The 72,089-nt window shown below is 35.7% G+C and overlaps 4 protein-coding genes and 1 long non-coding RNA gene across 8 annotated transcripts in view; 2 read left to right on the top strand and 3 right to left on the bottom strand.

Moving 5' to 3' along the window:
- Window positions 1-4,142: 4,142 nt before the first annotated feature.
- LOC116106547 (chalcone synthase J-like) lies at window positions 4,143-6,170 on the bottom strand. The gene is made up of 2 exons (XM_031392922.1): window positions 5,966-6,170; window positions 4,143-5,281 (listed from the first exon to the last, which is right to left on the bottom strand). Exons 1-2 carry the CDS (start codon window positions 6,141-6,143, stop codon window positions 4,257-4,259), a joined length of 1,203 nt encoding a protein of 400 aa, XP_031248782.1. The 5' UTR covers window positions 6,144-6,170; the 3' UTR covers window positions 4,143-4,256.
- A 5,507-nt stretch (window positions 6,171-11,677) lies between these two features.
- LOC116106280 lies at window positions 11,678-12,375 on the top strand. The gene is made up of 2 exons (XM_031392625.1): window positions 11,678-12,152; window positions 12,215-12,375. Exons 1-2 carry the CDS (start codon window positions 11,678-11,680, stop codon window positions 12,373-12,375), a joined length of 636 nt encoding a protein of 211 aa, XP_031248485.1.
- A 20,561-nt stretch (window positions 12,376-32,936) lies between these two features.
- Window positions 32,937-34,997, bottom strand: LOC116106555 (polyketide synthase 5-like). The gene is made up of 2 exons (XM_031392932.1): window positions 34,791-34,997; window positions 32,937-34,143 (listed from the first exon to the last, which is right to left on the bottom strand). The coding sequence occupies exons 1-2, from the start codon at window positions 34,966-34,968 to the stop codon at window positions 33,149-33,151; spliced, it is 1,173 nt and encodes a 390-aa protein (XP_031248792.1). The 5' UTR covers window positions 34,969-34,997; the 3' UTR covers window positions 32,937-33,148.
- A 3,476-nt stretch (window positions 34,998-38,473) lies between these two features.
- Window positions 38,474-45,131, bottom strand: LOC116107391 (dihydroxy-acid dehydratase, chloroplastic). The gene is made up of 14 exons (XM_031393666.1): window positions 44,523-45,131; window positions 43,516-43,587; window positions 43,025-43,072; window positions 41,792-41,946; window positions 41,508-41,702; window positions 41,313-41,424; window positions 41,003-41,072; window positions 40,852-40,910; window positions 40,622-40,745; window positions 40,438-40,508; window positions 39,955-40,056; window positions 39,593-39,673; window positions 38,820-38,978; window positions 38,474-38,740 (listed from the first exon to the last, which is right to left on the bottom strand). Exons 1-14 carry the CDS (start codon window positions 45,078-45,080, stop codon window positions 38,690-38,692), a joined length of 1,857 nt encoding a protein of 618 aa, XP_031249526.1. The 5' UTR covers window positions 45,081-45,131; the 3' UTR covers window positions 38,474-38,689.
- Window positions 45,132-71,842: 26,711 nt separating this feature from the next.
- Window positions 71,843-72,089, top strand: part of LOC116107780 — a 2,434-nt gene continuing 2,187 nt past the window's right edge. For all 4 annotated transcript variants that reach the window (XR_004124533.1, XR_004124535.1, XR_004124534.1 and 1 more), the window contains exon 1: window positions 71,843-72,000. This is a non-coding gene — a long non-coding RNA (uncharacterized LOC116107780). The remainder of the gene's footprint in view (window positions 72,001-72,089) is intronic.

The raw sequence follows: 72,089 nt of genomic DNA, 5'->3' as shown, positions 1-72,089 counted from the left end.
CAACTGAGATTAGGTGTGTTTAAATTTTTCATTGATTATTTTTTACTCCATTAGATTTAAAATACTACACATATTTTCGTCTTCTTTTTTTTTTTTTTTTTTTTTTTTTTTTTGGTATTTACCACTATTTTCAATGAAAATAATGAAGGAAAGAAATTCTACTTCAGAGGGAAAGAAATACTATTATAATACTGCAACCAAGTTGTTGGAGCCAACATCTAACTAAAGGAAGAAGATTTTAGATAGAATTCTGGTATATCTCTCTATTGAGATAATTCTGATATAAATACACAACAAAGTATTGCTAAAACTAACAGATCTTAACTCACTCCTATATACAAGGAACAGCTATAAGATAAAATACAAAAACAAATTACAAATTCAAAAAGATTTAAATACAAAGTCGAATCTGATTAGATTACTCCAGCAAAAGCGGTCTTCAATAGGAGAGTCCTCCTTTTTGTCCCCTGAAGATAGAGCTCGACAAGAGAGACCAATCTTGTCTCTAAGAAAGAGAAAACAAGTTTAGTAAGAAAATCAGCTAATTGTGGAAGATACATGAGCAACTCGTAGAGTCCCATTTTGCACCTGATCACGAATGAAATGAAAATCAATAGCCACGTGTTTCATCCTAGAATGAAAAACATTAGAGCACAATTGAGTGGCTCCAATACTATCATAGTAAGTCACTGGGCATGTAGGAAGCTGAAGTCCAAGATCAGTTAACAAGGAGCAAACCCAATTTATTTCAGTAGTGGTATTAGCAACAAACTGGTACTCTACCTCAGTAGAAGAAAGAGCTACTATTCTTTGTTTCTTGGAACTCCAGGAGATAGGATTGCGACAAAGATAGAAAATATAAGCGCTAGTGGAGTAAAAGTCATCTTTGTTGCCTGCCCAATCGATGACGAAAAAGGTGTGCAGAGAGATGGGAGAGTCACAATAGAGCTGAAGTCCATGATTAAGTGTGCCACAAAGATATCATAGTAAACGTTTGACAAGAGCCTAGTGTTCAGTAGTTGGCTTGTGCATATACTGAGATAATTTATTAATAGCGAAAGCAATGTCAAGGCGGATGAGTAGGAGATATTGTAGACTTCCCACAACTACCCGAAAGTTGACAGGATCAGATAAGCTAGTGCCAGACTGCAACGAAAGTGATGAACTAGTGGACGGAGGAGTTTGCACCGGTTTAGCATCAGACATATGAGTACAAGCAAGAAGATCCAGCAGATAACGACATTGAGAAAGCAAATAACCATGCTGATTTGGAATAACCTCAACACCCAAAAAGTAAGAGAGCAGCCCAAGGTCCTTAAGAGAGAATTGTCTGGCTAATAAATGAACAAATCAATCTACTATTGTCACATTATCTCCAGTAATGATTAGATCGTCAACATAAACAAGCAAATATAAGATATGCCTACCAGAGTTGAAGACAAAGAGAGATGTATTAGCATGAGAATTTGTAAAGCCAGATTGAAGAAGAAAAATATGGAGTTCTTGATATCAGGCGCGAGGAGCTTGCTTTAGCCCATAGATAGCTTTCTGTAGTTTACATACATGTGATGGAAAGTCACGATCAATGAACCTCATTGGTTGACTCATATACACAGTCTCACTGAGATGACCTTGCAAGAATGCGTTATAAACATCAAGTTGACAAATGGACCAACCGTGACTGACGACAAGACTTAGAACAAGTCGAATGGTGGTAGACGGGGTGAGTTAGGCCCAGCGTTGGTAGACACGGGGAAGGGACCAGAGTTGGGCGATGGGCGCCAGCCCATTTTGTTGACACTAGGTTTGAATGAGGAACGCCAACCAGTATTGGTAGGATTAGATGAGGGTTGCCAAATTGTATTGGTGCGACTGGCAGGATTAGTAGAAGCTGGGAAATAAGAGGGAACATACTTGGTGCATTGAAGAGATGATTCGAAACTTAATAACTTTTCATGAAGTTCATCAAATCCAATTGGATTGTCTCTGGCCTGAACTACACGCAAAAGCTCTTTGTAGTCATCACCAAGACTATCAAGTATTTTCTCAGTTAGATCTTCATCATCAAGTGGTACTTTAAGTATCGCAAGTTCATCGACGCGAGCTTTAACTATTTGTAGGAATTCAGAAATAGTTTGTGAGTCCTTGGTGAGATTTTTAAGTTGGCTTTTTATCTGTTTGATTTGTCCCCGAGAAGGCTTGCCATAAGTATTGGCTAGTACAGTCCATGCTTGCTTTGAAGTGTTAGCTCTAGCAATGAATGAAATAATAGTAGGAGAGAGAGAACCAACAATGGTATTGAGGATTAGTTGACCGCACCGAATCTAGAGTGTGTGAGCTAGATTTGGTATTGTTGTTTCATTCTGAATAATAGTTGCAGCTGGGCATGGTTTCGATCCGTCAATATACCTGAGTAGATCGTATCCAATGAAGAGAGTCTAAAATTGAAGTTTCCAAGGGATATAGTTATCACCAATGAGTTTGAGAGGGGCTTGAGCAGCAATGTTAATACTGATTAAAGTATTGTGTGATTCATTGGTGTTGTGGATGGAAGTGTTTGGTGTTGTGGAAGCAGAGGAAGTGTTGGTTGCCATGGTGGTTGCCATGATGACGAGTTCAGAAAAGAAAGAAGGAGAAAAAAAAAAAAAAAAAAATCAATGCTCTGATACCATAAAGGCAGAAGATTTTAGATAGAATTCTGGTATATTTTTCTATTGAGATAATTTTGATATAAATACACAGCAGAGTATTGCTAAAACCAACAGACTTGAATCCACTCCTATATACAAGGAACAGCTAGAAGATAAGATACAAAAACAAATTACAAATTAAAAAAGATTTAAATACAAAGTTAAATATAATCATATTACTCTAGCATAAGTGGTCTTCAATAGGAGAGTCCTCCTTTACTAACTTGTTGAAGTATCTCAAACACATGTACTTTATTGTTCAAATTAGGAGATCCAGTTGCTTTAATTAGAAAATGTTTAAAATGATATTTGTCTGATCAATCAATAAGTTTATTTTTTTAATTTTTATTTTTATTATTACAGCTCTAAAAGTTTTATCACCTGAAATTATTGAATATGTCTTGGTTATATATTTTCATTAGCAACTCAATAATATTTGCAATAAAGAAATTCATAGATTCTGAATAAATCCACAAAAGATTTATCTGTGATTTATGATGTACTAAGGTTTTCATTTGCTTCAATTCATTATCTAAGATTTTTTTTTTTTTTTTTATTGTGATAAAAATGAAAAATGAGTGTTCCAATCGTTCTAACAAAAATGTCCTAAATTATTTTTAAAAAAGTTTGTCAGCAATACCAAACGAAATCCTAAAATTTGTTCAATATTTATTTAAAAAATATATATATATTTATATATAAACCACACATAAGGCAGAATGCAAACCACACAATGATCCAAATAAAGGCTCCTAAAGCGTTTCCTTTCAGTTCTGATAATAAATTAGATTCACTTTACATTATCTCATCTTGCATCTGTAATGGTTTGATTGTCTCTTCTAAAGCAGCCTATAAGAACAAAGTGAGCAGTGATGTATTCATTAAAACAAAAACAGAAAAGTTGAGGAATAGTAGATCTCTCCCAAATCAAAGTAATTAAAAACATATTTTAACCTCTTACTGAATTTGTAGATCATTTCCACTTTGTAACTGTATTATTATCTTTACTTATAAGGTAGTCTGTAAAAGGACAATGAGTAACTTTGTGGTTCAAAATGAATTTTAGAACAAAACATAGTTGATAGACAAAAGAGGGAAACAAGTCACTTCCTAAATTACTTGTACAACTAGAATAAACTTATATTGCCGCTATTTCCATTTACAAATCCCTTTCATTGCGTAATTGTTTGACTGTCTCTTGTGAAGTAGCATGTCAAAACACAGTAATTAACCATGTGCTTTTGAAGAAAAAAAAAATGATAACAATAAAAAAAGAACATAAGAGTTCAGAATTCAAGTAAGCTTGTTAATTTGAAACATATTTCTTCAAATTTTCAAGCACAATGGAAAAGAAAATTAAAGTATTACGTAAGTTTTCTTTTTCTGAAATAGAAGATACTTTTATTAATGAAAATTAAAAAGTACAAATTGAAAATTTCAGAATATCGTTAGTTTCGCTCACTCTTGCACATACAATGATTAATATAAACTCTAAGATCAGTAGGACCAACGATTGAAAACATAGAAACGTAGGAAACTCAAAAAACTTTGTAGGCCATCCAAGGCTTAGTCTTTAACGCCATTCAAGGTTGTTGGGGCATTTGTATCGCAACTGTGGAGAACCAAACTTTCAATAGTAAGCCCAGGACCAAATCCAAATAGCACTCCCCATTCCGACCCATCTCCTGTGGTCTTAAGCCCATTTTCAATTGACCTCTTCCTCATCTCATCCAAAGCAAACAGTACAGTCACGCTTGACATATTACCATACTCTGCAAGCACATGTCTTGTTGCAAGTAGTTTTTCAGGCTTAAGTCCTAGCGTGGCCTCAATTTTATCCAATATTGCAGGCCCACCAGGATGTATAGCCCAAAAGATTGAGTTCCAATCAGAGATACCCAGAGGTTGGAATAACTCAATCAGTTTCTTCTCAATGTGGCTTGCAATAAGGCCTGGAACTTCTTTCCCAATATGAATTATTAGTCCACTCTCACGAATACTCCCAGTAATTGCCCCAGCGCTATCGGACACTATTGTTGGGGATGTAGAGATTAGTTCAAAGATGGGCTTCTCAACACCTGGCATTGGATCTGCACCAACGACAAGAGCAGCTGCCCCATCACCAAATAAGGAATGGCTCACAAGAACATCCATATCAGTCTCACTAAAGCCACGCAAGCCAATCAAGGTTACCTCAGAAACCACAATCAAGACACGGGCACCTTTATTGTTCTCAACTATGTCTTTGGCCATTCGTAGTACAGTGCCACCCCCATTACAACCTTGTTGATACAACATCATTCGCTTAACAGATAGGTCAAGATCTAATAGCTTGAGAATTCGGTAGTCAATCCCGGGCAAGAATGCAGCCATAGTGGTACAACAAATTAAGTGAGTGATTTTTGACTTTGGTTGGCCCCATTCCTTGATCGCCTTCTCAGCAGCTTCCTTGCCTAACTCTGATATTAGTACAGCTGATATATCTTGTCTAATATCCAATGAAGGCGCATTATGTTCACGTATAATCGGGTTCTCTTCTACAAACTCTTCGTTGACGTACATGTGTCGTTTTCTTATCATGGTTTTATCACCTGAAATTGTTGAATATATCTTGGTTATTTTGTTCTCTCAACATATATGCAATTGTAAAGTATTCACAATTCAAAGACATAGGCACATAGTTAGATTTTTAATAAATCGTTTCAAATCTTAATCTAAGGTTAGTGAGGTCTATTGCATAATAATAATAAAATCTAGATCAAGAATCTATCATGTATTTTACTAATGTCTTATAACAAACCTTCAGTGTTCTATTACTAAGGGTATAATCCGTTTCGTTTTTGTAAAATATTTTCCTTTTTTTGAAATTAATGAGAGAAATGTTTTTGATAATTATTATTACTATTTAAAAAAAATAAAAATAAAAAACCTTTAAGTTCTGTAAAGAGATCTACTTTTATATCACGATATATAACATAATATTAAGTTATTTTTAATGTTCAAAATTCTTTTTTAAAGGACCATTGGTCCATTTTGTATGCAGTGAAAATAAAACCTACAATCTTCTTAATATTTCAAAGTAAACATGAATATGGGACCAATTAGATGTTATGACGGCTATAAATGTGAAATCTTACATCAGAGATAGCTAATAGCAAAATATTAGTAACAATAAAATTACAAATAGAAACAGAAATAAAAGTAAAAGAGCAATAATAATAGAAATAGAAATAAAACAAGCAATAAAAATAAAGAATAAAATGAGGCATTCTTACACATGCGTTGCATTTTCTTTTTGAGTTCGATCATGTGGTCGTCATGGGTCATGCGAAAATAAGTATCAGGAAATTTACTTTGTTCAATAAAATGTGGAGGATTTGCTGTTCCAATTGCCAGGATTGTGGCTGTGCCTTGAGCACGTTGATCCTTTCGAATTTCATCCACCGACATCATTTTGGCTCTAGTCTAATTATTCTTATCTTGACTTGAGTTTTGTTGTTATTCTTCGTGCATGGCTAGTTTATATATATATATATATATAAGCACCTATCACAATAATTCATCGTGCATGTTTTACACATGCTGCTCAAAAAAAAAAAAAAAAAGGATATAAATAAGGAATCTTTTTAAGTACCCAACTTGGAAAATAATGAAAGCGACTAAAATGAAAAAAGAAAGAAAAGTAAACTACGGTAGTACCTGATCTTTCTTGGCAGTTGGTTGTTAACTGTTCTTAGAAGGATACTTGGCACTAAACCAGCGGAATAGCTTACGTACATCATTGTGAATTATATTATAATATAATTTACTATAATTGGAGGGTTTAGTGGTTACATAAACCCTTTTTTGTTCCGGAAATAGCTCAAACCCTTATTGCTCTTTAAATCTTTAAACTTTCTTTCACACTCGATGAGTTTGGTAGTATAGTATATGGTTGAGATTTGGCGCAAACGTAGTATATATGAAAAATAAGTTTATTAGTTTTTTATGAATTAAAGGAATTAAGCATACTGTAGAGAATTATGTGTTACCATTATTGATTTGAGTAGGATGGAATGAATTCTCACATGGGAAGTAGTTTCCTCGCCTCATTTTTCCGAGTAGAAATATTACTATTTAAAATAATATAACGCATGGATTCTAATTAAAGTTTAAGTGAATTTAAACTTTGAACTGATATGTTCATTGTTTGAAAATTTTGAAAGGGAATGTTTCACCAAATTGATTAGTTTTTCTTCTTTTTTCTTTTCTTTTTGGTTAATCCAAAAAAATTGGTAATTCATTCAATAAAAAGTAAAGCATTTTACTATTTCAATCTCGATTCATGACTTTAACAGAAATTAAGCTTCTTCAATTGAGATTAAGGTGTTTTTTATATTTTTCACTCATTATTTTTTACTCTATTAACATTTAAGATACTACAAATATTTTCCCTTTTTTTTTTTTTTTTTTTGGATTTACCCTTTTTTCAATGAAGATAACGAAGGGAAAAAAATCTGCTTTAAAGGGAAAGAAATACTATTCACATTTAAGATACCACCAAGTTGTTAAAGGCAACATCTATCTTGTTGAAGTATCTCAAACAGACAAACACATGTACTTTATTGTTCAAGTTAATTAGGAGATTCAATTGCTTTAATTAGAAACTGTTTAAAATGATATCTGTCTGATCAACCAATAACTTTTTTCATTTTTTTTATAGCCCTTCAATTGTAATTCGAAAAACTTGTTAATGGTGTGAGACCATGAGTTTTAGGTCTCATCTACCCCTTTATAACTTACATGGAAATTTGTCAATAATAGAAAACTTATTTTGACCACAAAAAGCAGTGAAATATTTTATCACCAAATATGTGTCTTCCCGTCGCAGCTAAAAGCTCAAACCCTTATTGTTCTTTAAATCTTTAAACTTTCTTTCACACTCGAAGAGTTTGGTAGTACAGTATATGGTTGAGATTTGTCGCAAACGTAGTAAATATGAAAAATAAGTTTAATAGTTTTTTTATGAATTAAAGGAATTAAGCATAGTCGACTCTAGAGAATTATGTGTTACCATTATTAATTTGAGTAGGATGGAATGAATCCTCACATGGGAAGTAGTTTCCTCACCTCATTTTTCCGAGTTGAAATATTACTATTTAAAATAATAAACGCATGGATTCTAATTAAGGTTTAAGTGAATTTAAACTTGGAACTGATATGTTCATTGTTTGAAAATTTTGCAAGGGAATGTTTCACCAAATTGATTAGTGTTTTCTTCTTTTTTCTTTTCTTTTTGGTTAATCGAACAAAATTGGTAATTCATTCAATAAAAATAAAGCATTTTACTATTTCAATCTTGATTCGTGAGTATGTCAACAAAAATTAAGCTTTTTGAATTGAGATTAAGGTGTGTTTATATTTTTCTCTCATTATTTCTTAATCTATTCAGATTTAAGATACTATACATATTTTTTTTTTTTTTTTTTTTTAATTTACCGCTTAATTTAATAAAAATAATGAAGGAAAGATTATACTAACAAATATTTCAAATATTATCCCTAATGTAAAGAAACAAGAATAAAAGAAATTCCTCCTTTTCTGTATATTACTATTCATGAAAATAACCATTACAATACATACTGGTTTTCTTGATATCTATTCACATAAAATCAGTAACTTATTTTTAAAATTTAAAATAAAACTGAAATCCTGGGCAATTAGTTTTGAACCATTCACAACAAAATCGTAATCTTGATATGTAATCTTCAAGACCTAATTTGGTGGATAATATATATAGTAAATCAGAATATTTGTAGAATTTTAATACGTTATCCATTAGAGCCTTCATCTCCAGTCTTTCTTGAAATTCAAAATTATCTAAACTTCTGAAAATACCGTTTGTAAATGCCAGCCATAATGGTGAATCAATTTCAACTTACGTATTCAACCTCTTCAATAAAAAAAATTTCTTTGAAGAATTTGTTTGGTTTCTAACTCCAAATTTTTATCTTCTCAATCGAATATTCAACTCCAACATTACCTTCTATTATAATATTCCTACGAAGTTGCTAGAGGCTTCATCTATCTCTTTGAAGTATCTCAAACACATGTACTTTCTTGTTAAAATTATGAGATCGAGTTTCTTTTATTAGAGAATGTTAAAAATGATATTTGTCGTTTGAATCAACTTTTAGATTTCATCTACCCCTTTATATCTCATGTCGAAAACTGCCAATGAATACTTTGATCACAAAAAGAAGAGAAAGATTCGAGCACCAATATTTGTCCCTCCGTTGCAGCTAAAAGCTACAAGCTGCACACCGAATTCCTTGGAACTTGCTTTACAAGTCTACCTTAGAAATTAAAGCCTCCGTCAAACCCTATGATCTTCTTTTGATAATCAAGAAATTCTCAAATTTGTTATGCAATCTAACCCACGTTTGAAACTAAAGCCCCCACCGAGCCCTGAAATATTTCATTAAGTAGGTTTACTTAAGGAGGCTCAAACCTAAACTTTGTGGGAGCAAACCACGTGTATAACCATCCAGCTAACCTTTAATAAGGAACCATTTCAGTTCTACTCCTCTCCTAAATCATTTTAAATCTTTTCACACTTCAAACTTCAAAAACACAAGTGAAATAAAAAAAGAAATATGAACTCAAGGGTTAAATAACATCTTAAAAGTTCTATTATTTATTGCATGTCTTAATACACTAAACAACGTAGGTCTAAGTTTTAAATCGAAATGGGTCCAACTCCCGAAACGGTACTAGCAAAAATTATACATCTGTAAACAAGAACAATATCTAATCTCGATTTTATATTTGATAAAGAGAAGAAAACAAGTACAAGGCTATCTATACTAAGGATATTAAGGTGAAAAGAAGCATTTGGTGTTATATGTTAAAACTTTTTATGAATTTGATCATCATTGGGACTAGTTTAGTGAACTTTCATGAATTATATGCAAAATATGTGTCCAGGTGAACTTTATGTGTAAAATGTGTGTATGTGATTATCATGAATGGACAATTTAGTTTCTTAAATCTTTAATGTAATTTTTAATTATATTATTTTTATATAGTTAGGATATAAGACTTAGTTAATATATAATTAGTGACAATGAATATAAATCACTTTTTTTTAATGGCTTAAATAAAACAAGCATGAAAAAAAAGATAATTATAAATTTAATATTTTATAAAAACTTTTAGATGGTCTTATAAATTATAATAATAAAAAAAATACTAATTTTTTTTAAAAATATATTTGGGATTTAACCTATGGGGTCGCCAATCGCCATCCATATTTGGGGACCCTGCCCTATCCTTGAATCGGTCAGTTTGAGGTTGGGCTTGGGATGGTGATGTCAATTCCTTCGGAGAGGTTGGAATGCTGATTGCGATTTTGTCTCCACCTGCCTTGATTGTTATCCTAGTGGTGGAGTTCCTAAAAAATGTTTGGTTTTTAGATTGATAATTCTTATTATAGCTCTTATACCAAGTTGAAGAGAAGATTATACACAAAGATTGGAGTACATTGTCGAGCATCAATAGATAGATTGGCTGGCCACATCAATCATGGTGGCGCTGATTAATGACATTTGTTTTCAAATTTTTTAATAAATAATTTAGAATACTAAATAGCAAGTGAAATTAATTTTTTTAATGAATTATAAGATTTAAAAATATATTTAAAATTTTTAATTAAAAACAAATCTTAATTCATACGATATAATGAGATACCAAACATATTACTATATACTGTATATTGTACAACAGTATTCAACATAATACAATATCATATCATATAAGAATAAGACTATATATTATACAATGCACTAAACATAGACTTATCATTTGGTAATTGTCGTAAAATCGGTCTATCTCATCACTTACTAAGAGTTAATGCACGACAAAAACATATAAGAGAAAATAAAAACACAATCACATGTCAATTTAATGTGCTTCAGCGAAACAAGTCTACCTCCGCGAAAGAGAACTCACTATCAAAAATAGAAAATTTAGTGCAAGTAGGAACGTAAAAGTTACTCCACCTAGCCTGGGTTCAAGGTGACCCAACCTATGTTCGACCTAACCCGGGCATAGATTGCATCTGGGCTTAGGCGTGAAAAATCAGGCTTGGGGTTAGAGATGGGCGTGGGGTGGGTCGGAGCCGAGGAATGGGGTCCTCAACCCAGTCCCTAACCCTTTGGGGGATCACCCCATCCCCATTTTTCTCCTGGTTAGGAGTTATCCCGCGAGGGATTATTTCAAGCTTTTTTTAAACATTGATTTTGTATATTTCTTCTGTGATAGACAATTAAACATAGTAAAAAAAAAACTTAAATATGTTAGCCAGACTGAAAAGAGGGCAGTTTCGTAAAACTGCAAATCTACAAAAGAGAGAACGGCGTCGTTTTGAGAAGGAAGAAAACTTTACTCTCTGGCTTATCGTCTAGCTGAGTTTTTATTCTTAACATCAGTTTCTTCTCTCTTCCTCTGTATATAAACAAATGTATTCTCTGAGAATAGGAAAAGATTCAGCATTTTTCAATTTTCTCTCTTTTAGTTTTTCAGTTTCACATGGTATCAGAGCCTGAGACAAGCGTCGACGGCAACGATCTGAGAAATTAATTTCTTTTCTTTCTCTTCTCAGCTTCAATGGAGAAAATGCAGAACGTTTCAGCTAATCCTCAGCTCTCAATTTTTCGTCAAGTCTTCAGGTTGTCACTCCCAAACTGACGAGAGTAGCTACACTGATAATTACCGATTCTGGCGATCGCAAGTCCTCTTCGCTGTAGGAGCTCATGAACTCGAAGAACACTTGACAGGTTTAATTCCCTGTCCAGCTCCTTTTATTAGCTCTGTTTCTTGTTCAATTGAGTTGAGTGATAGTAAAGCATCTGAACCCTAGATAAAGAAAAGCTTAACCAGCTTATGTAAACTGGAAACGAACTGACAAGTTTCTTGTCACTTGGCTTCTTGCCTCAATTTCTGAGTGCATGTTCACTCTTGTTGCAAAATGTCAGTTTGCGTCTGAAGTATGGTTTAAGCTAGAAGCTGATTTTGTAACTGAGTCAAAGGCCAGAGCCTTACATTTGAAGAATTTGCTTCAGATAACTCAAAAAGGCAATTTGAATATTCATGATTACGTTAAGAAAATGAAAGGCATTGCTGAAAGCCTGTCTACGAGTGGTCAAGTGATCTCAGATGAAGATCTTCTTCAACATATTTTAGATGGTTTAGGTCCAGAATTTGACGCTGTTGTTGTCAATCTGACCTCCAGAGTAGAATCTACGGTTGATCCGGTTACTTTGCAAGAGGCTCAGTTTTTGTTGCAAAAATATGAGTTGCGGCTTGATAGGTTTAATTCTGTGGAGTTTCATGGTGGTTCGGTCAATGTTGCTTCTCTTGAAAATTCAAATAGTGGAAAAAATTCAGTGCCTATCAATGCTAAGGTTTCCTCTGCACCTATTGGTACTTCTAATTTGATCACGAATAATCAGTCTAACTGCAAGGCTTACCTAATCCTCCCATAGGTTCTCAGAGTTATCCTCAGTTTAGTTTGAATGATCCTGGATCAAACTTTGGAAATTTTGGTGGAAATTCAAGCATTATTACTCCTCATACAGACCTGTTTTTGGGAGAGGCAGAGGAAGAAACAATGGCAGAGGCAAGCCTATTGTCAAGTTTGCAGTAAGATCGGCCATATAGCGGCTCACATTATCACCGCTACAATTCTACTTACACTGGTGTACCTCCTCAAGTAACATGTCAGGACAAGGTGGTTCTAGTCCAGCCTTTCATAATGGATTTATGGACCTCGATTGGAAATCAGCAGCATTATAATACTGCCAGACACTATAGTTCTCATTCTGGAAGCGCCATGTTGTTGGTCCCACTACTGGATCCTATGATCCCTCATCTCAGTCAACTACAAATTCCACTTACACAGTCAACAACAACACATCAATCTGCAAGGCACACCATTTTTTACTCATCAACAGCAAGGGTTTCATGCCCTAGTCAGAAAACTCCTACCAAAATACAATTCCTAACCAAGCTCCTAACCAAGCCTTTCTTGTGTCCAACCAACCACCTTCCCCAAATCATTATCCTCAAACACACATGACTGTTGTTTACTGCTCCTGTTGATCCAGCCTGGTACATGGACTCAGGAGCTACTGACCATGTAACTCCTGATCCTACTTAACTAATTTCCAGCAGACCCTATGATGGAGTTGAGCAACTACAAGTTGGTAACGGTGAGTCTCTCCATATATCTCTATAGGTTCCACTTTAGTTTCCAATTCATTTCAATCTAGTGTTTACATTTGCGTATGTGTTGTGTGTTCCTAGAATAACTAAAAATCTTCTTAGTATTTCTAGATTCACTAAAGATAATCAAGTAACTGTGGAATTTGACTCTGATTGTTGTATTGTTAAGGACAAGGCTACAAGGCAGTGTTCTGCAGGGAGGACTTAAGGCTAGTCTGTACCAATTGCACATACCTTCTTGCTTCTCCTCTGGTTACACTTCTGGTGGTCTAGAAAAGTCAACTGCTTTGAGTTCTAGGTTTGTCATACATTGTCTTCAAATAAGCCAGTAGGTACTGATAATCAGTATAGTCATAGGTTGCCTCAGTCTATTAGTTCTCTGAATAACTTTCAAGATGCTAATGTCAAGTGTAATAAACTGATTAGCAGTCCAATGAATGCTATTGTAATAACAATCATAGGATGCAAGGTTCACAATTATTTTGTAACACTCAAAGTCATATCTCATATGCAAATGATTGTACTCCTGACTTCATTAATAAAACACAATGTTTAGAACACTCTGGTTTAAATCCGATAATTCTGAGTCTGATATGTTTTGTTCTACTGCTGCATTTCTGATGTTTTTGAATTTCTGCTAATAATAATAACATCTCTGATTTGGTTGATAATTCTGGTAGAATCTCTGATAATACTTCTGACCTTGATAATTATTCTAGTCTGAACAAAACTATTCTGATTCTGTCTTGCATGTTGCTTCTGTGGTTAATATAATGCACATTCTACATCTATGTTGAAAGATAATGAAAATTCTATGATGATGTTAATGCAAATACTGATTCTATGTTGAATGATACTGAAAATTATGCTATGACAAAAGCTCTTCTTGTCACATGCTGCCACAATTTTTCAGGCTAGTAATACTAGGAACAATGCACTGTCCCTTTGGCATAATCGTTTAGGACACCCACATACTGATGTATTAAGTAAAATCCTATCAAACATTCATCCAAGACCTTCAGAACCAGTCTCATCATTAGGTTTTTGTGATGCATGCAAATTAGGAAAACTACATAGAAATCACTTTCCTAGTTCAACCTCTAGAGCTTCACAGCCCATTGAAATAGTTCATAGTGACATTGGGGACCAGCACCAGTAGCTTCCTTAGAAGGTTTCAAATATTACATTCTTTCATTGATGACTACAGTAGGTTTACCTGGATGTTTCCCTAAGAACCAAAGCTGAAGTTCAGTCCACTTTTATCAAATTTCACCATTAGTTGAAAGACAACTTGGTTTTAAACTCAAAATCTTACAGTCTGACCAAGGAGGAGAATATGGGTTTAATTCCTTATCTTACCACTGCTGGAATCCAACTTAGACATTCTTGTGCCTATGTACACCAACAAAATGGGAGAAGTGAACGGAAGCACAAACATATAGCAGAAACAGGTCTGACCTTATAGCCCATGCATCTATGCCGTTACATTTTTGGTGGTGTGCATTTGATACTGCTGTGTTCTTATAATGAATGCCTAGCTCCATTTTGGTTTTGTGTCACCATATCAGGTTCTTTACAATAGAATTCCTGTATATTCTGAGTTAAAAATCTTTGGTTGTGCTTGTTTTCCTTTTTTGAGAGATTTTCATAAACACAAGTTGAATTTTCATTCTTCTAAATGTGTTTTCCTGGGATATAGTTTAAGATAAAGTGTACAAATGTCTTAGTTTAGAGGGAAAAATTGTCATTACTCCTAGTGTTCGTTTAATGAACTGAGTTCCCTTTTGCTACTGGTTTTAGTAACCTATGTCTAGTTCTTGTCTTTCTTCACTCAAAGCAGCAGTACCTCATAGCTTCTACTTGTTTTTTTTGTTTCTATTCCCTTTTCTAATGGTACACCAGCAAAGTCTCCTCTGCAGTGGACTGTTCTTTTCCTAATCTTTTCTCACTACTAACAAGTCAACTTCTAGTTCCTCATTTCAGAACATTAATAACTTAGTCACAGTCCATCTATTCCTAAACCATCCTCAAAAACTCCACCTAACAACTGATACCTATACTTCCTCATTACCTACTCTCATTTCATCTTCTGTTTCACATACATTCCATTAGAAATAGATCTATCTTGCTATCATCTTCCCAATTCCACAATTACAAAGCCTTCTATATCTTCACATTTTACACAGTCAGCTCAGAAACTCACTGATCACTCCTTGTTGTTGACTTAACTCCATCACAGTGCATTCAATCTGAAATTCCTACGTGCACCTGAAATTCCTCATAATCAATCTACCAACCAGCCTCTGATCACTAATACACATCCTATGCTCCCCAGACCAAAACCAGTCATTTACCCTCAACTAGCCTACCCTGACCAGGTCTTACCCATTCCATCAGACCCTGTTTCAGTAAATGAAATACCTGCTCTTGTTGCTTCTATTAACCACAATCACCCACCAACCGGCCCTTTCAACCAACACCCACACCAGAACAAGAATCAGCCCTCAACATCCCTTGCCCAAGGTCTGTCCCAGTAAAAACCCGTGAATTTACACCTACAAACAGTCTCTTAACCCTATACATCCACCACAGTCACCAAGTCTCAAAACAACAACTCAATCTCCACTGCCTTACCCTGGTCAAGTCTTCACCTGTTAAACCTGAACCTGGTACAGTTATTAAAGCTCTTGTTGTGATGAGTGGAAAAAGGCCATGCAAGATGAGTTCGATGCTCTTATTAAGAATGAAACTGGAGCCTAGTTCCTCGGACTTGTATGAACATAGTTGGTAATAAGTGGGTGTTTCGAATTAAGTATCATGCTGATGGATCTCTTCAAAAGTATAACGCTAGGTTGGTTGCTAAAGGATTTCAACAAACTCCTGGTTTAGATTATTTTGAAACCTTTAGCCCCGTTGTCAAACCAGCAACAATTCAAATCATTTTCACATTGGCTGTCACTTATGGTTGGGATATACAACAAGTGGATGTGAACAATGCCTTCCTTAATGGTCATTTGAATGAAACAGTCTATATGAGACAACCAGAAGGTTTGAAGTCTCTCACTTGTCTTCCCATGTTGTAAACTTAACAAGGCTCTCTAGGTCTTAAACAAGCCCCACAAGCCTGGTTTGACAAACTAAAACAAGCATTGGTCCACAAGGGATTTCAGAATTCAATATCTGATTCAACTTGTTCGTTCTCAAGGACAACTTGAAATTTTATATGTTCCATATATGTGGATGACATATAATAACTGGTTTCAGTTCATCTAAAATTCAGCAGCTTGTTCATGATTTAAACAGCCAATTTGCCTCAAAAACTCTTGGGGCGTCACATTTTTTTTGGGCTTAGAAGCAACCAGGTCAGCTGTAGGTCTACACTAAAACAAACTAATATGTCCATGATTTACTTGTCAAAACCAGATGCAAGAGGCACATGACTGTCCTACTCCCATGGCAGCAGGCACCAAACTATTTGCAGCTGATAGTGAGTGTTTAAAGACCCCAGTCTTTATAGAAGTACTATTGGAGCTCTACAATATGTTACTTTAACCAGGCCTGATATTAGCTTTACAGTGAATAAACTTAGTCGTATCTTCAGGCTCCTACTGAACTACAATGGAGGCGTGTAAAGAGTTCTAAGGTATCTTAAAGGTACTCAATTCCATGGTTTGCTGTTTAGACAATGCCTTCTAAGGTTGAATGTTATACCGATGCAGATGGGGAGGTAATTTAGATGATCGACGGTCTACGTGGATATTTGTTGTACCTAGGTCCAATCTGGTTCAATGGAGTTCTCGTAAGCAAAAAGTAGTGGCATTATCATCTACAGAGGCGAATACAGAGCACTAGCCCAAACAGCAACTGAATTGGCCTGGTTGGACAGTTATTTACTGAAATAGGGGTGTCTTTAAACACTTGTCCTGTCATTTGGTGTGACAATGTGAGTGCTGGAGCTTTGGCATCAAATCTAGTTTTTCACGCAAGAACAAAACATATTGACATTGATACTACACATACGTAATCAAGTTCTTCCAAAAAAGGTTATTGTGCAATATGTTCCCACCAAACTTCAAATTGTGAATTCTGACAAAAGCACTTTCTATTAGTCATCAGGTTTTGAAACACAAACTGTGTTGTTGAGATCCCAAATTCAGAGATTAAAGTTGACAATAGTCCAGGATCATCTTAAATTCTCCAAAAGCAGTGTAAAATTTGCCAACACTGAAAACAGAAGAATCAGAGAATCTGTGTATGTTGAATTCCATGTGCTGTTGTTTTGTGATGTGTTGTGGTGTGATGAAATGAATGCTAGTAGTAAGAATTGATATGCAGTATATGCAGAAGCATCGAACATATTGAAATGTTGCTGTGTTACTGTTTTTTAGCTGGTGTTTGTGGCATGTTGAGATTTAAGTGTTGAATCGAAGTGTTGAATTGAAGTAATGGTTGCATTATAGTAGTATATATGTTGATGCACTGGATGAGTTCAGAGTGTATGAAGAGGTGAAGTATTGAATGAGAAAGAGGTGAAATGTTGAATGATAATGCTTAGTAAATGCTGGATGTTTTGCAGAAGCAGATGCAATCTAGTAATGTGATGATGAAAATTCAGTAGTAATGTTGGTAAAGTTGAATTCTGGATGTGATGTTTTTTTTTTGCAAAAGCAGAAGCAATGTTGAATTCTGCTTTTGTGTTGATGAATTTTATTTGAAGTGTTGAATATGAAGGAGGTGAAGTGTTGAATTCTGGATGTGATGTTTTTTGCAAAAGCAGATGCAAGTTGAATTCTGCTTCCGGTATGCAGAAGCAAATGAGTGTTATTAAAAGTACAGGAAATGCAGAAAAGTTTTTGAAGCAACAAACTGAAGCCTAGAAGAAAATTCAGTAAAAAATGGTGAAGAATTCAGTAACCATAGTGCAGTCTGAGGGGGAATGTTAGCCAGACTGAAAAGAGGGCAGTTTCGTAAAACTGCAAATCTACAAAAGAGAGAACGGCGTCGTTTTGAGAAGAGAAGAAAACTTTACTCTTTGGCTTATCGTCTAGCTGAGTTTTTTCTTAACATCAGTTTCTTCTCTCTTCCTCTGATTAAAACAAATGTATTTCTCTGAGAATAATAAGAAAGATTCAACATTTTTCAATTTCTCTCTTTTAGTTTTTCAGTTTCACAATATAACAATATGATTAATAACTTTTTTTAATTAAGAAAAAATTGGTAAGGGGGCATAATCAAGCAATGAAAATCATTAATATGATTAGAGTACATCAACAATTCAACATTATGATTCATACATCAAGACTTTGTAATTTGTAAACCATTAATAAAAATAAATAATGTTATTTTCAAATGAATATGATTCTAAATTCAAAAATCTTAGTTGTATTTTAATGTTTAATATATTGCATTTTTAATTAAATATTATAGAGAATTAAGAAAAATATTTAACATTTTTATAAAATTAATAAAACTATATTCAATCTTAACATAATTTACTTGGTCAATTAACATTTTCATAGATTGATTTTATTATTTGACTCCCAAATCTTAACATTTTCACTTATTCAATCTTAAATTTATTCAATTCAAACTTCATCTCCATCATGGAATAATTAATTTACCGCTTTTGTGAAATTGGACTCCATGCCTTTAAGTTACTTTTATTCGATAATTAAAATATATATTAATATATTTAAGATAACAATCACAATTTTTGATAATTTGATGCATGACTTAAAATCTTAAATCATGAGATTCTAATTTTATATAAAATCTATTAAAGATTAAAAAAAGATTTTAGTAAATTTGTTGTAGATGGGCTGGGTGCATGGGGTTGGGCTGCATGGGACTGGGCTTTTTGAGTCGGGACGGGTCCCGTAGGGGCGAACTACATTCCCATTCCGACCCCGCCTCTCCCTAAATAGGGTTCTTTTCACCTTTCCTCCCATTCTTGCCCCATCCCTAGGGGTGGGGATTTTTTCCCTGGCTATCTCCACCTCTATTACCTGAAAAACTTCAAGGAATCCCTACACCGATCTGGGTGGGTCCCCATCGGGACAGGTCAAAAACCCATCCCTACTTGAGGTATACTTGAGCAAGCCTGAGTATATTATTCAAGTAACGTAAAATTACAAATAGATCTCATGCAAAATTTTAGAAAACCCCCTATAAAATCACGATAACACCTAAATAGTAAATAGTTTTAGAAATCCCCTAAAACTGCATCCAACACCTTTTCAATTTTCATGATGTCGAATTAACAGTAACCCCCTACAAAATTACCCAATCCCACTTGTTATGTAAAATTTTAAAAAGACCCTAATCATATCAACCAAACACTGGCCTAGAGTACATTTCAAAAAACAAATGTCTCATAAATTAACTTTCTAACAAACTTCTTGAACCATTTTCTATATTTTTGAGTTCTTCAAAACTTCGATCTATGAAGTTCTTGAATAACATCTTAGAAATGATGTGTTATTTTATTTGTATCAACACTTCAAATTAAAATTGATTGAGGAAAAGTGTTTAAAATGAAGAGTAATATAGCGCATCCTAAATTATATTCCAAATTTACATTCGAAGTGATGTGTCATATTATTGCATACAATAATACTACACTTCCAAAAACTTATCCTAAGTGATGTGTAACTATATCTAACATGTGAATAAATTGATGGTACATTGATGATGTGGTAGTATCCATATAATATCACATCATTTGGGATATGATGTAACACCCACATCAAGGTATATAATTTTATTTGTGCCCTAATACCCTTAGTTGGATTTCTTTGAAGTTACCTTAGGCAAATGTGAAGAAAATTTCTTAAAACTTCATTAGGGATAAAATGGTCTTTTTAGTCATAATTAAATGAAAAAGTGGGAAGTGAAAGGAAGCAAAATAATGTGAAGAAGATAATAAAAATGAGGCTACTTTGGTAATTGATTAAAGGATATAGATGGAATTTCATAGAAAGTGCAAGGGCAAAATGGGAATATATGCATATAATATTAGATATAAGGTTTCATTGAAGAAACCCTAGCCATACATGCAGCCCTTGTTCACGCCACCTTCACCCCATTTTCTCTCAATTTTCTTCACTAAATTTCAATGGGAAATCATAGGATTTGGCTTGGATTTTTGGAGATTTTCAATCTTAAAGCATCCAAAGGTAAGATTCTAGCAAAAGGAGTGTGATTAAACTTTAAAGTTTTAAATTCTTATGGTCTTTTTTATGATTTAGATCCAAGAGGAAGAGACTTTAAGCAAAAGGAGGTGGTATCACACATTCAAGGTAAGTACACCTAATTTTAGCTTTGATTTGAGCAAGACTTGTGTAGTATGATTCTTGCATGTTTTTATGTGATTGTATGTGAGAATTGTTGGTTGTTTTTTATGTTGAATGATGTGTAATTTCCAACCATGAGAAGTAGTGTATGGTTATGTGATGATTTGGTGAAGTTATGGAAGAATTAGTGTTGAAATTTTTGAAGTGTTGAAAATTGCTGAAAATGGACAGGTTTGATGCTATAATTAGTGAGTCTTTGGCTCACATTTTGGTGGAATTAGAGAGATGTGGAAGTGTAGCCAACTTAGTAGTTGTATGTGCATATGAAGTGTTTGATGAAAATCCAAAGAGAAAATGCATGCATGAGTTGGCTAAACTCTAATGAAGAAAGAGCTAAAGAAAGGCAAGAATTGAAGTAGGAAGATTATGTTTGGGCTTAACCAAGTGCAAATGTTAGTATTCAAGAGTGCATATTGATATGCCAAATTTTAATATATCACTTGGTCATGTTAGTTCCATGAGGGAAATGGTCGTTAGTGCTTGGTTCTAGTTACTTGAACCTTTACTACTTCTTAAATAGCACATGAAAATGTTAAAGAAGAATTGCATGTTAAAATGTTACTTTGATATGGTAATTGTGATAGTAGAGAATGGTAGAATATGTCATGACATATCATTATGCCATAATGAATTTTCAAGTGTATAAAGTGAACTTGGAAGGCATATTAAAGAATGGGCTTGACATGCATATATTGTGCACATGATTTAATAGCCTTGATTTAGTAAATGAGAATATAAAAGTATGTAGCAAAGAATGAAAGAAAGTAAAGAAAATGGCTAGTAATTTTCTTTTAAGCTAACATGCAAGTATGTATATTTTCCATTTACTAAAGAATGCAAGTGTAGAATTTCCATAGCTTGGAAATTCATGTTGAAATGTGTATAGTATCTCTTTCTATCTCTTTCTACAGCATGCTATGTTATAAGGTTTTGCATGGGGAACCGTGAGGGACAGAGATGCCACATGCACGCCGCCAGAGTGAGCGACACAGCAGAGAGATACAACATTTGTACAGTCCGTCAGCAGTGCATATAGATGAGGACTGTACCCACTCACATGGCAGGGTTCCAAATCCATGCATCAACCTAGTCCAATTAGCAAACAGAATGAAGAAAGAAAAGAGAAGAGAAACAGAGAAGAAAAAGAAAGAGATACAAAGAAGAGACAGAAACAAAAAGAAAAGAAAGTTTTTCTGAGGAAAGTTTATTATTCTGTGTATATGCTACTTACATGATTCAGTATTTCTTATGTGCTCAACGATGTATTTATTCATTGTCTTGCACATTGATAAGTAGCAAATCAAGTATCAAAATGAATATAGAATATTATAAAGGAGTGAAGAATATTAGCAAAGATTAAAGTGAGAAAGGAAAATCAAAACATGAGTAATGGAGGAATTAAGAACAGTCGTGTTGTAGGTTACTTATGAGCAATTAGTGCCACCCGTTAATTACTGTTTTGCAGGTACTAGATGATTTACGATTGGGTGGGACGTCAAGAAGTGGGGGAGTTTGGCGGCTCTATCCAAGACTATCTTGTACTATCAGTTATTTTGTATATATGAATTAAAATTAGAATTTTCAGATTTTACATTAATACCTCTATGTGTATTATATTGTTTACAAAGTTATTTAAGGGGTGTTTGTCTAAGCTTATAAGCTGGTCAACATTACTTATAAGCTCTAAAATTAAGCTGACCTGTTTGTTTATAATTTTTTTGAGCTTATAAGTTGAGCTTATACGCAAAAAAAAATAAGTTGGGGGGGAGGTACTTTTTTTTTTTGGCTTATAAGCACTTTGCTTATAAGCGTTTGACCAAGTATATTACCACAACCTTGTTTAATTTTAAAATTCCATAGTATGCCTTGTTTAATGTAGTACCTTTTTTAGGAATTTTACAAAAAATATACTTATAAGCCACATTTACCAAACACGTCAATTACTTATCAGTCACTTATAAGTACTTTAACCAAAACGTAATTGCTTAAAATTTCAAATGCTTATAAGTTAATTTTTGCTTATAAGTAATTGTTGCTTATAAGTAATTGTTGTTATAAGCTAATTTTCAAAGCTCAGACAAACACCTCCTTAGTGGATTTTGTCATATATTTCTTAAAGAATATTAGCTAGACAATATATTGAAAGAATCAGCTGCATGAAGAGTGGTGGAGATGGAGAATGAAAGCATGAAAGCATGGATTCTAAAACGGTTTTCAAACAAAGCTTGGAAAAGAGATTATACCTATCCTTTGCTTTGGATTGATGAAGATTAGCTTCAAAATGATGAAACCTCCACACTTTAACAACACTTGAGAGATTGAGAGTGGCCGGGTTTGAGAGAGAGTTTTGGTTTGTGTTTTTGTGAACTAGTCAAGAATGAACAAAAATGCAACCTTTGCACTTATATATATTTGGGCAATATTGCAATTATATTTTTCACTTCGAAGCCAATAAAATCTTATTTTATAAAGGGACCCCACGAATTTAAATGCTAACCTTTGAATAATCAATATTTTTCAAGGGCCTATGTAACTAAACTAGGTACATTAACAATCCAAAAATTTACCCCTTTTACCCTTTAACTATTAAAAGGTTATTTTTGTTCATCTCATTAATCTTAACACTAAGATATAATAATTAAATATAATAATTATTGCTTGACCATTTTAACCCTTAAAATGTCACAAATGATTTCTATGTAACTATTACTATAGAAATCCGTTATACCCTGGAAGGTGCTACGCCTCTTCGGATAATCATTTCTCTCTTATCCTCTCTAACTTCCCAAGGCTATGGTGGTGACCATGTAGGTCCACCGTGGATTAGCGTGAGCCGGTTCTGGATGAATCCAGAAACCTGTCCGGAGGCCCAACGACATGGTAAACATCTAGTAAGTGTCATAGTCCCTAAACCACGATGAAGAAATACTTCATCAAACCCATTTCAGATCATACGTACCATGCAGGTAAAGTCCCTCCATTGAGATATCCTAATCGAGTATGGATTCATGGAACGTCAAACTCTTAAACTCGATCTTCTACCGAATTGTCGATCAATATGTCCGGAACTTGTCATCACAAACTTACTTTTGTATGACTAATAATAGACTCTGGCAGAGATTAGTTTTCCGACATTTATCGAGTTCGTCTAGGAACTCGAATCCGGATGGAGGTCAGCGGTACTCCCGATCCTAATTTCCGAGTCAATGGATCCCCTCTTGACCATCGTTCGTTTCCGCATATGAACAACGCATGACCAAATAGGCTTTATTGTACGAAACATGATTAGTCTCGTACTTATACACCGTATGAACCATACGCATCCATATCGGATGCTACTACAATGTCCCAGGTAAAGGACTACATCGTGCATGATATAACCAAACGATAAATCATTGACTACAGCTTTTCCAAGTGATTTGTCGTTATTTGGTCACATTCGAAAAACAGTTCACCAACCGTTAATCCATACCAATGCCCTAGTGACATGACTATCATCGTCATCCGTACTTATATCAACTCATGATATCTTTCGGAAGCATCCGGTATGCCTACTGTACAATATAGTTGCCCAAATTTATATTGCTTCCGTAGGGAACCCTTTTCGATAATTCATTTACCTATTAAATGAATCATCTGGACAATTCATATACATACTTTATTTTAAATGCATGACTGAATAAATGAAGCAATTTACATATATAAATTGAAGAACTCTTTCTTCTATTATTTATGATATATATAGATACAAGACAAAATGCTCTGAAACCGACAACACGAATGGTTTCTAGGGCATACACTAATATACACTAACATATATTACATATGAAATTTGGGATAAATATTTGGAATGAGTAATTTACTCTATTGCATATTATTTGGCATTGTCATATCATTCAAGAAATCACAACTTCATTTACATATCAACACCATATAGGATTATATATAACTTGGGATGTATAATGGAAGTGTATTGTGTTATCAGATTAAATTTGGTTGAATATGGAGATAGCTTAGGGTCCGTTTGGTTTGTTATTTTGGATAGGATTTTGGAAATAATATTGGGTAGTTGAGTAAGGTTATTATTACGAGAATAGGATTTGAATAAAATGTGTTTGGTAGAGTATTTTGACCTTGTTATTTGTATTGAATATTTGATCGATATATTTTTTTATAAATGATTTATTAATATAATATTTTGGTGCATTTTGTTAAAATAATGTATTATTATAACCTTAAAACTTATTTAAGGACAGTACGGTGAGAACGACAACCAAGATTGGGACAACATACCAATCACCAAACACATTACAACCAGACGTACGCACATTTAAACGTAATAAAGTAAACACGGATAAACCGTTACTTCGTTCGATCCGACACTGCTTGAAGACGTCAATGCAGGAAAAGATACAGGCAGTGTTGACCAACAGGGTGTATGACAAACTCCAAGTCTGAAAAACGTTAAAACTTTCGCCTTTGCTACAAGTAGTAATCAATCTTGTGACGTCAGAACAAATTATATTGACATCTGTGCATATGATCGTAATTTGTTCTTACGATCAAATAATGATGTCGAATCTACAAAACAAATATATCAGTTAGTGAAATCCCAAAAAAATATTTCCAATAATCCAACAATTTTTTACTCCCAAAATTCATCCATTACATACAGCATATTACATACAGAACATATGAAGCTGCACAATATTTTGACGCAAGTGCTAATCACTCTAAGCAACATACAAATGTTGTAACCGTTAAACCCCACAAACTAATCCACCAGATCCAAGTATATCATGTGCAGAAATCATTTTAGACTCAACCAATTATAAAACGCCACTTTAAAGTCCAAATAAAAGGAAGAATTAAAGGAAAATAGACTAGTAACACAAAGCAAAAAATAATATAAAATGAAACATTGAATTGCGTCTCTGGGTGTCTTGAAACCCAACCCAATGTACTTCCAAAATCGATTTCCTCCCTCTCCGGGTCTCTTTCCCTTCCCTGATTTCTTCGAGCTGCAAAATATCAACACAAGTTAACAAAAGAAAAATACTTTTCTACAATCCATTTTTCGACATTAATAAAACAATTAATCCACTATTCTACACTAGATTGACAAACAAGCAAAAGAAATTACCTCAAAAACACCTTGGGCTACTTCAAAAAGGCTTTTTCAGTCTTCATGGTTCTCTCGGCGACGACGGTATGCACTAAAGTTAGATCGACAACGATGGGGCTTCGTCGTGGCAGATCAGCAACGACGGAGGGTCTTCGTGGATGGTTTGTGACAATGGGCTTCGGACCGTGGCAGATCAGCGATGACGGTATTCACTAAAGTCAGATCAGTGACGATGGTATTCACTAAAGTCATATCAGCGACGATGGGGCTTCTTCGTGGCAGATCAGCGGCGACGGTGGATCTTTGTGGCAGATCAGCGGCGATGGTGGGTCTTTGTGGATGGTTTGTGACGATGGGCTTTGGATCGTGGCAGATCGACGATGGTGGGTCTTTGTGGATGGTTTGTGACGATGGTGTTGTTTTGTGATGATGGTGGCAGTGGATGATGGTTTGTGACGGTGGGTTTGTGTTGTGATGATGGCGGTAGATGTTGATGGGTGGTGGTGGTGCATTTCTATTGTGATGATGATGGAAGATCAATTGGGTGGTGCTGTGGGGTTGTTTTCTAATTCAGGTGGAAGGTCGTTTGGACAATATGTGGTGGGTTTGTTTTGTATTTGCAGGTGGAAGATCGTTTGGAGAACAATTTGTTGGAAGGGTAGGAGGATGGTTTGGGACGGTGGTGAAGCAGTGATCCATTGAAAATAGAAAGTGAAATAAAAGCAGACAGCACTGTAAAATCTATCTTCAACGGTCAAAAAATTGTCAGAATCCAATTTTCAGGATTCTATTATGTGAATAACAAGCCAAACATTACTTTGAAAATTAGGTTTAGGATAGGGTAGGAATAACAAACCAAATGACCCTTAATATTTTGTGATGCCTTCGCCTAGTTGGAGGCTTTAACTATCAAGGCATGGACATGGACGAGTCGGACCAAAATAGTGATAAATGAGACTCCATTCAAAAAAAAAAAAAAAAATTCCATTAATTTTTTTATTCATTATTTTATTTATAAATTGGCCCCACCCATCTAACAAACAAACCAAAGTTTTTTTTTTTTTTGTGTTTATTAACAAATAAGGTTTTGTTTGTTTAAGAAAAATAAGTATTATATTATCAAATTTGTAATACAATGAAAACTAATAAAAAAGGTAAATAAAATATTTTTGCCCCCTCTAACATTATTTTTATCATAGCTTTTGTATTATTTTTTGAATTTGCTCCTTTTGATATCAAATCATGGCACCATGTCTAGGTAGGACCAGTAATTTATTTTTAAGTCATATGCTTTTAAAAATGTTTAATTGTATGAAGAGATTATATTTCTTGATAAACTCAATTTCTAACAACACTATACACTCTGGGTATATCCCTTAATATTTTATCAAAATGTTCAAAAATAATAATAAAAGTTGTAAACTGAAAGTTCTGATCTCGTTTAATGTATATGATTACAAATTGTAGATGGTAAAATCTACGGTTACGGAAGAAGGTCTAATCCTATGAGGTTGAGGCCACTGACAATTTGTTGAACCTGCACACAATGAGAACAAGCGCGAGCTTACATAAAACATCAGTGTGGTGTCTGTCGTAGGTACTCCAACGCTCAGGTTAGCGAGGCTGAGAGAGGCTATTTAGTGAGGGCTAAGGGAAGAAAGGGTTATCGAAGTCTTATCGGAGACTAGAGCTTACGGCGAAGGTGTACAATTCTTAAGAACAAGAACTTTAAGGAGCTAATAGGTGGTATTGAATAATAGATCCTTTATGAGAGGCAAGACCTCTCTTTATATAGTGGTCATAGTATCTTCGAATCCTAGTAAGATTTTGAGTCCATAATGGTAGAATTCTAGTAAGAAGGAAAGTTTTGATTTACTTGCCTTTGTAGAAGTGGGAGTCCTAGTTCATGCAAGATTCATGATTTTAGATTAATCAGGATGTAGATGAAAATAGAAAGTGGATGAAATAGGTTTTAAGTAGAACTTTGGGTTCTTGGGATGATGTTGGATTGATGGGCCTGGGTCCAAGCGAGCTGGCGATGAGGCCCAATTGATGGAAAGGCCTTAATATTTTGAGAATCCCACTAGTTGGTGAAATAGGCTGGCCCATAATATGTACCTTGATGTAGGTCGATTCGGAATTACACCATGGCCTTGGGCCACATAGTAGACGTTTTTTGCTTGGGTCTGATAAGGCCCATGTAGATTTTTGGCTCATATATACATTAAAGTTATAAAACATTTATTAATAAAAAATATTTTAGAACCCGAAGTTCTGATCTTATGTAAACCGAAAGTTTACAATATGATGGGAATAATATACCTCAAAACATAGAAATTAGAACCTGGAGTTCTAATATTCTAATAATCAAATTCATAACATGAAGTTTTGACTATACATAATAATTTATTTATTATTGTTTCTTTTATGTAATTTATCATTTTTTTTTTATTGCACTTTATTTTGATTCAAATGATATTCAAATGCTAGAATGCATCTTTACGCCATGCATCTACAGGATGCTAATCCGGGAAAGAAACTCACTTATCTTTATAAGATAAGCTCTAATCTTTCTTCATAACCTAAACTAAATTCAAGGAGTTGAATTTCTTAGGATACAGGACTTGTCGATCCTACAAAAGACTGAGATGACTGTTGAAAGGAGATATTCTCCTTAAAGCTCAAGAAAGTCAATTATTTGACATCACAAAACAGTTACTGAATATAAATTAGTAACGTTACCTCATAGCTAAAATTGTTTGGTTTATGACAGTAATTGAAAATATGTGCTTAATATCCACTCTTGAAAAATTAGAATGGATATCAAATATGTTCATGAAATAGTCATATGGATATCATTGATATAAATATGTCTAGAATTAATGAATGTGTCTTTATTGCTAAATAAATCAATGGTCATATAATTTTGATAAAAAATTATAAATCACTACCATGTGGTTATTCCTAGAAGTGAATGTTGACAAATCAATGGTCATATAATTTTAGCGTCCACCATAAGTAGAATGTTTAAAAAACATATGATTTTAAAGTCCTTGAAGGACAATATAGTGAGACACATGAAATTGATGAATGCTAATTAAAGCATTTTATATAGAATAGTGCAAAACATAAAATTCTTAGAAGAGGAAATGACGACGTAAAATTGCAAAAGAAAATTGACGATCCTAAAGAGGTCATATTTGTAATTAGTGATAGTTATATTGGATAAATTACCCTTGAAGAAGTAGATGCATATACTAATTATTATTTTTTTTTTTTTTCTCAATAAAGAAACCAGGAATTATGTTTTAACTCACCATCCATTATCAAATTTGTTGACCACTAACGAGTGATATCTTTATCGCACGTTTTCTTGATTTTGATGAGACAATATTTCCACCGTTAAAGAAAAAGATAAAACCTCCTAAAGTAAGGCATGAAGTCTCCTGGAAAGTTAAGTTTATGCATCATTTAGATACTCTCATACCTCAACATGAAATATAAAGTGTGAAGGATATTGCATCTCAATAATATTGTACATAAAATGTCATACACATTTATAGATGCATAACAATCATAGGCAGCTCATCTACTGGGAGATCTACAATAGGTTCTTCAATAGTGACATCATTTTGTGCAGTCTCATGTTCTAGAAGAGTCTCTGAAACCTATTGGCTCACCTCTACTACAAGTTCAGATAACATACCATCATACCCAATAGACAAGGGAATAGCACCAAACGAACCTGCTTCACAATCTTTCAAGGGTTGAAAACTGCTTCCTTCAGGTACATCAAGTTCCAAGAACATTTTCGTCATGGATTCAACCACTATGGTGCCTCAAGAAGAACAATAAAATTTGTATCCCTTAGAGTGCTCGAGATAACCAATGAAATAACTCGAACTATTCTAAGATCCAATTTCTTCTCAATAGGATTTTAGACTCTCACCTCAGCAGGGCATCCCTAAACTTGAAAGTGTCTAAGGCTAGGCTTTCTTCTTGTCCAGAGTTCAAACGGAGTCTTCAACATAGATTACTAAGAACCCTATTTAGGATATACAATGCAGTCTTGATTGTTTCACCCCATAAATACTCAGGTAGATTAGACCTGCTCATCATATCCTTGTATGTGAGATTGCGCCTTTCAGTTACACCATTTTGCTCAAGAGTCCCAAGCATTGTGTACTAAGAGAAAATTCCACAATCATGTAAAAACTTGGGAAAAGAACCCATATGTTGTCATGCATCATGATATTTGTCATAATACTCTCCACCTCAATCAAGCCTAACCACCTTGATGACTTTCCCAGTTTGCTTTTCAACTTCAGTCTTGAAAATTTAAACTTCTCAATAGCATTAAAGTTCTCCTTAATCAGAAAACATAATCATATTAAGAAAAATCATTAATGAATGTGATGAAATATCTGCTACCATATAAGGCGGTTGAGTAGAGTCCACTAATATAAGTGTGGATGATCTTAAGAATGTCTTGACTTTGGGTTGAACCTTTCTTCTTAGTCTCAATCAACTTACCTCTAATATAATCAACACAAGTTCCCAAATCTTGAAAATCTAAAGGAGGAAGAATCTCTTTTTTTATTAGTTTGTCAATTCTTTCTGACCCAACCTTTTATTCCATAACAGTGAAAATCTTTCTTTAATCATATATCTTTTTAGGCTAACACTTTCAGCATTAAGGGAATAATCAAAATGATTGAGAGACAAACACATTCTATAAACCATCCAATAAAACACAACATCCAATAACTTTATAACTGAAACAGAAATCAACTTTTCCATTTCCAATAACAAGTCTGTATCCAATTTTATCAAGCAATGAAACAAAAATTAAGTTTCTTCTAAAATAGGGAACATAAAAAGTATCTCCAAATACAAAACAGATCCAGAGTCTAATGTCAACTTGACAAATCTTATGCATCAAACTTCCACATCAACATCGTTCCCTACTTTCAGTTTGGACTCCCTCTCACTTGAATTATGCCTTATTGATTAGCCCTTGTAATGTTGTTGTCACATGAACAATTGCACCACTATCAAGCCACCAACTATCTTTGGGAACATCAACTAAGTTTGATTCAAAACAAATAAGATCAAGTGTCTTACCTTGTTCCTTATTCTTCTTCTCTAACCAAGCCTTCTGCTTATGGCAGTCGGCCCTCATGTGACCCTTTTTCTTGCAAAAGAAGCACTTGTTCTTCATATCAACTTTTTTCTAAGTTTGATTAGGTCCTCGTTTCTTAAAACTCTCATCATTCTTAGGGCCATAAGAGTTGAACTTCTTGTTCTTCCACTTCCCCTTATTGTGGGTCTTTGATTAAGCAACCAAATTAGCAATCTCATACATTTCTTTAATTTCTTTAGCTTTTACTCTTCAACCACACACTTGGAAATAAGATCATTAACACTTCAAGTTTGACTCTAAGCAATATAGGCTATCTTGATCTAACTGAAGTCTGTAGGTAGAGAGTTCAGGGCATGATAAACAACAAAATTATCATTAATAGGAATTTGATGGCTTTGCTGTTTCGATTGAATATCAATTATCCTCATAATACACTCTCTGACTCCTTTGGAACTGTCATATCTTACTTCAGTCAATTCGCTCATCAAGCGAGCAGCTTCAGCGTTGTCAGATACCTGAAACCTCTAACCAACAGTAGTGAGAAACTCCTTATCATTAGTGGTCTTCAACAAACCACTAATGAGGTAGGCTACTAGTGAGGTAATCAACAATGGTTCTTTTCATAGCAAGCAAACTCAATCTGTTAGACTTCTCCCATCTGGCATATAAACCCTTTTCTGCAACATCACTTTCTTCATTGGGCTTAGGTCATTCATTCACTCACAAGGTCATATCAATGTCAGCAATCCCAAGTGCAAATCCAATATCTTGCTTCCATCTCCTAAAGTTGCTACCAGTCAGAAGCTCAATTGTGGCATTATTATTGTTCACAGTAATGGAGACTATAAAAACAATGCAACAAATCAATATTACATGCAACAAATAATCATAATAGCTTTAAAACCTCATAAGCTACTTCTCATAGGGATACTTGGTGCATCACCATTAACTCCCCTTTGGGGAGAGAAATTAACATGCTATTAGGATCCCAAGAATAAGGTTATGAAAATAGCAAATGAGAACATATGACATTCAAAAAAAAAAAAAAATCTCCTTTGAGTAGATAGCCTTTCTAGGCCATTGTTCATCCTCCACTTCATAGGAAAACACATGTCAATTGAAAAATCAACCACTTTTAAGTGTATTGAATTTTCAAGACCAGTGTATTTCCTAAACTAACCTTATGCAACCATCAATTTTAACATAAATAATAACCACCTTTGGGCTGGAAATTGTGTGCATCAAAACTGAAGAATGTATCATTTACCAGGTGAAAAATTTTGCAAGCTTCAATAATGCACCGCTTTGGTGATTAAACATTCTGACAACTCACACAATATTCTAATGATACTAAACAATATTGCCATAATTAAGGGCTTGATTTCCTTTACAAAATTTAAATGTGTTTTTTTTTTTTTTTTCTTTTTTGTGATTAAGTATGTATCTCATGGTTTGTCATTGGATCGGTTTTTTAGACTGGAAACCCAGGGAGAATATATTCTCTATATCATATCTAGATGCTTATTATTAAAAAACAAACAAAAAAGGATTGAGTCTTTGGGTTGGCTTTGTTTAGTTTTTTCCTTACAGCAAAGGAAATTGGATCAAGACACAGCTACGACTTTCTTGTATTCTCCTGTACTCTAGCGCTTTGTATTTCTTTTTAATCTCCTTGTATCAATGAAATGAAATAGAATAAAATAAAGATTATTCAAAAATTTCAAAATAAAGGAGAAGTTGACGTGGAAAATCTAACCAGTAAAGGAAAAAGCGTGTATTAAACTATTAATTGTGTTAACTGGCAAATTACGGAATATTGTTAAGATTTTTAAAAGTCCCTCAAAGGTTCATATGACTATCAAAGAAGGTTATGTTTTGTTAAGATGTATTTAATTCATTTTCTAAATATCCAATTATCTTTCCGTGTTTATACGATTCTCTAGAATTAATACAAATTTTCTCATTTTCTCTCTAATTTTTTTTATTTTTAATTTTAAACAAGTCCAACATTCTGTAATTTTCAACTTTAGAAGGTCACTGAAGGATCAAGACATCTTCAAACTTCAATAGATGAAGTGATCTTTAATATTCTTAGCTTGACCATTATATTAGTCCTTAAATTTTAATAATGACACTCAGTATTTGAGAGATTTTAAAATCCATTCCATCATTTTTTTTTTTTTTTTTTGAAATAAATCCATTCCAACATTGATAATATAAATGTATTATTTACAATAAATGTTTTCTTTCAAAGTTTAAACGGAATTTTAAAAAAGTAAAAGAAAAAAAGAAAACATTTGGCAGTTGCCAACTTAGACTGGATTCTTATAATACTAGAAAAAAAACCTAAATATAGATGAAGATAATTAAAAATCCAGATTAAATCTTCGTGACAGTATAAGATATTTTATTAATTATGTCATATGAGAAATTAAAATTTTCATCACAACAACTTTCCCGGAGTCTCGACACATCCTTCTTAATAAAAACTGAAACACAAATAACTATAATTAAAATTTAAAGAAAAAAAAAGAAGCTCTAGAAGGAATGGAAAGTAAATCAGTAATAGAAGCCTCTAAGCAACATTGACACTGTGAAGGAGCAAGGTTTCAATAGTAAGTCCTGGACCAAATCCAAAAAGCACTCCCCATTCCAATCCTTCTCCTGTGGTCTTGAGTCCATCTTTAGCTGATTTCTTTCTCATCTCATCCAAAACAAATAGTACAGTTACACTTGACATGTTACCATACTCACCAAGCACATGTCTAGTTGCACGTAACTTCTCTGGGTTAAGACTTAGCTTGGCTTGAATTTGGTCCAAAATTGCAGGTCCGCCAGGATGTGCAGCCCAAAAGATTGAGTTCCAATCAGAAATACCTAGAGGTTTGAATACCTCAATCAGTCTCTTCTCAATGTTATTTGCGATAAGTTCGGGAACTTCCTTCCCAATATGAATTAAGAGCCCACTCTCACGGATAGCTCCAGAAATAGCCTCAGGGCTATCAGGCAGTAATATTGGGGCTGTAGAAACTAGTTCAAAGATGGGATTTTCAACACTAGGCACAGGATCTGCACCAACTATAAGAGCAGCCGAGCCATCACCAAACAAGGAGTGGCTAACAAGAACATCAACATCAGTCTCACTAGGGCCATGCATGCCAACCAAAGTTACCTCAGAGACCACAATGAGGACACGTGCACCTTTATTGTTCTCAGCTAGGTCTTTGGCTATTCGTAGTACAGTGCCACCTCCATTACAACCTTGTTGATACAACATGATTCGCTTAATAGATAAGTCAAGGCCTAATAGCTTGACAATTCTATAGTCAATCCCAGGTAAGAATGCACCCATAGTGGTACAACAAATTAAGTGAGTGATTTTGGACTTGGGTTGGCCCCATTCCTCTAATGCCTTATTCGCGGCTTCTTTGCCCAGCTCTGATATTAGTATAGCAGCTTTATCTTGTCTAGCATCCAATGAAGGCATACTGTATTCACGCAAATACGGGTTCTCTTTCACAAACTCGTTCGTTACATACATGTGTCGTTTTTTTATCATGGTTTTATCACCTGAAATAATTGGATATGTATTGGTTATATTGTATTCTTTCATATACTTTCCATAACAACTCAGATGATATTTGTCACACAGAGAGATGTGTAGATAAAAAATCCTTTCAAAATTTTCATTTAAGGTGGACAAAGTAATTTTTCGATCAATGATAATTATGTTTTTACAACACTACTTCAAAGTTCACGTACTAAGTTTTTCTTTTACGTCAATTTTGTAAAAGGACTTTGGGTGTTTTGAATTTAGAAAACATGAAAAATATTCTTTGCTATCACTACTACAAAATGGTTTTTTTTTTTTTTTTAAATACGAAAAACAAATTCACTTTCGAACTTCTATTTTAGAAATGTTCTTTTTTTTTTTTTTTTTAAAGTTTCCTTCAAATCTTATTTTTAGGAAATGATACATATACATCACATTATCAAATATAGAGAATACAAACTTTTTTTTTTATTATTATTATCGTGTAAAATCATTTTAAAGAACTATTTGGTAAACGATATCTAACAAACCTAGAATGTATTCAGTATCTATACACGAATTTGAGTACTCAATATGTTAGATAATAGAATAGCTAGAAATATGGAAACTTATAAAGTAATCAGCAGATAGGAAATATTAAAAGAAAAATAAAAGTATTTCTTACACATGCGCTGCATTTTCTTTTTAAGTTCTGTCATGTGCTGGCTATTGGTCATATTGAAATAACTGTCTGGAAATTTGCTTTGATCGAAATAACTTGGAGGATTCGCTGTTCCGATTGCAAGGATTGAGGCAGTGCCTTCAGCACGTTGAGCCTTGCGAATTTGATCCACGCTAACCATTTTCGCTCTCAAAAAAACTATTCTTATTCTTATAATTGAGTTATATTTTTCTTCTATTGGTAACTCCTATTTATATACAAACACCTTAAGCATTAAACCATCATGCTTCTTTTACACAAGCACTTAAAAAATGAAAAAAAAATGTTCTAAATAAGGATACTTGTAATGTGGTCAACATTTACGTAAATAAAAAAGAGAAAAAATAAATAAAGTATTTGATTACTAGAAAAACGATATTTCTTAACAGTTAGTTGTTGACAGTTTTTAAAACCCTAAAAAATTTCTCGAAATCACTAATTACTTATTGACTTTTATCTGTAAGCATGAAAACCTAACAATGAATTATGAAAAATTCAATTTAAATGTAAATAAACATGGAAAATATTTTGTTAATACAAATTTTCCAATCTGGTGCATGAGGTTCTAGCTAAGTAATGTGGGTTTACTATATATAGAGTAAAAAGTAACACTTTGATACTTGTCAGTGAACACTAAAATTCCTCTTCATTAAAGGTGTTTATGGCCCTGTTTTTAATATATATATATATATATTAAGGGAGGTAATGTATGGTGCATCAAGGTATAATTCTTAAGGATATTATAATAAAAATGTTAAAAAAGGGGGTTTTGAAAGATAAATAGTGGGGGCTATTTAGCATCACGCAAAATGATATTAAAAGCTTTAAAGGTTGAAGACTAAAATAATATTAAGAGTATTGTTATTAAGTCTCCACCCTATTGATTAAATCACGTCACTCTTAAGAGCAACCAAAACAATTCACAATCAATTAAACATGGTACAATACGTATCGGTATTGGCACTCTCAGTTCCCGATTGGCATTGTTCTTTTTATTTAACATGCTTTAATTTTTTTTCTTTTCTTTTTATTACATTTTTCACGAAGCTTTTACTATTAGGTCATGAGTTTTATCATTGAACCTCTCCTTGTTTGGCGAGAAATTAGAAGAAAAGCCTGTAAAAATTGACCTTCTAATGAAAACTATGTTTCGGTTTTTCTTATTATTTTCGTGTTTCTGTTCTTCAAGTGGTATTAAAACAAACCAAAAAAAAAAAAAAACATATTAGTAAAAACTTTACAAAGTTAATGTAGAAGATAATACAAAATTAGATTTTTATAAATCAATCCTAATTTAACGGCACATAAAAGATTTAACAACAATATGATTTTTAGATATAAGAGATAAAATATTTCTTGATTAATTAAACAAATATCATTTTAAAATTTTTATCAAGCATGCAACTCATAACATGAAGAATGAAGAAAATGTGTTTGAGATACTTCCACAAGGCCTTTAACAACTTGATTGCATAATAGAAATAAGTGTTGGAGTTGAATATTCAATAAAGAAACCCAACAAATTGTACAAGATAATATTTTTATTGTAGAGGTTGAAATTGATTCACCATTATGGCTAGCATTTGCACAACGGTATTTTTAGATCATTTCGAATTTTAATTATCTTTATAATTACTTCTCCTTATTTTATATGGAACTTCACAACTCATTAAAGAGCTTTACAAACAAATTTTTTTTTTTTTTTTCACAATTTATAGGATTATAAGTCATTGAATTAAAGGACTTTTGAGTGATTGAGATTCAATATAACTTACATAATTAAACCATTTTGAAATTATCATAACTGAGATGCAATCTCATCTATTCAAATGTTTTAATCTAACCGTTTAAAACTTGTGTTAAAAAATTGGGGCTCGGAACCTTTCCCTTGAGTCTTTCATTTGTTGCAAAACATATGTCGTGATGATGCTTATAAACTGTATCTACTTTCATTTCAAATCAAGTATGAACATCGAGTTTACGCATAAAATGGAAATTAATGTTTGTGGTATGAGAAGTTTCCTTTCATAAGGAAACAATCTATGGCTTTAAAGTAATTTCATTTAAGTATAAAATTGTAGTACATGAAATACTTTATAAATTAGATTAGCGGCAAACAGCATCATTCTTTCAAGAAAGATCGAAGCCAAAGGTTATTTACTCTACTGTTTAACAAAATATATTTAACTCCTATGATTATTGAAAAAGAAAAAAAACTCTCCAATAGAATAGTATTTGATACTTTATAATATAACCATGGGTAAATTTTATATTAATTGATCTTATAGTCATAATAAGATAAATAAAATAAACACCCAAAACCCTTTTTTATAACTTAATTTGAAGAATCTGTTAAAAGTATAAAAATATAATAATATTATGCTTACTCACGATCTTATAAATCATCTTACTATCCTGTGTAAATATAAAGCATAGTACGGGTACCATATGTAATTTTAACAAAGAATAATAAGATGGTTAGTAAGATCGTGAGCAAGCATAGCATTACTCATAAAAATATAGGTGTGTTTGGTTCCATATTTCTACCCACATTCCTAATTTGACACATTATTTGATAAATATTACTATATTTTTTTTAATTATTTTAGACCCCTTAAGTTTATTAATTTCATTAAATACCCCTAGAAAAAAAAGTTTAAAATTTAACAAAAATACCCCCACCAACCCATACTTGCCAGATTCCGACAACCACCGTCGGTGATAGCCAGAATCTATCACAACCACTGTTTTAAAAATCGGACCGAACCGACCGGTCGGACCGGGAACCGACAGCTTCTCCTGTCTGATTTAGGTCTTAGGGGGGTTTTTGAAATATTTTAAAATTATGAGGGTTACATTGTAATTTTATAGGGGTATTTTGGAGATATATCAAAAGTTTAGGGATTAATTGGTAATTTTATTGGGACATTTTTGGAATAAATAAAAATTTTAGGGACCAATTTGAATTTTTTTAGGGGAATTTTAAATATATTGAAAATTTAAGGGGTTAATAGTAATTTTTTAAAAATAAAATATTGCTGACGTCATCGGTCCAACCGGTTGGACCGGTTGACCCGTGACCTGGACAGCAAAACAATTTGCCCTCCGGTCCGGGTTTTAAAACAATGATCACAACGGCCTATACCACGACAAGAACTAGCCGGTAATTCACCGATCTGGCCGAAAAAGGCCAGATCTAACGGCCAAAGAAATAGTCATCGTTAACCAACAACTACGGCCATATTTTTAGCTGTCACTGACCACAAAAGATGGACTTTTGCGACCGTCGATGGCCACATCTGTGGATCTGACCGGAAAAGGTCATGTCGACGCCATACCCGCCAGATTCGACCGATATGTATCGTTACGCAATTTTTCAACCAAATTCCGATGGTAATGGCCGAAATCTGACACTACGAACGGTGGAAGTGTTTTTGTCATTTTACAAAATTTTTATATATTAAGATATTTAGTTAAATTAGCAAACCTATAGGATTTTTTTTTTTTAATTTTTAAATTTTACCTCGTAATACTCCTCTATTCAACTACTCAATATTATTCCCAAAATCCTATCTAAAATAATAAAACAAATGGACCCAAACTTTTACTTTCAGAAACAATTGGTAAAAATTTACTTTTGACAAACATACTAAAAATAAACTCTTTATGACCCAAAAGAGTTTAATCCAATATTAGTACAATCTCTAAAAAGTCTAATCACATTCACATCCATGGATCTCAAAATTGTACTGAAGAACAAATACCCAACAGAGCAAAACTTCTAAATTAAGTTTTAAATAGGAAAAGACTGAATTTTGAGCCGCTGTAACGCTCTATAGTCATCTATAAATGTGTCATCTCCACTACTCGTCAGTCACGCATCCATTTGAAGCTGATTGCACGTTCTTGATGTACTGGAGATGAATCAAAGAGATCATTTACTTAAGAGTTTAGTATAGACAAAAGATGGTGTCAAGGTGTATTTTCGCATACCTTGTAAAGAACTCCTCGGTTAACCTTATATGGAGGAGTAGTCCATTTTCTTCTTCGCTCTTCCATTTCCTCATCTGTTATCTGAACATCTATTCTTCGCTTCTGTACATCAATGGTGATGATGTCTCCATTTTGGATCAGACCAATTGGGCCACCCTCCTGGAATTAATTAGAAATGCAGTCTTAATGATAGTAAAAGGAAATCAAAGTAACTCAATGTACTCTTAATCAAAATTTTGAAGGAAAAAATTGCCCTCAAAGAGTTCACTTGTTTCTTCTCTAACACTTCATGTAAGAGGGAAGACACAAAATAGAGAATGGCTGCATTAATTTGTAATGGCTTTTCTTTTCTTTTCCCTTGAAGGATATGAAATGGTGAAACTGACGATTATGTTTTCTCCCTCTTCCATTTTTAAACAAATGAAAGGGAAGATGAGTGATCTCCCTCACTTCATTTTTCCTTCAATTCTACCAATCATAGTGTTAATATTTCTGAAATTTAGTATTCATATTTCCCTCATTCAAAAATTTAGGTTCTTTGCATGCGTTTTGGTTTTGTTAAGGAAGAAAAAATTTGAAGTAAATCAAAGACAGATGAGAACTTGTTTTGATGGATAACCTGGAGGAGAAACAGACAAAGAATAGAGAGAACAAAAGGATAGATTAGGAAGAACAGCAACAAAGGGGTATAATCTAGAAGAATTAAGAGGGAGAGCCAACAAAATTCTGTCTACATATATATATATATATATATATATGAAAAGTTAATGCACCTGTGCTTCGGGGCAAATGTGGCCAACAACAAATCCATGTGAACCTCCAGAAAACCTACCATCGGTGAGCAGTGCAACTTCCTGCAATGTACAGTGACAATATCCAAATGAAACTTGATGTCAGAGCTGAAAAATATTCAATTCGTCAACCAGGGGAAGACGAGTCTAGTCGAAAGCAAATAATTAACGGTCAAAGAAGAAAAAGTGACTACCACATTAAATCACCAATGCCAATGGTTGATAGCACCCATATGATCGTTAACGAAAGATAATTGTTATTAATACGTCATTTTAAAATTTAGAAGGAGCATCAAATCAAACAATTTAGCAAATCCAAGCATAGATCTGAAGAAAAAAAATACCTTTCCAAGACCTGCTCCCATTATTGCACTTGTTGGTGTCAACATTTCAGGCATGCCTGGCCCTCCCTTCGGCCCTTCTCCTCTTATGACGACCACTTTTCCCTGGCATATGACAAATGTAAGGAAAAAACAGATCCTCCAAAACCACTTTGACGTAGACAGAAGAAGAAACTCCATGAGTTTTTGGAAGAAAAACTGAACTTATACAGGTTTTCGTGTAATCCTAAGCCAATAAAAAAAATGAAAAAATAAAAAAACATGTGTCAACAAAGGTGACCTTCAAACTGAAAAGAGACTGCTAAAGTGCTAAAAAAGGAGTTCAGAAGCTTTACTTACAGAGCTAGGAACGAATTTTGACATTTTTCATATTTTCCCCAAAATACTCGAGAAATATTAGTTTAGGCTAACAAATAATTACCCATGATTACACAACATAGAAATAGTAGAAAAGAAAAAAGGTCTATACATAAAACTTGAGCATACTTTGAAACTCATAGGATCCTCAGAGATGGCTGCAATCATAGATTCCTCTCCTTCAAAGATAAGGGCAGGACCTGAAAAGAAAATTCATTTAACCATGATCTTACAGACAATGGACTAAATATAACTAAAACAGTCTAGCAGGAAACAGGACTTAAAAAAATCTGTAAGAAACAGAAAATAACACCAGAGAAGTATAGCCCTTCTTTTCCAGTAATTTTTGCTACAGAACCCTGTGATGCAACATTTCCATATAATATTTGGAGATGGCCTGTTTTCTTGATAGGGTTTGACAGTGGTCTTATTATGTCCTGAAAACAAAAGCAATATAGAGACATCTCGCTGGTTATTACAATACAAAAAGTGACAGCAATAATCAATCAATTAATTTCTGAATAAAGTGAAAATGCTTCCAACCTGCCCCTCTGATAAACGAGGGAAGTTCACTGCATTTTCAGCCAGTGTCTTGCCAGTAACTAGAGTAGGAATTTCTTGTGTTAGTATAACATAAAAATTAAAAAATAAACAAATGGCTGCAAAGACTTCTCATAAAATCCATATTACATACCAGTAATGCAATCTCCATCTAGAAAACCATTCTCCAAAAGATATCGGATGATTGCTGGTGTTCCTCCAATCTAAAAAAACAACAATTACTTGCACTCGTGAAGAAAAAAGACTAATGACCATATAAACCGATCAGGGTACCAATTGAGAAAAGGATCCAGCAATCAACCCCAACTAGTTTCAGATTGAGGCTTAGTTGAGTCAAGTTTTTGAGGCATAAGGAATGACACAAAACACCATGTAATTTAAAGCTTGGCATTATATATAAGAAACAAAATATTACAAACAATATGTTTCACTAAAATGCATACCTTATGTACATCCTCCATGACATATTTACCACTGGGCTTTAGATCTGCAAGAAATGGAACCTCGTCACTGACCTTCTGAAAATCATCAAGAGTTAACTCCAGACCAACAGACCTGCCATGATTCTTGACTGAGCTATCCGCATAGGATGAAAACTATTGGTATACAGGGAGAAACTGGCACAAAACTCTCCTTACCTTGCAATAGCAATTAAGTGTAGTACAGCATTGGTAGACCCGCCCAGTGCCATTACAATAACCATCGCATTACGTAGTGATTTTTGAGTGATTATGTCTCGTGGTTTCAAGTCCAATTTCAATAATTCGAGAAGATATTTTCCAGCTAGGCGGCATTCATCTAGCTTCAATGGGTCTTCAGCAGGTATGGAAGAGCTGTAAAAAATGAACAAATTTCAAGCCAAGGGAAGGGAGAATGGCCTAAAAACACCAATCAGAAAGAACCTGCAAGTGCATAGTTCTACCTATAAGGAAGAGACATTCCCATAGCTTCAATTGCAGATGCCATGGTATTAGCCGTATACATTCCACCACAAGCTCCTGCCCCTGGGCATGAGTTAAGGAGTACATTCCTTCTCTGCTCATCACTTATGGATCCACTAACATACTCTCCATAAACCTGGAACAACATTCCCATCATGATAATGATGATGAATTGAGAAAATCGTCAGAAGAAATTTTCCACATAAATAAATCACAATTTTAAAGCAGGTTGATTATGCTTCTATAAAGATCTCAAAACACTAATCATATGGGAATGCATCACAAAAAAGTAGTAATTAGGTTGATAGTCATCCCTTGGAGCATTGTTATAGTCTCGTAAAGTATATACAGCAATTCAACTCTTCCTACAAGAACAAAGGTCCCACCTAAAAGCCACTGACAATCTGCTAGAAGCATTATCATAGGCAGTTTGAAAATTGTACTGCTTTTCTAGAATTTTTCATAAAAACAGATGCCGTAATATATTGTTCAAGCAGTCCAAGATATTTACCGTTGCATAAGAATTTTTCATCATGATCTTAATATCCAAAAGTCATGACAGATAAATCACCACATAGAAATTAATTTCCTTCTAATGCTCCATGCACAAATATAGTATTGCGTAATGCACAAAAAAAATTTACATGATCAGTTGGGTTCCAATTGTCTATATACTATTTAGAATATTCAATTTACAATTCTGCAAAAATTTGATGTGCAATCTCAGCAGAAGTATATTAACAGCACCTCTTTCCATGTGTTTCAACACATAAATTAACCAAGAACAATTTAGGTCAAAGGTCATTATTTATAGGTTTCTACAGGAATAGGAGGTCTGAGGATTGTCAGAGAATTAAAGATTCATAAGAACCCAGTATGGCTTGAGAAATCTTGACTTCTTTACTTAATCTATATCATAGATATGTCCAGTTGTACTTCACACTTTATTTTAGAGCCATATTCAATATCATTCCCTACTTCCAATTAAAATAATGCCCATTGCATATTACTCCAATGTTCAAACAGCATGCTACCAATATAAACTTCATCTAAATGTGGCACTTCCATGTCATGTGAGTCTTGTATGTCATAGAGGGAATCAAAAAAGGTAGAAAAGAGAGAAGAAATATCCATAGAAATAGAAAAGAATCTAAGAATGTAAATGCATTTTAGAAACTGCCCAGACATTTAGTGAACAAAAAATTCTAGCGTACCTGGAAAGCTGATACTATATCATATGTATGGCCTTGAAAATGACCAGGCTGCAAAAGAAATAATGTAAAAAACATTTATTAAGTGCACACCAAAAATTTTACATGTTTATTATCTAAAATCACCAACACTAGAAATAGATGAGAACAATGGCAACCTATGACCTGTAACAAAGAAATAAGTTAGACGCACCAATGCTAACATTAGGTGTTGGACATGGCAACTCTCAAAAATCTAGTTAAACTTGTTTCTGTGCATTACATATTCTTTTTTATAAGCCAAATTGAAATTTTGGAGACTAACAAGAACACAAGTCATTTGGAGAGCAAGAATTGAGAATTAACTAGCTAAAACCTTTCATGTCAGTGAAAATCAACAAGGTTTTACGGCAAAAAAAAAAATCTAATCGTGGAATCAAACAAACCAATCATAAACTAACTAATTATGTTCATTACAAGCAAAACATATCAACAAGTGAACACAAGTCTCAAACCTTGATTGTTCCACCATAAACCATTATACCCGGTCGGTTGAGCCGCCCCATTGCCATAATTGTACCTGGCATCTACAAATTAATTGGCATTAGATTCAAATATCATATAAATTATGCTACGGAACGTATTTTGCACAATGCCAACTATACCAAAGCAAAGTCAATTCAAATTCAAAGGAAAATTCAAAGGAGAAACTGAAAGACGAAGATGAGCAGCAATCACTTTGTAAAATATCATAGAATTAGTAAACATTTTTAGCTAAAATGGCACTTACGGCGGCGATGAATCACACCGCAGGAAAATAACAATTAAAAAGGATACCCATAATGCTTAGGAGAATGCTCTAGACTCAATGTCTATGATGTCCACCATGCCTTTCAAAGGCACAGCGGAAAAAAAAAAAAAAAAAATACAGAAGAGCTCAAATTTTGTCACAGTTACAACAATAAGATATAAACCGCTGTACAGCAGCAGAAATGAAATATTAAAAAATGAACTCTTAATCCCGCTACCCACCCCCACCCCCAACAAAGCGTACCCAGAAGATTTAAAACTTAAACCGAAATCATAGGATCATAATTTACAGCTAAAACAATCCACAAAATCCCACCAAGTCAGAAACAGAGCAGATGTTTGGAATATAAAATAAAATAAATGCAGATATGCTTCATATACTGTAGTTACCCGAACAGAAACAAAATAATCCAGAAATATATAAATATTAAACCAAATTACATATTCCAGAACTTAATTCAAAACCCACAGAAATATCACCAAGAGAAAACCCAACATTTGCTGAAACAAAACAATCCCTCAAAAGTAACACCGTAAACCAAAACACGAGACCACTCATTTTAGCCTAAACTTGCAAAAACCCACCAAATGCAAGGAATGCATTACACATTTACTAACAAGAAAAAAAACCCAGAAGTCAAAAGAGATAATAATAAACCTTTATAAACATTACATATTTAAAAACCAACTTAATAATGTTTAAAAAGCTTACATTTTTGTCACACCCAGGAATGGAAATATTGCCATCATACCACTGAGCACTCATAACAGTCTCAATACTATCAGCAATCAAATCCCTACTTTGCAAGCTAAAACACATCCCTCTCGTCCCCATCGATATTGCATCACTCACACCAATTGTATTAAACCGAAACCCGACCATCCCCGCCTCTTCAACGCCCTGCTTCACGGCCTCCGAAAGTTTCAACAGGTGCATGTTACACGTGTTCCCCTCGTACCAAACGGAAGAGATGCCTATTTGGGGCTTATCCATGTCGGAATCCGAGAGGCCCACGCCGTGCAGGACGGCCTGTGAGCCTCCCTGTGACTTGGGCTCGGTGATGCGGACGCTGTACTTGTTGAGTTTCAGAGAACTTGCAGAGGAGGTGGGTGGAGGTGAGGGGTCAGCGGTGACCGGTTCGGCGGTCGATTGAGCCGTGACACGGAGGGATGTGGGGCGGAGTGGGAGGTGGTTGTTGTGAGTGCCATGAACTGGAGGGATTACCGGGATGAAAGTGGTGGCGCGTGAAGTTACAAAGGTTGATAGCATGATTGGTTCCAAGTGGAAGTAGAGTACTGGAAGTGAAAGTGTTTGACAAACTTGTTAGGTTGCTTTTTAAACATAGCCGAAGGAAACGTGCTTATCAAATCGCGTATCGAGGCTCTTTTTCAAACAAAAATTTTAAAAATTAATATTATCCCGTAATTAATTAAGGAATCTTGTGATATTATTGACTTTAAATTATAATGTTAGAGTATTTATAAATAATTTTTTATATAACTTAAATTTTTTATTATACAGAGTCTATTCAAAAAAATAAGAGTCTAACATACTCTTTATCTTTAAAATATAAATTAGAGAGTGAGTTTAACTCTCCACATTTAGAGAGTCAAATTTCACTCTCTATCCTAATTTTAATTAATAAACTACAAGTTTTTATGTATTTTATTTATTAATTCTCTCTCCCATTAAGTATTTTTCTTAAAAATAAAGAACATCTTCATTAAATTTAAAGAGTCTATTGGATTTGAATAAAAATTGTGTTTTTTATATTTAAAAATTAATGAAGATGCACTTTATTTATATGAAAGATACTCTTTAAAATAAAGAGCACCATTAGAGATGCTCTTAGAGCATCTTTAAATAACTCTTTATATGATTCAAACTCTTTATTATAAAGAGTTTATTCATAAAAACAAGAGTTTAATAGACTTTTTATCTTTAAAATATAAATTAGAGAGTGAGTTTGACTCTCCACATTTAGAGAATCAAATTTTACTCTCTATTCTAATTTTAATTAATAAACTACAAGTTCCTATGCATTTTATTTATTAATTCTCTCTCCCATTAAGTCTTTTTCTTAAAAATAAAGAACATCTTCATTAAATTTAAAAAGTCTATTCGATTTGAATAAAAATTATATTCTTTATATTTTAAAATTATTAAAGATGCTTTTCAAAATAAAGAGTATCATCGGAGATGATCTTACATAATCAAAATTAATCACAAAATTAAGAATCTATATCATTTCTTCTCAATCATTTATATCATTTCCAAGATCAATGTCAATATATGTATCTCGACTTGTGTTATTATTATCATGCAAAATGGACAACACATCTTCCTTTTCACTTTCTTCTTGCAAAATAAGTAAATTTGGACAGATTTTAGTGAATCGGTTTGGGTGACTCGGATTTGACCCAAAAAAATTTTGGGCCTTTGTCCCAAATTAATAAAGTTATATCAATTTGTATCGATATTTTTAAGGATATGAATGGATACGTATCGTATCATATGATACATATCAACGTATTACTCGTATCGTATGATACATATCAACGTATTAAAAGGTTTATGATACACTATCTGATACGTATCGTTGGTGACTTGTATCGAATCGTATCGTAGAATACTAACAACCATGGAAGGAAATACAAATTGTAATAAGGCTTTATTTTTTTAACAGAAAGGTCGAACGACATGCACCCACCCATAGTTTGTCGTAAATACAGTTGGTATTCAAAAGGTTTAGAAATAATAAACAGTTACTTTCCGTCAGTATCAATTAGTGAATTTCGTTTGAAGAAGGACAGTGTGATAATTTTGTGACTTTCCTCTTTTTTTTTTTTTTTACTTCAAATTTTTCAACTATGCTAACCCCAAAGAAGGTGTAGAATTTTACATCCTCTTCTCTCTTCTTTCTCTCTCTTCAATTATTTTTTTCTAATAAGAATTGTTTGATAAGTATGTTATTATAATAAATTTTGCATCTTTTATTTTAGAATTATGTTTGAATGTTCTAATCCTTTAGATTAAATAATATGTATGATTAGTGTTTACACATAAATTGAAAGTGACTTGTCGTTTCTTTAAGAGCCAGTGCCACAATGACTGCTCGTGACTAATCTGACTCCTTAGTTTAGTTTTTGGCTTATTATTAACTACCTCCACTGAGGTTTCTACTATCCCCAACAACCACTCTTAAAACTAGATACCGTTTTCTAAACGGTATATTCTATCTTACATGTGAAAAGTTAATAATGACTAAATGATAAAATCTATTTGGTCCCTATGGTTTTTCTTAACTATCCTTGAAATTTACTTGATGTCTTCATCACGAACATCAACTTCAGAAAATCAGTCTGAACCACCTCCCAACCACTGTCGTCCACCTCCAATCCAAGTCGAAGCCACATAGTCACACAGCTAACCAGTTGCGATGTGTTGGGTGATGGGTTTTCAGGTTTTGAGTGGGGACAGTTGTAAAGGGAGTGGGGAGTGTGTAGCTGCACAGTTTCTGTGTTTTTTAGTGTTGGGTTCTGTTGGGGTGTGGGTGTGGGTGGGGGTGGAGTTTATATTTGCACTTAATTTTCTTAATTCTGAATTATTCATAATTTCAAATATTGTAAAGTCCTTTATTATCAACAATGCTACGGACACCGATACTGTACACCGAATTACGTGTCCCGTGACTCAGACCAACCACGTATCCATGAACCAATATTTGCAAGTGAACTATCGTTATCAACATAGACGGTCGTTCATTGTTATTGGATGAGAGTCCATATATATGGACACTCGTCCATCGAAAAGAACGATGGATTCCCGTCTATATTACATGGACGGGAGTCCATTTATTATGGACAGGAGTCCACATAAAATAGATGCCCGTCCATACTTAAAAAAAAAAAAAATTTAAATAAATAAAGGGACGGTCCCTTAATTTATTTGAAATTAATTTTCTTAATTCTGAATTTATTTCATAATTTCAATATTGTAAAGTCCTTTTATTATATTATAGTTTATGCTTTTCAATTTTCTTATTCGTTAAAGGCTATTTTGCCCATCCATTTTAACGGCTTGGCATTAGAAATCGGAGTTGGAGGGAGGTCCTTGTGGAAACTTAAGAACTCAGGGGAGATACTTGAAGATTTTTCATACATTTGGGTGAAACTAGTTGGTTGAAACCTCAGGGAGGTACTGATAATACCTCTTAGTTTTTGTTTTCCTGGTACTTCGCAACAGCCTCGCCACGTCCAAATCTTTGTTGGGAATTGATATATAATAAATTATCTTATGGTATGTTACTCCTGGAAAATCAAGGGCTGACGTAGGAAATCACGTAATGGGGGGGTGACCTGCTCCTGTCAGAATGGTAAGCACACGTCAGGCCTGCCAATAGATCGGAGCTCCACGTGTCCCTTTCCTGCTCCAAATGCGTGAAATTAGTTTGGAAGGTGGGAAATGTGACATAAAGCAGGATTTAATCCTGACATTCACACAACCCCATGGATTTACTGATGATACTTGACATCACCTCACTATAAAAGAGGAAGACCCCTCATTAAGGGGATTTGGCTATTTTATACTGGAAATTAGCTCTCTCTCTCTCTCTGATAACTTGTATTTACTTTTTTGCCAATCATTTGTAAGTCAGTCCGCTGTTGCGACTGACCCACTATATTAATACAAATCAGTGGAGTAGGACTGTTACCTTAGCATCCGAACCAATTTAAAAGGCTCTCATTGCATTTATTCTACATTTTTACCCATAATCACGTGTGTCTCTTGACAATCAACGTTACGCATGTGTCAATTGGTTGGTGCCAAAATCACGCATCAACAGTTTGGCGCTAGAAGGAGGGGCCAGATTTAGTGTTCATCCTTCAGGAGAATCTCTAACCTAATGGTCCTACAGCAACAGATGACCCGCCAATCTGAACCTGAACAGCTAACCAGCGGGTGAGGGAGTTCCCCAGACCCAAGGGGATACCCCTTCCAGAATACTTCCATCCCCACAAATTGCTGCGGTGGATATCCCAGCAAATTGCAGCTGACCCGCCATCAGAGGCTACTGGAGAGGTTCGACAATACTCTCCAGACGGTAACAAAGGTTGGACCGTCGGACCAAGGCGTGCCTCTAGAACAGTTGGGGCGGTGCAACCGCAAAAACGCCTGCAGGTCGCGCGAAAGCGCGGCAAAGGAATAAACTCGTGCCGTGAGCACTGCAGCGCGTAGAGTAAGGGTAAGCAAGTAGCAAAAAGCAAGCCTACAGGCTCCAAAGGGCCAGCGAACACAAACCGTGCCTCGAGCAGGGTGCCGGCAAAACTGAGACTCGACGAAAAAATAAATCCCGAACTGTCCCATGCCACGTCGCGGTGAAACCAATAAAAGTGTTGGGCGGGGCGATTCTTATCCACGCCAACGGAACGATCCTGATCGCTATCGTGATGATGGTCCTTACCCTCGGGGCGGTTCATACCACGCGAGGGTCGTGAAAATACCCCGCACCATCCATCGCCTTCACACGCCTCTAGCCAGTGTGTGTCGAGAGCGGTCGAAAACGTCGGTCGAGGCGAAGATGAGTCGACCTCCGGACTCTCCTGAATCGTAATCGCGAGGGCCGGACTCACGTGGGTGAAAGCAATCCCCAACTGACTTGTTATCGCAAATCGAGGAGTTGCAGCGAGCTCTGGATAGGCTGAGAGAGCAGCAGAACGAGCAGGCCAAGTCGCCTCCGCATCCTCCTTCTCTCCGCAGTGTTACTGCTCCACCCCACCAGGTTTCAGAATGTCCGACATGCGGCCGTTCGATGGGAACCATGACCCGCAGGATCATTGTGATGAGTTCAAGACCTGATGGAGCTCACCAGGTTTTGGATCTTGCAAAATGTCGTTGCCTGGCTGTGACTCTAACCTCATGCCAAGCGGTGGTAAGGTCGCTCCCAGCGGGAACGATCAGTTCGTGGCCTTAGATAAGCATGACGTTCCTATGGCATTTCCAAGAAATCGGAAGTTCTGTGCCTTTGGCTTCTCAGCAATACAAGGCAAGAAAGGGACGAGTCCTACAATTATATCGACCGTTTCACAGGGAACTCAACAAGGTGGCTCACGCCCTAAGAGTCAATCCGAACTCTCAAATAGACAGAGTTCGCCGTAAACCGACCTATGGAAAGAATTACAGGTGAGGACGATGTTTCCCTCACCAGATTCTATAACCTCGCGGAAAAGTACCTCCGCATAGAGAATTCATTGGCAGCACTACGACACGCGATCACGGTCTTCGGGCAGTATGTCTGGTCGGGGAGAAGGTAGAAGAGTGATTGCAAAGGAGACATTGACGATCAACGAAAAGGAAGAAAACCTGCTACGAGCACAAGAAATCCTATGCCCCGGTTCCTGTCGTGACCGCGACAGGCCCCAATTACTCCGCTGAACGCTCTGTATCTGCCATCCTTGATAATCCAAAGAAGCCAGTCTGCTCGGAGAACCGAACCCATGAAACAACCTGCAACAGCCAGAAATAATAAAAAGTACTGCGCATATCGGGACAATGGGCACCATACTGACGAGTGCCGAGCCTTGAAACAAGCAATTGAAGAACTTAACAAGAAAGGGCAGTTCAGGAATACATCGATGACTCTGCTCCTCGAAAGAAAAAGATCGGGGGGAGCCAAGTAAGAATCGTCGCGATTAGAAAGGGGTACCGGTTCAACTTGATTTTCGGGGGACCACACTTCATTGGAAATTCACGAGGTGCCCAAGAAAGGTTGCTCGTGAAGCTCATCACGACCCCATTAAAGTAATGAGTGCGGATCGGCGACCACAAAAAGTTCGTCGGGAGGAAGAGATTTCCTTCTCCGAACAGGATGCGACCAGGTTACACCACCCCACGATGACGCCCTTGTAATCACTCCCCTGATAGGGCGCTAAACACCAGAGAATGCTGGTGGATAATAGGAGTGCTGTGACTATCTTGTCGCATCTACCTTCGAAATGATGAATTTGGACGAGGCCGACCTGAAGCCTGCCTCGTTCCGCTATACGGATTCACAGGAGACCATCTACTTTCCAAAGGAACAATCTCAATCCCAGTCACGCTGGGCGATTTTGACGAAGTGACCAGAATAATTGATTCTTAGTGGTGGAGCCCGTCAGCCTTTAACGGGATCTTTGGGCGACCTCTACTAAGACAGTTCAAGGCGGTCACTTCAATTTACCATCTGAAAATGAAGTTCCACCCGACGGGGATCGGGGAAGTCAGTGGCTCTTAGCGCGCATCGCGCGACTGCTATGTAAAAGCGTCCAGATGGCGCACAAAGGAAAGGGCATTCCACGAAATGCACCTCGACGGCCATGGCGATCAACAGGATCGATCCACGACTTGCCGGTTGAGGACAACCTAGATCCTCGATTCAAGACTGCCCCTCCAATGGACAGTTGAGGACCTGAATGAGTCAGGTCGACCAGAAAGAGCCGAGCAGGGTGTTAAGAGTCGGCAAAATCTCAACCCCCATCTCGCTAACGAACTGACAGGTTCCTCAGGAAAAACGTCGACGTGTTTGCCTGGTCGCATGAAGATATGGTCGGGATCAGCCGGACGTTATTTGTCATGCGTTAAACATCGACAGTTAGGCCAAGCCAGTCGCCAAAAAAGAAGAGCAATAGATCCGGAGCGGTATACTGCATTGAAGTCAGAAGTGGAAAACCTCCTCCGAAGCGGATCCATCCGAGAGACATCACGATGTGGGTTGCCAACCCGGTCCTGGTGAAGAAGCCAAATGAAAAATGGCGGACATGCATTGATTTTAGCGACCCAAAAAGGCCTGCCCGAAAGACAGCTTCCCTTGTCGAGAATCGACCAGCTCGTGGATGCCATCTCGGGGTACGAGCTGCTAAGTTTCATGGATGCATACTCGGGATACAATCAGATCCAGTATGGCCTAGACGAGGAACACACGTCCTTCATTACAGACGGGGGCTGTACTGTTACAAAGTAGCCTTTCGGCCTCAAGAATGCTGGCGCAACCTACCAACGGCTGGTTAACGAATGTCTCCAACCAGATCGGAAGAACAATGGAGGTCTATGTGGACGACATGCTGGTCAAATCCCAGGTCGCCTCAGAACACAAGGACATCTCGCTGAGATGTTTGACACTCTCCGGCTCTACAGAATGAAACTGAATCCTCTCAAGTGTTCATTCGGGGTATATCAGGAAAGTTCCTAGGGTACATGGTTAATCAGCGAGGGATAGAAATAAACCCCGAGAAGGTTCAAGTCTGCTCGATATGGAAAGCCCGACAGCAAAAAGCAGGCATGAGCCTAAATGGGTGATAGCAGACTAAGCGCCGTCATATCGAGCTAGGGGGGTTTGTTAAGCTTATAAGTGGTCAAACTAGCTTATAAGCTCTAAAATTAAGCTGACCTGTTTGTTTATAACTTTTTTGAGCTTATAAGTTAAGCTTATAAGCCAAAAAAAATAAGTTGGGGGGGAGGTACTTTTTTTTTTTTTTTGCTTATAAGCACTCTGCTTTAAGCTAGTTTGACCAAGTAATTACCACATATCCTGTTTAATTTTAAAATTCCATAGTATACCCTTATTTAATGTAATACCTTTTTTAGTCATTTTATAAAATTACTTATAAGCCACATTTTACCAACACGTCAATTACTTATCAGTCACTTATAAGTACTTTAACCAAACACAAAATTGCTTAAAATTTCAAATGCTTATAAGCTAAAATTAGCTTATAAGCACCTGTTGCTTATAAGCTAATTTTCATAAGCTAGACAAACACCCCTAAAAGATCGCTGTTTGCGTTTTTCAAGTTTTGAAGGCCAATAAGAAGTTGCAATGGACTCCCGAATGTGAACAGGCGTTCCAAAGTTTAAAAGAACACCTCGGGAAGCCACCTCTCCTCTCTAAGCCTCTCACAAGAGATTTTGCCCTCGTACCTGTCTGTCTGCAGTTCGCGGTCAGTGCAGCCCTAGTTCGGGAGAAGAAAAGTTCAATGGCCTGTCTACTACGCGACCAAGCTCTGTCGGTACCGAGATGCGGTATCTTGAAATGGAACGGTTAGCTTATGCTCTGCTGACGCTTCCAGAAAGCTACGACCTTACTTCCACGCCCATACAATCATGTAATGACTAATACCCCTCAGGCAGGTCCTCTAGAAGCCGGAAGCCTCAGGTAAACTGCTCAAATGGGCAATGGAATTAAGCCAGTTCGACCTGAAGTATAAGCCCAGTCGACCATCAAAGGGCAAGCTGTCGCTACTTTATTTCAGAATTCCCTATCTCCCGAAGAGTCAGACCAACAGCCCAGTGAAATCCAAGAGAGCATCCAGAACCTATCGATTTGGAACCTCTATGTCGACAGATCATCGACCCGAAAAAGGGCAGGAGCAGGCCTCTCCTGTTGAGTCTCGAAGAGGCTGCGATTCACGACATTGCGGTTCGGATTCAAGGCGACCAACAACGAAGCTGAGTACGAAGCTCTGCTGGCCGGATTACGGTTGGCCAGAGAAATGGGCGCAACCACAATCAGCGTTCACAGCGACTCTATGCTGGTCGTCAACCAAATCCAGGAGAATACCAAGCCAAGGAAGAGAACAGGTCCATACCTAAAAAAATCCAAGGCCGGCGCTCGAGCAGTTCAAGCATTTCAGATCACTCAGATCCCCAGAGATAGCAACTTGTGGCTGACGCCCTGGCAAAAATAGCCTCGTCGTTGGACTTTGAGGCACCTGATAGCATTCCTGTTCGGTTTATCAGGACCCTGAGCATCAGTTCAACCGAACAGGCTGTGAATGTAACACAATCAAACTCCTGGATGATGCCGTTTACAGGTATCTCAAGGATGGGATCTTGTCCGACAACAAGTCGAAGCACGGGTCTGCGAACAAGATCTGCTCGTTACACGCTCATCGGGGATCAGCTGTACAGGAGGGGATTCAGTGCCCCTCTCCTCCGATGTGTGACCAGCGAAGAGGCAGATTATATCATGAGAGAAATCATGAAGGAATATGCGGTAATCATACCGCCGCACGATCTCTCACGAACAAGGTTGTTCGCCAAGGATATTATTGGCCCCGGATCCAGGAAGATGCCCACAATTTTGTCAAGAGGTGTGATAAGTGTCAGAGGTTCGCGAATATTCCACGAGCCCCCTCTCACAACTGGTAACGATGTCTAGCCTTTGGCCATTCTCTATGTGGGGGATCGACTCATCGGCCCCATGCCGATCGGAAAGGGAGGAGTTAAATATGTCGTGGTCGCGGTAGATTATTTCACAAAATGGTAGAAGCTGAACCACTGGCCGCAATCACGACCAGAAAGCTGAAAGACTTCGGTTTCAAGAACATAGTGTGCCCTACGGAATCTACACTCATTTCGGATAATGGGAAACAATCGACAACGAGGAGTTCAAGTTCTTCTGCGACGAGCTGGGCATTCATAAAAAATTTGTCTCAGTCGTCAGACCGCAAGCAAATGGCCAAGTTGAAGCTGTCAACAAGGCATCAAGCACACTCTAAAGCCAAATTTGGGGCGGCCAAGGGAATTGGGCCGACGATCTCCCCGAAGTCTTATGGGCATACAGGACAACTCCAAGAACCTCCACCTCAGAGACGCCTTTTGTAGCCTATGGCTGCGAAGCATGATTCCCGTGGAGGGTGGAACTGGTTCTCTGGAGAGACTTGTACAATGAAGTTGAAAACGAAGACTTATGAGGGCGAGTCTGGATCTTGTTAAAGAGCACCGCACCAAGGCTTCGCTAAGGATAGCAGCCTACCAGCAACGTACGAAAAGGTTCTTCGATTCAAAGGTCAAGCGAAGAGACATTCCAGGTTAGGGACCTTGTACTGAAAGAAGTTCTCCTTGGAATCAGGGAACCAAGTGCGGGGGTACTAGGACCTAACTGGGAAGGTCCATACCGTACGACAAGGTGATCAAACTGGGGACTTACATCTTAAAAGGTTGAACGGTTCCAAAGTACCCCAAGCTTGGAATGCCGAGCATCTCAACCATACTATCAGTAATCCTGAACTCAACCCTGTTAAAATTAGTTTGATTTTGTCAGTTCCCTATTATTGTAAAGTATTATTTTGTTGCTTATAACAGTTCAAATTATTTCGCTCACTTGTAGCAATTCGCGTGTAATATTACCTATGTAAACAGACGGAATTGTAAATAGCACTCATGTATGATAAGCGAACAACAAAGAAAGTCAAACGTATTCTCATTATTTACAACAAAAGAAGACCCTGTTAATTCAAAAAAGGGGGGGGGGGGGGGGTCCATTCACTATGCCTGGTCGGTTGGGGGATCCTCCGAAGCAAGACCCGAACCCTCTGCCTGGTCGGACCCCTGCGGGCGGCTGCTGCTGCTTCATCATCTTCCCTGCCAAGATCTGCAAGTTCTTGCCACCGCGGTGGGAGGTCGGACATATCCAGATCTGGGTTCTTGGTCGCAGCGTATAAATAGACCCGATCGCCCAGTCGGCGACCTTATCCTCGATTCCTCAGACTGAATCCGTATTTCTTCGGTCAGGGAAGCAACTTTTCCCCGACTCTCCTGGAGCAGCTCGAGAGCTAGCTTTTCATTTTCAAAGGCCTCCTCTCTTGCTTACTTGCTGAGCCCGTGTGTAGGTCGTCTGGAGCTCCTGGTTTTCCTCGACCCTCTTAGAGAGCCTAGCTGTTGTCCTCTGGAGCTCTTTTATTTCCTCGCACGTCGCTCAAGCTCCGCTTTTGAAAGTCAAATGTCCACATGGCGGCCAACTTCTCATTCAGTATCTGTTCGCTGCCTCAACAGACAGGCTCTTCCAACTCAACGTCGTTCAGGCTCGTTTGAGCTTCGCGATCTCATCTTTCAGGTGTTCTCTCCCTTCGCGGCCCCCAGGAGCTTTTCCAGGGACATTCTCATGGGAGCCGAGCCTGCGAGCAAAAAAGAGTTAGAACACAGAATGCGGACATTCTTACAAGAACAAGTCGTTTACCTTGCTTAAGTGTTGAAACGACGTGGTCATCAGGTCGACATCGCCGAATCGAAGAACTGATCATATGACTCCGATAGCCCCCACTCGAGTAGAGAATAGACTATCGGCTGCAGGTACTCAGGCAGGTTCCTAAGTGCATCCAGCACTGGTGTGTCCTTCGCCTTGTCGGCGGCACCGTCTCTTCCTCGGGTTCCTTGCCCGACCTCCTCTGACTTCCCGCCTGACCTCAGTGGTTTCCTCCTCATAATCGGTCTCTGACTCGTCGGCCTGAATCTGCTTCTTCTTCTTCTTCTTCTTCGACCGTTAGGCGGAGCCTTCCGTTCGGGCGAGCAGGTGGTGGTTGTGCGACTGTTTGTATGGTGCTTCTTGTCAGAACGAGTCTGGGGAGGCGCGGCAGTTCACGCCGGTTGTACCGCCACGGGGCGAGCAGCTTCGGCCTCCCTTTCTCTCCTCGAACGGGGGAAATTGAACGGTGCTCGTCAGGGCTGTCCGGACTCTTCAGAGGCATGGTCGCTGCATGTAAATACGTTAGTAACCAAACAAAAAACTATTCTAGACCGAAGGGTATCAGTGTAACTTACATTCTAGGGACTTAAAGACGCCTTTCACTAAGAAAAAACGTACTTCGCAAGTTCGCGGTCGTCACGAGCTTTCTTGCGTCCTGACTTCATCGGGGAGGACTCCAAATGACATGAGCCTGTCCGGGTCAGTGAGCAAGTCTTGGCTGGTCGTCTTGTTAACTGCAAAAGAATGCAGGTCGTTAGAATAAAAGAGGCTACAGCCAATGAACCTAGCGAAGAAGAACCTACTTGGATTTGAAAATGGCAGTGGCCGTCGAGCAGAAAAAGAAGAACTTCATCTCGTAGGCCCCCGCGTTGCTGGGATAGCTATTGATCCCTGCGGCGATGGTAGGTCGTCGGGACAAGTAATATGAATCTTTCCTTTTTCTTAAGAAAGTACGCGACGCCGAGCTCTGCTGCCGTTAGCTCGCCAAGCCACACTCGCGACACGCGATGTACATCGCGAATGCGATGACATACGCGTTTGGCATCAACTGCATTGGTGCGATCCGAAGTGATCCAGGATTGACCTAAACAAAGGGTGGAAAGGAATCGTCCCCACCCTTGAAGATCTCTTCGGAGACAGCGGCTAGGCCATCGACAGGATGCCGCGACGATGGGTGGCGTCGAGGAACACCTCTGCTCGGACGTCGAACTGTCTTTTATCCCTCAAACTTTCTCGGTGAGAACCGAAGAAATCGAGGGACGTGTTCGCGAGAACATCGCGAAGACGAACCGGCTCCTTCCTCAGGTCGAGACGTTGAAGGTTCCATTCCAAGTCTGCAACACCGACAGACAAAGTCATTTAGCCATCGCACGTTGCCTAGCACGGCGGCGTGGAACAGTCACTAAACCCTAAAAGTAGCTCGAGCTGCCATTCACGACTCGAACCTGATTCCGGCATCGCGTCTCTGATGAAACATCAGGGACCCAACGCCGTTGCACCACCAAAATTAAAAAAATAAAAAAAAAAAAAAAAAAAAGACCTTACCTTGGGGCGCGTGACCGGGGACAGTTCCTGTTTCGGATACGGAGAGATATCGATTAGAAAAGAAGAACTCGTTTGCAAAGTCTTTCACTCGAGGCAAAAAGGGTTCTGGTGGCATCATCTGAAAAAAAGTTCGGCTTTATATGGATATGAAACGACGGTCACCACCCTAGAATCGAAACGACGCGCTTCTCTCTCTCGCATTAAATGCGCCCCACGTGCATTCAAGTGTCTGATAAGGGTTGTCGTTTTGTGAATATCGCGCAATTAATGCTCTGTCAAAGCAACTCTAGGTCAGCACACAACGCATTAATGTGCCTGTTAGTGCAGAGAAAACCTCATTTAGTTCATCTCTAAAGCAGTAAGGAGTGCCCGATGAGGCTAGGTCGTTAGGGGATGATTGTCAGGTCGTTCGGGCAAAGTTTGTGCGAGGATGTGTTCACAAAAGGCTTGTCCCCAGCTCTTTCATTCAGGTCGAAATTACCCGAATCTCCAATTGCGATAGATTTAGTTTCCAAGGTTCGATCCTCAAACCTTAAAAACTAGGGGACTTCTATTATTCCTGGAAAATCAAGGGCTGACGTAGGAAATCAAGTGATGGGGGGGTGACCTGCTCCTGTTAGAACGGTAAGCACACGTCAGGCTGCCATAGCTACGGAGCTCCACATGTCCCTTTCCCTGGTCAAATCGCGTGAAATCAGTTTGGAAGGTGAGAAATGTGACATAAAGCGGATTTAATCTGACATTACACCAACCATGGATTTACTGATGATACTTGCACTCACTCACTTAAAAAGAGGAAAGACCCCTCATTAGGGGATTCGGACTATTTACTGGAAATTAGTCTCTGTCTCTCTCTGATAACTTTGTATTACTTTTCTTTGCCAATCATTTAGTGCAGTCCGCTGTTGTGACCTGACACACTATATTATACAAATCAGTGGACATAGGACTGCTACCTTAGCATCCGAACCACTTTAAAAGGCTTCATTGCATTTATTCTACATTTTTACCGATAATCACGTGTGTCTCTGACCAATCAACGTTACGCACGTGTCAATTAGGTGATGCCAAAAATCACGCATCAATATGTATAAAAATTCAAATACGTTTAGATAATTTTAAAATAATTATCTATCCAGGAATTCAATCCAAATATTTTTTGGATAGAATCCAAAACTAATCTAAATTATAAAAACGAGAAGAGGGGTGATGATAATATAGGGTTTGATGTGGTTGCGGCGGGGTTTAAGTTTGACCAGAACCTAAAGAGAGATGGCGGTACTACGAAGAGTACTAAATACAAGCTGAGCTGTCTTATTGGAATTAATGAAAGTGAACAAAATGATGTTGTTTTAGATATTGTCCACATGTGGTGAAGGCCTTAATTAAATAAATATATTTGATCATGCACAAGAATCAAGATTAACATCAAATCTTTTGTGGTCCAATGACTTTTGAATTAAATAATATATATGATTAAATTTAATTTTTATTGTTAGTATTATTGTATCCAAACCAAGATCCCATTTTGCTGAAGGCGCACTTTGTTAAAGATGTGTTATTTTATAAATTTGTTTATCTTTTTAAAAAATATTGAATAGGATTAATTTAATTAAAAATAGCATCAAATATGAAAACGCTGTCAATATTTATACTATATGTATTGAATTTATATTCAAAACAAGTATTAACAAGCTCAAAACATAAACAAATATTTAATTTTTACATCTAAATATAATACAAATAAAAGTTTTGGAAATCAAAAAATTGTCTTATATGGGAAAAAAAAAAAAGAGAGAACAACTTAATGTATTTTTTTTTTTTTTCCTAAACCTCTTTGTCATTTTCTAACTTAATTCTTCTATTTATTGGAATATAAAAGTAAGATTTATATAGTATTTTATTTTTTATGATGGTTTCAGGTCAATATATCGCATCCAACTAATTCTTTGACGACCTTAAAACTATCATTAGATAAAAATTATGATTATCCTTATTATAATTGAAGGAGACTCGAACAAACTTATTTTACACTCTAAAACAACATTGTCAACAATTTTTTTTTTTATTGTTGGGTAGATCGTTCCAACGATACTAACAATGTCGTGGGATGCGTTGTTGATAACTTAAATGACAATTTTTTTAATTTTATAAATTAATATTCAAAAGAAATTGTGTTTAACAAAAATGTAGAAAACTTTAAAATAATCAGTTTGGAATAACGAATAAAGATAGATGACAAACACTTCTATTAATTTTTCTCACAAACGGACATACACTTATTGGTAAGTGAACCTATTGTTAATAACAAAACTCATTGCGAACGACTGAGAGCTACACGTCGGGTTTGTTATAGAAAAGAGTAAGAAAAGTTTGTCAACAAATATTACTCTAGATAAAACCTATGGGAGGTGAAGACTTAATTTTTGTGTAATAGTAGTCGGTACTTCAAAATCTATATATATATAACCTGAAGCACCTTTTAGCGATCGTCATTGACTCCACATACGATTCAACTGGATCTTTTAAATTCATGTAGGATTAGCTGGATCTCTATAATTGGTGAGTGTTTGGTATTGCTTTGTAAAAATTGTTCACATTCGCATTATGTTCTGTGGTAAATTACTCGCATCCACATATTCTTTGGTTGTAGAAACTGTTTACATTCGCATTAATGTTTTTAGGGCTTTTGATATTTTGTTATAGATATGATAACCTTGGCATTCGTATCACAGTAATTTTTTAATGCTTGTATGCTTTTTATATGTGAATGTGAAGTGGGCTTATTTTTGGTTTATTGTTTAATTTTAAAATAGTCCCCTTGCCTTAAGTCAAACCAAACATTATACATTTGTGTATCTATATAATCCCAAAGCTCATCCTTGTTATTGATGTCATGGACCCCACTTAGGTTCTCTTAAATTCCACATAAAATTCCAGCGATTCTCTAAATTATATTACCATGTAGGATTCTAACACTGGCTGTGGATGTCCCTTCACATTCACGTTCGTTCATAGTTTCACATTAAATGAACTATTCTCTCTTGGTCTCCAAGATCATCTTCCTACATCTCCGCTCCTCTATTCACATTCAGATCAACCTAACCTTCACATTCATAAATAATAATAATAATAAATTCTTAAAAAATTACTCCTTCACCACTGTCTGAAGCACCCATCTTATCCCACCATCTCTTCACCATCAAAACATAAAAACATCAACAACTTATACGACATGTTTTAAAACACTGGTGGCCTGGCCGTTACCAATCCAACTGAGACTGAAAGCTTCAACGGTCGTTTATTTTTTTCCATTCATCAAACCCTAAATTTGGGAATATATCGCGAAACAATTGACGCAGATGTTGGGGCTTTTGAAGAGAAAGTGACGGTGATGCAATGGTGGTGACGGAGTGATTTCTGGTGAGTAAATGACTGGAATCAACAAAATGGAGGGGAACAACAGCTTTTGGACTATTGGCGAGGCTACGGGGGTGGGGGAGGTGAGTTTTGGTTGCGAGGAAGAGGGAGTAATTTCTGGTGATAGGGAGGGTTGTGACGCCGGGTCGATGAGATCTGCTGAATCTGAAGCCACATCGGTGAGATCTGGCAAATTGAACCTATTTCGGAGATCTTGGGTATTTTTAAAATGGGCTCAAGGGATTATGGGTTGCACTGGGTCTCGCGGCCTCCAATCCCGACCGATTGTATTTGGGGTGTGTTTGCTAATTTTAAACTTATTAGGGTGTATTTGCAATTTAAAGTTTTTATCAACAGTTTGACTGCTAGTTAATAACCGGTCAACTGAGCCGGACAACTTTGCTGGTTCACAGGTTGGGTTTTAAAACATGCTGATACCACCCATTATCATCACAAACTATCTACCATAAGAAACATAAATCAAAACTCACTCATTCAACAAAAACAAAGGCAAAAAAAAAGACGAAAAATAAAGGAGAGAGACAAAGCTTGGGGAGATGAGATTGTGCAGGGATGGACGCTTCAAAAAGGCTAAAACACTACACGCCATTGAAAAGAAGGTACCTACTTGCTCTTGATTTGTTTTCTGCATTGTTTTTCATGGGTTTTTGTGGAAATTGTTTAATCGTTGTTTTGTGATAATTATGATATTTTTTTTTTTTTTTTCAGGTTCTCAGCATATCAGGTTTCATAGGTGGCGTGAGGCGAGGTCAGAGATAACACTCACGCTCAAATTCATTCAATCGCCCATGGATTCAATTCACAGTAGCCACAAGTCCGTTTTAATTTGATAGAAAGTTTTAATCTTTTTCCAATTTTGGTTTCTAGATTGGTTTTTGATCAATTTTCTCTTAGGTTTTCATCTTTTAATTGTGTCGGAATCTGCCAAGAAGTTGTTTATTTTTATGGTTGTGTTTAGTTTTTTGTATATGATTTGTATGGTCCTGATGGGTTTATCTTTAGTTTTTGATTGATTTCATATTTGACTTTGTGGGTTGTTTTTTTTTTGTAAAAACATAGTTGGAATAACTTTTTCAGTAATTAATTATTGATTTGCGTGATTGTAAAACTGTATTACGTAATTTGTAGAAGTTATACAACAAGCTCCAATTCAAGTATAATTTCATATAAGTACTGGTATTTGGTAAACATTAATGATTTTCTAAGTATGTTAATTTGTGATATGAAATTTCAAGGATTAGTTTGTAAATTTTGATCAATGACACCTTTTTTTCCCAGTTAGGTTGGTACTTCACATTTGTTAAGGATTGTCTATTGTTCTCATTTATCTCAACGTTCACCACTAAAATGATGGTGAATCCATGGAAGACTTATGTGAAGCTCTGTGCCATCTAATGGGTTCTCATGGACTTACCAAAGGGTCTTTGGCTTTTCTTAACTACCAGCCAACTCATGTTCAAATCCACAAAGGTAAATATTCAACTCCATTACTTTTTTAATTCATGTTGACAAAAATAACAATTTTCCTTACTAGACATTTCGACAACTTCAGTTTCGTTTGATAGTCAAATTGGGTCTCTAATCTGTAATGGTGTAAATGACTCAAATTTGCTCATGACTCTTGATGTGAATCAAGTAAATGGGATCAATGGCTATAATTGGAAATTTATTTGTCATCTCAGGTTTTGCCTGTAATGGTCATGGGTGCATTCATACGGGGCCTCAGATGAAAAACCTAGTCATGAATATGTATTTGTAATACTTTTAGTTTTGGGTTGATTCTTTTTAACTTAGCAGATGCACAAACTTCACCAAATTTCGTATGATTGGTGTTATAATGATATGGGTGCTTAATCAGGATTCGTTTCTTGGTATTTGCAAGAAGCAATCTTTACCATGAATCCTGAAACCACCCAGGTGATATCCTGTGCTATGCTTTTATGTTGTTTCTTAAATTGAAAAATGTGACTTATTATATCTAATATCATCTTACTCTGTGACTTTTTTAGTTTAATCTTAATTGTTTATTTCATATTTTGTTTAATTGTGATGTAAAAAGAGATCTACGTTTTTGCAGCTATAGAGAACTGGATTTCTCAAATTTCCACCTTCTGTGGTTTTAAATTTCAGAATTAGATTAATTTGAGCTAGAAAGGCCTGATTTTCAGTCCATAGACTCATCAATTCAGTTCCAAGTCTTGCAAATTCACAGGTTAAGGAGTGTTAAAATCACATATAATGAATTTGATCTTAAAGTTACTGGATCATTGAAAGCTAATTATGTGGTGTGTGCACAATATTGTTGGAGTGTACTTAATAATTGAAGTTGAGATTTTGTGAAAATTGGCTGTTGAAAATGACAATTGCAAATAATTACGAAAGAGAAGAAATCAGGAGGACAAAAACAAGTTTGATTGTAATTAAGATAGTTTGCTATTACAAACACTGGAGAGAATAGTATACATTGTGCAGTACTTTGATTGAAATTGCAGTGGATAGTGGGCTTCTTGAGCTTTTGGCATCGAGGGGAGGTGCGTGCATCAAGAATTAGTGTTGCATGCACATTTTCCTGGTCTCTACACATATGGGTTGGCTGTGGCGACTGCAAAAACAGGTTTTTAGAGAAACTGACATTTACAAACAGGAGAAGTGTATCTAAACGGTGTCTAAATCCATGGTTGTTAATATTTAGGATGGGGTTAGCTTGCTCAGTGGTATTATAATATTTGCGGCTATTTCACCCAATACCCTATTACCACACTAAACAAGTACTCAATTCTGGGCTTATCTTTTTATGAAAGAAGAGAAAATGATAGATCGAGATAATAAGATTGAATTGTAGAAGTTGATTGATTTACATTATTTCTGTGCAAAGTAAGAAAATTGTTCATTTGTTTTTGGATAGTAAGTTGATAGATATATAGCTGAAAATTTTTGGTACTGGTAATTTTACTATAAGAGTTAAACAATTTTATGGTGCAATGCATATGTCAGATATTGAGATGAAAGAGAAGGCAAGAGAGGCAGAGACGCCAAAGTATGCCAAGAGAAGAGAGAAAGGAATCTTGTATTTTTCTTGTTTGAAATGTACATAGAAGGGACTATTTATTATAGGTATAGAACTCTAATTAGGCAAACATAATGTGTTTAAAACTATAACCCACAAATCTGGGATGTGATGCATAAAGTCAGGATTGTAATAAAGCATATTATATGACAATATTAGCTTCCTTAATAATCTATTCATATCTTCACAAACGAGAAGAATTGGCAAGAACTTCAATTTATTATTTTATTTTCAGAAGAAAAGAGATAAAGAAAGAATGGCAAGAAAAATTTGTTTTATGTGTAAATGGGAGGAGATACAAGTACCATAATCTATCTAGTATCTTTACACCTACATTAAATATATATTTAAAATTGTACAAATTAATACTCAGTATTTGGTATATAATATCTTTATTATTTATTTCTTTATTATCAATCAATATAAAATAATTTCAAAATAAATAATTTAATGTCAGACAAATGATTATAATAGTGTAAAAAAAATTCTATAAATATACCACGCAACGCCCGACTTTTATCTAATTAAAAGGAAATGCTAGAGTCTTTGTACCAAATGATGTCGTAGTGTATACCACTGTTCATATAATCCACTAGTTTCACATTAATCTTTTCTTTTTTTCACAAATTAGTGACAAGCTGACAAAACTTTGTACAAAAAACTCTGACAGCATTTCTCCGTTTAAAATAATGCCGCCAACTGTTTAATTCAATCCAATGCTGGCAAGGAAACAAACTCAATGATCACAAATGACCGAGTTAGAAGTATCATCAGAATCAACGACGTGGGGAAATTTTTTTTTGGTTTGGAAGGCAAGGTAAGGTGGGCTTGGATTGGGCTGGGCTTGACAAAGCAGGGGCAGGAAGGAGTGAGGTGGCGGTGGGTTGGTGAGGTTGAGGGGCAACCACGGTGGTGTGGGGTGGGGTAGTAAAAGGTGGGGGTCAGTTCTTTCATTGTAAGTTTATTTTCTCTCTTCAAAAGCACCGTAGTACAACCGATAAACAATTATAAAATGAAAATACATTTATCCTCATCCATCTTAAAGATAGGGTTTAGTGAAAAAATATATAGGGCCAAAATTAAATAATACTTATCGGACCAAAAGTTAGCTCTTTGTCTTCACAAATCTTAGCTATATTCATTAAGGGAATCAAAGCCAACACCACAATGAACCAAACCAAAATTTTGGGTGAGTTTGGTTTATAGTTTATCCATATTCCAATCTATTTTTCAAATGTTGTTTGACCATTATTCAAAATATTAGTCTATTTTTTTAATTATTTTTAGACCCCATAAAATTTTAATTTCATTAAATATCCCCTAGAAAAAAAGTTTAAAAACTAACAAAAACACTTCACCTACCAATACTGCCAGATTCCGGTAACCACTGTCGGTGGTAGCAGAATCTGTCACAACAGTCACACTACCACCGAAAATGGTCAGTAATGGCTAGATCAAGCCGTCAGCAACGGTCAAAAGAAATGGTCATCGTGACAGACAACGACGGCCATATTATGGCGGTTGGCCTTTTCGGCCGTCGAAGGACACATCCGGCCTTAAATCTGGCATTTTTCTACCAGATCCATGGTGGATATGGCCGAAAAAGCCATATCGATCGAATACACGTCAGATCCGACGGTATGTGTGGTTTCAATTTTTCGGCCAATTTGACGATGGTGGCCAGAATCGGCACTGCGGGTGGTAGAGGGGTTTTTTGTCATTTACAATATTTAATATATGGGTGTTTATTAAATTAGCAAACCTTAGGGGCTTTTCATAAATTTTTAAATTTTATCCGTAATAATACTATCTAAAACCAATTAATTATTCCCATAAAATCTTACCCAAAACTATAAAACCTCATTATTATCTGATTGATTTATGATTAAAAAAGAAGTTGTTAGAACTAAAAGATGATTCATATTTTCGAAAATGTGCTTAATCATTTTCTAATTTTATATTAGTTTTTACGATTATATTTGAATACTATTTTTGAAAACAATTCAAACCAATTTTCACCAAACGGGTATTCATAAAATTTGTTGTATCTTTGTTTTTAAAGACTAAATATTGTGTATATATATATATATATATAAGGGAACAAGGCATGTCCTGATTTTAGAAAAGAATTTTTAATATAACTTATATGAAACTTAAATCATGGAAATTGTTAGCAGAATAAACAAAAAATTTTAAAAAATAGTAACATTTTATAATATAAAAATAAATATAATTTTTAATACATTAACTGTTAAAAATAAAATTTGCATTTTTGTGGTTTTAATTTATAGGCAACATTAATTTATAGTTTATTCTATTTATTTGAAAACAACACTCTGAAAGTCGAGGCTTTTTGGGCCTTAAAGGTTGGGCTTTCTCCAAAAATTTAGCCCAAGATTTCCACAAATGAAATAGAATTGGACACTATGCAGTAACCCGACCCAGACCAATCCATCGGCCATCTCTGCAAAGCTCGAAAAGCAGAGCATATTAAGTATTAACCACCAGACAGTGAATGGCATTGCCTTCGTTTCTCTTCAATTCAATCGCCAACAACATCTGGTAATTCATCTCTTATTTATCTAATTNAGTTAGAATCTCAAAACTAATCTAAATTATAAAAACGAGAAGAGAGGTGATGATAAATATAGGGTTTTGATGTGGTTGCGGTGGGGTTTAAGTTTGACAAGAATCTAAAGGTATGTTTGGGAGTTTTTTTTTTCACTGGTTTTGAAGGGTTTTTAATTAAAGTGGTTTTGAGGTATTCTAAAAACATTACTTTCCAGATTTTTTATTGATTGGTTTTGACTGGTTTAAAAACATCCAAAAACCAATATAGTGTATTTTTAAAGGGTTTATAAAACACCCCAAATCAGGGTGTTTTGGCTGGTTTAAAAATTTTATCTAAAAAAAAAACTAATTTCCACTGTTATTCCGTGATATACTCCAATCCCTTTGTTGCAAAAAAAAAAAAAAGTCACATAATAGAGGGCCAAAGGAAAAGAATGATATTTCGTTTGATTCTTCCTTCTCCAGCTTTTTCAATTCTCTCAACAAGGTTTGTTTCTCTCTTTCTCTTTCATTTTTTGTTTGGGTTTACCATGTCATGCTTAAATGAGAGAAGGATCCTTTGTTCTTCTTAAATTATTTGCCCTAGATTTGCAATAGGTTATTTTTTTTAATTAGGTTTTCACTTAGTGATAAAATTAATCACATTTGAGATATTGTGACTTCTTTAGATTGATTTGCCCTAAAATTTGACGTACAATTATTCACAATGTACATAGTAATTTTACAATATGATTAGAATAAATACATTGAATAAAAAGGAAAGGAAGAATATGCATGTCAGCACGAAGCACTTGAAGGAAAATGCACCTAAAGCAATTGTGCATAATTGTATCATTGACTGGTGGGAAAATTGAGAGGGATGAGAAAATTTGGTTGGATCTTTGCTTGCAATTTTGGTAGACTTTCAGTTACCATGGAAAAGGTTGTGACACCAACTGTAGTCTGGCTGAGTTCAAGGAAAACCCATTTCAATTGTAGGTATTAAAAGTGCTTTGTTTGATATATATTTGAAAGGCTTTGATTTACTGATTTTTACTTCTTTTCATTTAAATGTTTAAGTTGGAATATTTTTATGGACATATATGTAAATTTATCATTTTAAAAAGTTATCAGAACCGTTGAAAACTAAACTCTCAAGTACAAGTTAAGTGTTTTAAAAACTACTATTATAAACTCTTTAAAATCGTTATAATAATTTACCTTCAAAACTGTTATGAACTTATGATGGTTTACCTTCCTAACAAAGGCTCTCAAGCAAACCCTAAATAGAGAATGGCGTTTTGCATATGAAGAGTACTAAATACAAGCTGAGCTGTATTATTTGGAATTAATGAAAGTGAACAAAATGATGTTGTTTTAGAGATATTGTCCATGGGTGGTGAAGGCCTTAATCAAATAAATATATTTGATCACGCACAAGAATCAAGATTAACATCAAATCTTTTGGGGGGTCCAATGACTTTTGAATTAATACTCCTCCCGATTGAAGTAAAGGTAGTTTTACCCTTAAGGGGGCGTTTGGTTCAGGAATGTTAGATTACTGGGAATATTGGATTACTGAAAAGATAGATTACTAGAAGATTACTGGGAATCTTTAAGAAAAATGTTTGGTTAGTTGGTGGGTATGTTATATTAATATGTTTAGTTATGGGAATAAATTGATGGGTATGTTATTTAAATATAAATTGACCCTCTTTTAAATATTAATATAATATTATTTTTATTATTAATTTTTGATAACTTTTTAACCCCCAAATTTCAGATTAGCTAAAACACCCCACTTATAAAAAAACTTTAATTCATGACGAAATCACCCCCACCTCTGCCGCCGCCTGCCGCCACGTGAAAACCACCGGAAAATCGCCGGAGCCCCTAAAAAAGAAGGAAATTCTGTGGGAGGCTCCGGAAAGCTTCGTTATGGCCGTTTTCGGCCATATTGATGGCCGAAAACGGCCATATCAGGCCAGATATGGCCGGAAATGGCCAGATCTATCTGGCCATTTCCGGCCAGATCTATCCGGCCAAAATAGATCTGGCCGTTAACGGCCAGGTCTGGTCCAGACCTGACCGATAATGGCCAGGGATTGGCCGTTAACGGCCAGATCTGGCTCGATATGGCCGTTTTCGGCCTCAATATGGCCAAAAACGGCATATCGAAGCCTCCCAGAGCCTCCCACGAATTTCCAGTGTTTTTAGGGACTCTGGCAATTTTCCGGCGGTGGTTCGTAGTGGTTGACCGCTGTCGGCGGTGGTGGCTGGGTGGCTGTGGTGGTGGTGGTTTGGTGGCAGTGGTGGTCTGTAAATTATTTTAAATATAGGGCAATTGTCCAAAATTTTATAAACAAAGGTAAATTGAAATAGGATATTAATTAAATTTGTTTTAAAGTAGGGTATATTGTTAAAATTTTTATTAATAAGGGATAAAATTGTAACAAAAAAGATAACCCCGGTAATCTCAGAAACCTAAGAAAATGGAGGTAAGCAGATTACCTCTTATATTACCAATAGTAACCATATTGGTATTTGAAGATACTGGTATCTTATATTACTTGACAATCAAACGTGGTAACATAAGTATATAAGAGACATTACCCCAGTAATGCCACTTAACGCCGAAACCAAACTGCCCTATAAATTTTTCTAAAATAAATGTGGTCGAATGTAACCCTCTCTCTCTTTTTCGAAATATGTCCCTATCTCCTCTCTCTCTCTTCTTTTCCTCACTCTCATCTCCTATCTCTCTCTCTTTCTTTTACTTTAAAAGCATTTATTTTCCGTTAATCATCATTATCATTTTTTACGCATTTTCAGAGAAAGGAGTAAAGAGAAAAAAATTACATTAAAATTAATTTATTAAAAAACGTACCATAACTTAAAATGTTTTTATTTCGAAACAGAGGAAGTAATTATATGATTAAATTACTATTTTTCATTGTAGTTAAAGATTATTGTCCAAAACCAAAAGCCCATTTTGCTGAAGGCGCACTTTGTTAAAGATGTTATTTTATAAATTTGTTTTATCATTTAAAAATATCGAATAGGATTAATTTAATTAAAAATAGCATAAATATTGAAAACGCGTAATATTTATACTTTATTGTAGATTTTATATTCTAAAACAAGTATTTAACAGCTCAAACTAAACAAATATTTAATTTTTATCTAAATATATCAAATAAAAGTTTTGGAAATCACAAAAATTGTCTTATATGGGGAAAATAAAAAAAGGAGAACAGCTTTATGTATTTTTTTTTTTTTTCCTAAACCTCTTTGTCATTTTCTAACTTAATTTCTTCTATTTATATTACAAAATGTAGATTTATATAGTTATTTTATTTTTTATGATTAAGGTATTAGGTCAATATATACGCATCTTAACTAATTCTTTGACGCCTTGAAACTATCATTAGATAAAAATTATTGACTATCTATTAATAATTGAAGGAGACTCGAACTTAAACTTATTATTACATCTTAAAACAATTGTCAACAATTTTTTTTTTTTTTTTATTGTTGTGTAGATCGTTCCAACGATACTAACAATGTCGTGGGATGCGTGTTGATACTTAAATGACAATTCTCCAATTTTTTTAATTTTATAAATATATTAAAAAAAATTGTGTTTAACAAAAATGTAGAAAACTCTAAAATAATTCAGTTTGGATACGAATAAAGATAGTTGACAAACACTTCTCATTAATTTTCTCACAAACGCAACTAACAACTTGTATTTGGTTAAGTGGGACCTAGTGGATACACAAACTCATGCGAGCTGACACATCGGGTTGTTATGAAAATGAGTAAGAAATGTTTGTCAACATAATATTACTCTAGAATAAACCTATGGGAGGTGAAGACTAATTTTTGTGTAATAGTAGTCGGTATCTTCAAAATCTATATATATATATCTTGAAGCCCACTTATTAGCGATCGCCATTTGGACTCCACATAGATTCAACTGGATCTTTTAAATTCCATGTAGGATTTTAGCTGGATCTTAATTGGTATAGTGTCTGTAGAAATCGTTCACATTCGATTTAATGTAATGCTCGTGTAATTACTCGCATCCACATTCACTTTGGTTCGTAGAAACTGTTTACATTCGCATTTAATGTTTCAGAGGCTTTTGATATTTTGTTATAGATATTGTAAACTTTGGCATTCGATTCACAGTAATTGTTTTAAGCTTGTATTGCTTTATATATGTGAATGTGAAGTGGTGCATTTATTTTTTGGTTTATTGTTAATTTTAAAATAGTCCCCTTGCCTTAGTCAAACCAAACATGTACTATTTGTGTATCTATATAATCCCAAGCTCATCCTTGTTATGATGGACTCCACTTAGGGTTCTCTTAAATTCTACATAAAATTCCAGCAGATTCTCTAAAATTATATTACCATGTAGGATTCTAACACATGGCTGTGGATGTCCCTTCACATTCACGTTCGTTCATAGTTTCACATTAAATGAACTATTCTCTCTTTGGCTTCTCCAAGATTCATCTTCCTACTATCTCCGCTCCTCTATTCACATTCAGATCAACCTAAACGCTTCACATTCACTAATAATAATAATAATAATAAATTCTTAATAAAATTACTCCTTCACCACTGTCCTGAATGCAACCCACCTTTATCCAACCATCTCTTCACCATTAAAACAATAAAACATCAACAACTAATACGACATGTTTTAAAACCCAGCCTGGCTTGGCCGGTTTAACCAATTCAATTGAGACCTGAAAGCTTCAACGGGTCGGGTTTATATTTTTCCCATTCATCCAAAACCCTAGGATTTGAGAGGATGATCGGCAAACAATTGACTGCTGAGATGTTGGGACTTTTGAAGAGAAAGTGACGATGAATGCAACGGTGGTGACGGAGTTGATTTCTGGTGAGTAAATTGACTGAAAATCAAACAAAACTGACAGCGACAACAACCAGCTTTTGCCAACTATTGGCGAGGCTAACGGGGGTGGGGTGAGGTGAGTTTTGGTTGCGAGGAAGATGGGAGTAATTTCTAGGTGATAGGGAGGGTTGTCGACGCCGACGTCGATGAGATCTGGCTTGGAATGCTGATGCCAACATCGGTGAGATCTGGCTGAAATTGAACCTATTTCGGCCAGATCTTGGGTATATTTTAAAAATGGGCTCAAGGGATGATTGGGGTTGCATCCGGGGTGTCGTCGCGACCAATCAATCACCGACCGATTTGTATTTGAGGTGTGTTTGCTAAATTTCAAATCTATTAGGAGTGTATTTGCTAAATTTAAAAGTTTTTATCAACCAGTTTGACTGCTATTAAACCGGTCAACCTGGGACCGGACAACTTTACTGGGTTCCACCCCGAGTTGGGTTTTAAAACATGCTGATACCCACCCATTATCATCCACAAACTATCTACCATAAGAAACATAAATCAAAACTCCACTCATTCAACAAAAACAAAGGCAAAAAAAAAGACGAAAAATAAAGGAGAGAGACAAAGCTTGGGGAGATGAGATTGTGCAGAGGGATGGACGCTTCAAATAGGCTAAAACACTGCCACCGCCATTGAAAAGAAGGTACCTACTTGCTTCCTGATTTGTTTCTGCATTGACCTTTGCTTCATGGGTTTTTTTTGTGGAAATTGGTTTAATCGTTGTTTTGTGAT

This window comes from Pistacia vera, unplaced genomic scaffold (assembly GCF_008641045.1).
Source record: "Pistacia vera cultivar Batoury unplaced genomic scaffold, PisVer_v2 Contig117, whole genome shotgun sequence".
NCBI classification, from domain to species: Eukaryota; Viridiplantae; Streptophyta; class Magnoliopsida; order Sapindales; family Anacardiaceae; genus Pistacia; species Pistacia vera.
Note: the sequence above shows the minus strand (reverse complement) of the source record. Positions and strands in the feature narration are given on the sequence as shown.

What these genes read in the sequence shown, in the direction of transcription:
- LOC116107391 (XM_031393666.1), bottom strand. Translation starts at nt 45,080, where the DNA reads ATGCTATCAACCTTTGTAACTTCACGCGCCACCACTTTCATCCCGGTA. An exon ending in ATATAGTATCAGCTTTCCAG is followed by an intron (nt 41,947 to 43,024) that starts GTACGCTAGAAT and finishes ATGTTGTTCCAG; the next exon opens with GTTTATGGAGAGTATGTTAG. An exon ending in TCATGGAGGATGTACATAAG is followed by an intron (nt 41,073 to 41,312) that starts GTATGCATTTTA and finishes TTGTTTTTTTAG; the next exon opens with ATTGGAGGAACACCAGCAAT.
- LOC116106280 (XM_031392625.1), top strand. Translation starts at nt 11,678, where the DNA reads ATGTTCACTCTTGTTGCAAAATGTCAGTTTGCGTCTGAAGTATGGTTT. An exon ending in GGTTTCCTCTGCACCTATTG is followed by an intron (nt 12,153 to 12,214) that starts GTACTTCTAATT and finishes ATCCTCCCATAG; the next exon opens with GTTCTCAGAGTTATCCTCAG.
- LOC116106547 (XM_031392922.1), bottom strand. Translation starts at nt 6,143, where the DNA reads ATGATGTCGGTGGATGAAATTCGAAAGGATCAACGTGCTCAAGGCACA. An exon ending in AAAGAAAATGCAACGCATGT is followed by an intron (nt 5,282 to 5,965) that starts GTAAGAATGCCT and finishes CAACAATTTCAG; the next exon opens with GTGATAAAACCATGATAAGA.
- LOC116106555 (XM_031392932.1), bottom strand. Translation starts at nt 34,968, where the DNA reads ATGGTTAGCGTGGATCAAATTCGCAAGGCTCAACGTGCTGAAGGCACT. An exon ending in AAAGAAAATGCAGCGCATGT is followed by an intron (nt 34,144 to 34,790) that starts GTAAGAAATACT and finishes CAATTATTTCAG; the next exon opens with GTGATAAAACCATGATAAAA.